The sequence below is a fragment of the Pholis gunnellus genome (genome assembly GCF_910591455.1).
Source record: "Pholis gunnellus genome assembly, chromosome: 6".
Classification (NCBI taxonomy): domain Eukaryota; kingdom Metazoa; phylum Chordata; class Actinopteri; order Perciformes; family Pholidae; genus Pholis; species Pholis gunnellus.
In genome coordinates, this window is record NC_136532.1 from 26024214 (window position 1) to 26096302 (window position 72089).

General features: G+C 41.7%; 1 protein-coding gene across 1 annotated transcript; it reads left to right on the top strand.

Moving 5' to 3' along the window:
* The first annotated feature begins 303 nt into the window (after positions 1-303).
* Positions 304-44573, top strand: slc4a4a (solute carrier family 4 member 4a). Its single transcript, XM_079161027.1, has 24 exons — positions 304-391; positions 5962-6135; positions 15788-15923; positions 17946-18106; positions 20096-20275; positions 23924-24000; positions 27329-27486; positions 27920-28007; positions 28659-28813; positions 30217-30327; positions 30884-31058; positions 31158-31291; positions 31392-31666; positions 32899-32966; positions 33839-34024; positions 34148-34261; positions 34575-34736; positions 35378-35556; positions 36888-36960; positions 37652-37720; positions 37929-38102; positions 38432-38593; positions 41582-41661; positions 43957-44573. The coding sequence occupies exons 1-24, from the start codon at positions 319-321 to the stop codon at positions 44063-44065; spliced, it is 3273 nt and encodes a 1090-aa protein (XP_079017153.1). The 5' UTR covers positions 304-318; the 3' UTR covers positions 44066-44573.
* The last annotated feature ends 27516 nt before the right edge of the window (positions 44574-72089 follow it).

Genomic DNA, 72089 nt, shown 5'->3' on the forward strand with positions numbered 1-72089 from the left:
CTCAGCCCCTTCCGCCAGATTAAATCCGTTACACCGTACCTAAAGACTGCGCACTTTGCCCTCCTGAAGGACGACACACAATCGCTCGCTTGAGGGCGGTTCGCTCGCTGAAAACGCAGATTCTCAAGGCGCTGTCACGATAGCGTGTGTCCGTCAATGAGTCTTTAATGGGTGGAGATGAGCGCCACCAGCAGCACCACCGGACTGAGCCCCAGTACAAACTTACTGCAGGTGAACGAGCCGCCGAAGAGCTATGGCTCCACGTTGTCTCTGGAGGAGAAGTGTGAGCAGTCTTTCTTCCTCTTTTACTACTACAGGATGGAGGACGAGGCGGTGCTGGACCGGGGCGCGTCCTTACTCAAGCACATCTGTGACGAGGAGGAGGTAGACGGTAAGTTTACCTGTTCCTGCAACACTGCAATATCTCTGCATGTGATGTAAACAAGTCTTATTTATCTTCCATGTGATGTAGACTGCAAAGCAATAGAAACATGGTGTCTTTATCAATATTTTTTCCAAGGCTTTACTTCTTTCTGAAATATTTCCTTCAGTTTGTAAAAGTTGTAAAAGTTCATCAGACATCGCTGAGTCTCCATCTGAGAGTCAAACTATGCAATCTAAAAGTCTAAAAGCCTTTCTTTAAATCAGAAGTTTTTAGTCTTAAAAGAACTCAGTTCCTCTGAATTGACTTTTGCTTTCTGAGAGAAACAGGAAGGAGCTCGTTCATCCTTTTAGAGTCGGCCAGACTTCCTGTGAGCGACACTCACCTGTTTAGCGAGCTGGCATGAGAGCGATGTAGCACACGGAGCATGTCGCCCTGTGTTTACCTCACTAATCCTACAGGACAACAGACGGAGGGGGAAAGAAAACCTTAAATGTCTGCCTGCTGATCATCTGTAAGGAGTAAAACTAATATAGTAAATATTATTTTTGTATAAAATTGGCACGTTTTATAAATGAAAATTAATGAAATAAGAAATAACTGCAAACATTTGAATTTATCATCATAGAACTGCAGATTTTTATTTGACAAAATAAAATGTAGTTTGTGTGGCGGATTTCCAAATTGAGTGTTCGCCTTTTATAAATAACACAATAACACAAGGGAATAAGTCTTTATTTGTGGTTGCTTTAGTACTTTTAAATGTTCTATCCCAGTGTTCTAGAGAGAACCCAGCTTTTCTTAACATTTATCTAGTTTTTTTTCTTGCTGCATGTCTTTTGATTACTCTCCTCGCTGCCCATGATGCCTCTTGTTGCCGAGGAGCACGGGCAGCATTACGCGGTGACGCCCTTAGCCTGCTGCACCCGACATCACGGGTTCCTTGGTTCTCGTCCAGCAGATTAAAGCGTCTGGGATGGAGCCAGTTTTAACAGCCAAGATCTTCATGGTTTGTTTTGGTTCTTTGGCGGAAGTACTTTGTTGGTCTTTCTTTTTGGCCAAAACCCAGAACAAAATGAGAACAAAAACCCAGTTTATTATATGTAACTTCTATATAATTACATGCAAAACATGGTTTCCATTCATTTCTGTACAATATGAAACAACAAGTCTCTTAAAACATGAGTTATATAATCCATCACAGTGAACACGAAGTCTGCATGTTTTTAAAGTTACATTATCAGTGCATAAACTGTATTAATATTCTGTAGGCCACGTGATACGAGGATAATATGCGAGTAGCGCGTCAAATATCGCGATTAATGATAAATAAACTGAGTAAGTCTTTATATTTGTAAGTACATTGAGATCCTTTTTATGTGCATTCATACTTTGCCAATACAAGTGTTTTGGCATTCTGCTCTTTTTAATAACTCAAAAAATCCCAGAGTGCAATATCGACGTGTTTATCGCACAAGTTGACATAAAGATTAGAAAACAATTTATTGTGCAGCCTTTCCACACAGCGGTAATGTAACTTAAAACAATTCAAAATGAATGCAGTGTTCATGTGATACGTTGCACATTTTAAGCAAGCTTGAAAAGCCTGCTAATTACTTTTTGCACTGTATAAAGCATGCAAAACCACCGGAATGATCCTTTTTAAGTAACTTAGTTGTAAACAAGATAAAATACAGAGTCAACATTGGAACTTGCGCAGCAGCGTCGCTCATGCCGGAGGTCAACATTTTGTCAGGTGTCACCTCAGCCTGACCTCCTGCTTCAATCTCTCCCGACTTCCTGTGCGTAACCAGCGCCTCGGCTGTGTCTGCGTGTGTCCTCGTCTGCCGGCTGAATCTCCTTTTTTTTGGAGTCTCCGCTGGGCTCGGCCTCCTCCCCCGCTGCTCGCTCCCTCAAAGACTGATATAAAAATAAGAACAAAAAGAGATGAGGTAGCTTGACATTTCTTGCATTGTACCAGATAAAAGTCTGGAAGAAGAGCTTTTTTGGCCCAGTGGCCTTAATTATCTTCCGTCTGACGCTGATAAGTCTTTGTTTTCACTCGAGCTAAATATTTGGTATCTGAACTCTGCGTCACAGCTCAAGATAGACGCTTCTCTTGCTCATCTTGTGTGACCTTAGGTTAAATGTTTCCAGTGATGTAATTCAAATATTCAAGATATTGCCTGCTATAGCTGAGGACGAGTAATCATTTATTCTCTACCTCCACTAATCCAACAGTATATATTTCTTTGAAGCGGTTTTCTATTAGCATGCTGTCAGCGCTGCGGTGGCGTGTTGCCATCCTCCCCTACTGGCCCTGGGCAGGTCCCAGCGGCGCGGTTACTGGGGAAACTGGCGGTGGCGTTGCCTCTCCTCAAAAATCTAGCGAGCTAAACAAGCCTCCCCAGTAAAAAAAACACAAGGATTTTATTTCATTCAGTGTGCGTGCTCGCAGGCCGCTCCAAAAGACGTTCTTCTTCCACGCAAAAAAAAAAAGAAGAGGAAGTCGTTACACAAGCGACTCTGGCAGTGTGCAAATCTCCCTTTCCAGCTCCTTGACTCGACTATTTTTTATTCCTCTTTCGCCTCCTTTCTTGTTGCCGTTCAGCCTGTGCAAACGTCTTCACGCTCTGCTTTATGGCTCATCTATCAGCCCTAATGGCACCGCCGTCTTTATTTCCTTCTGTCTGTCTATGTGTCGGTTCTCTTTCACAGACATCTGCTCCCGGGTCTTGTTGTAATGCCCACTTTCTGTACGTCGAGTCTTTTGGGTCGACTCTAATGTAACTTAATGAGCCAGTGTGCAAGCAGAAGGTAACACTGGACATCTATGTTGAGATATTTCTTGCTTAAAATCAGCTCCACAGAACATAAAGTAGCTGCTCTACTGTAGCTGCACGATGGGATATCTGGTTTGCTTTTAAAGACGTTTAGTATCTCCCTAAAATAAAAGGTGTGGTGGGATATTCTGCCTTGACGAGCTGCTAAGAATGTCTTTAGCATGAACAAAGTTTGATCATTTTGTATGTTTTAGTGTCATGTGACGGTGAGAATGTTTTCTCTACCGTGACCGTGACTTTTGTAATGTTTAATTACTGAAATGTTTACAGAACAGAACATGCCATTTATTCACCGAGCAATTCCTCAATTTAATCCGCTCTTGTCTTCTGACTGAAGTTTCAACAACTTTTGTTGGAGTTTTGTCTCCCGGAGTAGAGGAAGTCTGTTTTCACTGTTCTCCCCATAAACATGGGACCAGCACCATCTTTGTTGAACCATAAGCTCTGGTGTGGGTGATGCGGGCCTGGAAGTTACCAAAACAGACCGGTGGACTGAAGAAAGTGGAAAATAATTGTTTATATTTGTATGTATTTTTTATTTAACCTTTTTATTTAGCCAGGATAATCCCATTCATGTTTTTAATCTCATTTCCAAAGGGGTCCTGGCCAAGATGGCGCACAAGCGCATAAAAAAATGTTAAAAAAACAGCAAATTGCATCAACCAAAGAATGAAAGAAAGAAGTACATTCAGTGCTCAAATGATCCTTAATCCAGTTTTATAACCTTGCATGCTTATGAAATAATCTAGTTTAAAGGGACTCTGTAGCTCACACCAGGATGAGGTCCGGAGACTGAATAAATACTGATGTACATAAATGATCCCAATGATCAGAGGTTGCAGCCACTTCTAAGTAGAAGACATAGCGAAGTTTGCAGTGTGTGTGTAATGTGGCTTTACAGAATGATGTGTATATCTGTATCGTATCTATTATTGATTTGAAATGTAAATTTAAGCTACTTGAATGTTTTCAATGTGTTTCTCTGTAGTTTTGTGAGAATGTCACATCACCAACAATGTTACAAGCTGATGTCTGACTTTTAGTATTGAACAAAAGGATGATATGTGCTCGGTGTATTCCTTTAATCTCACTCTGTGAAAAAAATGAGCAAAGTCAGAAAAGCCTCTGATTGACGGCGTCCCTTCACGTCTTTAGGTGAGACGGTTCAAACCATTTTGGAGCTCGGGTCTGATGCTCAGTATCAGCTCGGTGTACGTCGGTGTCGGTGAATTCCGATGAACCCCTTAGAAGAAAAAAAACAAGGCGTTGTGGTACGAGAGGGAATAATGAACGCTGTTGTGCTTCAAGAGAGATCATTGTTTGCTGTGTCGAGGGGTTCAGTCACTTCCTGGTTGGGTCATGTGCTGTGCTTGGCTCAGCGCTGCCCCGACGTTTGACACTGATCGCATTGAGCCTTTTGTTTCAGGAAGACTTTTGATGTTTATAGCCTTCCTCTGCTTAGGAAGGAGACACTTGTACCAGAAAGGTGGTCTAGGTTGTAGGTTTTTAATTCAAATTAACCACAAACTACAGCCTCCAAAATGAACAAAAGGTTGAATCAACTCCTCTTTTAAAACGGTTACATACATAAACTGAATGTTATTATAGGGGTGACCACGTTTTCAAACCAAACCAGGACTCTTAAGTGAACCACACGTGCACATGTATGCGTTTATGTCGGCACTAGAGGCGTTTTCATTAAGATGAGGGACGATGATTTCAGCTTATAGCACACCTACTGAGAGCACCTTTCAACACCATGGACAGCTCCTCAGCAGACGCCAGAATCCACCAAAACAGGAGTTTATTTCAAAAGTGTATAATAACACTAGTAAACACAAAGGTTGCATTGGTGTAGTAGAATTATTGATTTGTGTCTGTACTAATACCTTTTTTAAAAGCTAAACAACAGGTATTTGTCAGTGTGCGCAGGCTAAATGGCAGACTGCGACTCTGCAGCTATTGTATATTGCTGTGTGGCCGTCTGAATATGATCTTTTATGTCCCCAGTCCCACCGTTCTCTAGCAGAACGCAACTTTTCCAATGCTGGGTACTTCGTGACGGAGCCTCCTGAAGCTCTTTAGAAGAGATGACGGCTAACTGTACCAACGGGTTCTGTCAGAAAGAGCGGCAAGCGTCTCTGATGACAACACATTGATTTATTTATTGGCACGCATCAACAAATTAAAATTTTTGGTGCGTTTATGTTTTGTATAGTTATGGTTATATGAGTTAGGTAATCATAAGTATTACAAAAAGTGATGAACGTCAATATATGTGCTGTCCATCCGAAGGACAGGTTGTTAGCAAACTTGGCATTATCGACCTTAAACCTCCGAACTACATGTAAAACTGAACGTCCTGTTGATGTTGTGCCAACAAGCATAACAAGGAGGAAGTCATGCAAGCAGTTATGGCGTCTTCGCTGCTACGTCCTACTTCTTCTTCTGTCCAAATATTTGTTTTGACAGTGTACTGCGACCTCTGTGACCCCGCTCTGCTCCGCTGAGAATGTGAGAATGTTCCCCGTTTTAAACTGAATTGAGAAGAGTTCATGGTTGGGTTTGGGTCTCGTTGTATTTGACGTATTTCGCAGCATTGCAGAAGTCACAATGTGATTTTCTAAATGTTCTAATTTTGCAGCTGTTCAGGTGCACAATTAGCATCGCAGCGATCTGAATTTGTCCGAATTTGTTTCACGATGTTCATCTGTTCTTTTTCCCTTTTTTTTGCAGGCCACCACACCGTCTACATCGGCGTGCACGTGCCCAAGAGCTATCGGCGGCGGCGGCGCCACCGTCGGAAAGCCGGCCACAAGGACAGAAAGGAGAGGTTGACGGAGAACACCTCTGACAAGTCGGACACGGAAAACAACGATGAGGCCAGCAACAGCATCCTCAAACCTCTCAGTAAGTTCTGATGGACTCCACGTCGGGGCGGATTAGGGCTCCTGTCTGTCAAAAACAAGACCCTGTAACTCCCCGTGACCCCCAGAAGAAGTTGCTGAGTCCACGTTGTGGCCAGAAATAGCCACGCATGCCCTGCTGAGTGACGAGTCTGTTACGACAGAGCAGAGTGGATTTTCATTGGAAGTAATGGCTTCTCGGATGTAATTGTACTTGTGCTGATACGAGTCTCTTGCGTGCGGCGAGTAAGTGCACGCCGTCCTGCGCTTTTGTCCTTGGTTGCAAACATAAGTGTAGCCTGTCTTTGTGTGCGTGCGTGCGTCGGCGTCTATATGTGTTAATGCTCACATTCTTGGTCGACTGGAGCGTTCTCTTGCCCCGTAAAGGGTGGAGAGTGCGACATGCCCTCAGGCACAGCTGCTGCGATCTGCGGATGCTCCGACAAAGAGCTCCAGCCAGTTTGATGGGGAAACTTGAGAACGGGAGGAAGGGGGGAGGTTGGGTGACTGTGAGTTAAAGTGTAAGCCCGGCTCTAACTGATGTCAGCATTGTTTTCTTCACCATTTTTAAAGTTATGGTTTGAATTGGCACGAGGCTGTAGTCCAATTTGCATCAATGGAACCCGTAGAACCCGGTGGTTTATAATGTCATGCTGATATTAAAACAGTGTGGATTTGCTGAGGTCTGGGGGTCGGGAACTAAGGAGGCTTTCAAATCAGAGGTCACAAGATGATTAACAATTGAAAAAGGTTGAAGAAGAAGCGTATTGCTATATGAGAATCTTTGTATTTTTGGAGACTTTTACCTCTTGAGTCCCCTAAAATCTATCCGGATGAAACGGTACGAGGAGGAAACATCCCGCTTTGGTTGAACTGCTTCCAGTTCATAAACGTGAGCTCACAGACATGAAGGGTCACAAGCAAAACCGGTTGGGAACCACAGATTTTATTACTCCACTTTGGTGAGGACAGGGGTCTTCTGATGACAATAACATGCAGTCATGTTGTGGCAGAAACAGAGGATGGAGGGTAATTCCCTGCACGCATGACGTCCGTGTGAAACGGTAGTATTCTGTGAATACGTCTTAAAACGTCCCCGCTTTTCGTCTCGATCCAATAACGATGCCGGGCCGCTGTCATTTCAAGACAATGCCGTCCTTTCACACATGCCTGCGTGTGCAACATGACGTGACAAGAGGACCAAAATACACCAGAACTGGATTTTTACAATGTGATGACTTGATGTGGGGGATTTTCTTCAGGACATAAAATCCAATCAGAGAATAGATTACAGCCAGCCCATCTGGTAGCTGCTACGATGCATATTTAGCAAAGATTGCTTTATAGATATATATTTGTTTTGGGTTCAGTCGGTTCCCTGACCACAGTCCGAGGTATTTTCAGCGTGTTGGGGGACACGCGGGTCTGGAATACGCTTCCAAAGTGTCTGAAGGAGTGATTATCGATGTTATGATGGTGTTTCACATATCAAGCAGAAGAGCAGTGTAATCTGAGTCACTTATTCTCATGAACCTACTGCATTCAGGTTTAGTCTCACGGATGAATCTCTTTCTCTTTTGGCCGATCCGAGTGATGTCTGAAGACGGTTCCTTGCAGCCGGTGGTTGTTTGTTTTTTCCTTCTCGCAACAGATTAAAGACTATAACCGGTATGTCCTTATTTGTCCTCTTGAACATCCAACCCTATCGCTAACCCTAAAACAGATAATCTGGTTATTGAGCATTTAGACTGAGCTGTCAGTGACACAGTTTTACTCGCCAAAGCTAGTGGATCGTGTCTGTGGGGCCACGAAGGTAAAGGTAAATATTCCAACCTGTTGTGTGTAAACAGCGCTGCAGTTACTCTCCAGCCTTGCCGGTTCATTTGCTCACACTTGGTTGAACCAGATGAATTTTTTCTTTTTTAACTGCTGCCTGTATTTGCAGATCAGACGGATCGTATCGAGTGTTTGGGAGTTGTGTTTTGATTCCGACCACTCAAAGCGCTTTAACACATGTCATCACTCACCCATTCACACCCTGACACCATGCAAGGTGCCACCTGCCCATCAGAACTAACTAACATTCATACAACATTCACACACCGTAGTGATGTCACGGGGATGCCACGGTGAGGAGGTTTCTAGTGTCCGGTTTCAGCTCCGGCAGCTGTTCCCGCTGAAATCACCCCCTGTGGTGAGCTTGAAGGTGTGTGTGTAGATGCTGCCACCTTCATTAGACAAAGTTTACAGATCGCCTCATTAACGGTATCAAGTTTTTTATTGGCATCTGGTTTGAAACTGAAATTTTGTACGGATGTTTGAATGTGCAAGATGAACTAGTAAATAACAGCTTGATTGTTTCCCTCTATCATTGAATGCTATTAAACCTTCGTTAGATAAACCAAAAGAATTGCAGTTGAAGAAAAATATATTCCAAATCAGCCAAATATCCATATTTAATTCTGAAGAAACGTGCAAAACAGAGACTCAAGTGATGTATGGGAAGACATGAAGAACAATCAGTGTGTGTGTGTGTGTGTGTGTGTGTATACAGTATATATGTGTGTCAAAGGGGAAAGAAAAACACTCGGTGGAACCCGACACACCCGGGTTTGTTTACAGCGTCATTGGTAATTCTCCATTCACGGAAAATGCCACTATGTTGGCAGGAGAATGTGAGCGTTGACGTTTTGTTAACAGTCAACACTGCGGCGCTCTGCGGGTGAAAGAGCGTAAACGCTGTTGACGTTTGGTCAAAAGTCGTCATGGAATTAATGAAGCGCGCAGAGAGACGGTAAACAGACTTTTCTACAATTTATATTCCGTTTGCTGTGACCCATTGAAGGTGGAGTCTGAGCCCACCGGTGCTGAGGCAGATTGGATTTATAGTGAAGCCAATCATTTAAAAATAAAGTCATTATTATCATTTCTCAGAGGAAGAAACAGAAATAATCTTCCTCTCGCCAAGTGATAGTTTGCTGAATTTGCTTCACATAAGATGTCAAAGTTGTTTTTTTGCACATGCAAGCGTACAGTTTCCAATGTTACTAATAAGTGCAATTTATCACTTTGGAATTAGTTATCATGAAGCTTAAAGTTACCACGAGGAACTTTAAACGGTATCATTTTAACACTGATGCCTCTCTATGACCTACACAAGTAAACGAGACCATCAGCAAGAAGACCGGCTATTTATACACCGTTACTCTTTGACGCTCGTCGCCGGCGCTACCGGGTCGGATTCCGTGCGAACAAAATCATGCAGCTCAAACTGCAGCGCGGGGCCTCTGCCGCCTTTGACCTGCAGTCGGAGCTCCGGCGGGAGGTGGAGAGCTCCCTCACCTGTCAGCGGCGGCGCCTCCTTTCAGCCAGGAGATTGCTGGGCTGTCGGGAGGGAAGGGAGGCGCAGGAGAACCAGAACCAGGACCGAGCGGAGCAGACTGTCAGAAAAAATGATACTCTGGTGCTCGGAAACGCCGTCGCTTTTTCAAAATCTACACAGCATGAAAGTTCTCGTAGTAGCTTTAAGTGAGCACCTTTTGACAAGCTTCAGTGCTCCTTCGTTCACTTGGAGTTTCGATAACGGTTGGACCAGCGCTTGGAAATCTCCCCGAGGTGTTCAGTCGGGTTGACGTCTAGTTACCGTGAAGGTTAAAGCATCGTTTCTCATACCCGTCAGTATCTTTGTCTTAAAAGCCCAGCCGACCTCTCACGGTCAAACCAGCCGCATTATCGTCAAGCCGGCTATTTGGGACAGCTAGTGAGCTAGCCTGCTGACTTCCCAACCTCATGAACATCATAGGCATCGTTACCAATTATTGTCTCAGAGAATAATTGAATATTTGGCCTTTAATGATCTAAAGATTAATATCTAAAGCAGCTCTGCCTCTTGAGAAATGTTTATAAAATTGGAATCTGTCAGGCACGCAAAAAATTGACAAGGCATGCAGTTTACCTAATGTCCTGCTGTTATTCGCTGCCCTCCTCCGGGTTCCTCGCTCTGGGAGCCGTGGCCGCCCCCAGGGGGAAGGCCCTTGGCTGTTGTCTGGACTGAAAGCCTCTTGTTTGGTCAGATGGACGCTGCAGGGACTGAGAGCACATCCTCCTGGTTACATGTGTGTCCACTGCAGGGCCGTTTGACCCCTGCTCATTTTGATGAGCATGTTTTTCTTTGCAAAGCTCCCCCCCCCCCCCTCCTCCCTATAAAGTGGGATCAAATGTTCTCTCAAAGTGGATTACATAGATTACTTAGAAACTTGGATCTTATACAAATGGGTTTAATATCCCCAAAGTCAGACAGAGCAAGACTGCTGCAGACTATTTAATTTGTCTCCAATTTGATGTTTTTGCATCGCTGGAAAGATACCGTCTTCTCTCAGAAATGAAAGTACAATCCGAAGACGTATGAAGACTTTAAAAATAGTTTAAATAAATGCAAAGGTCGCGGTAGAAGCCTGACTGCTTTCACATGGCAACAGTAATATGCGTTGCACCCCTAAACATTTACAGCTATCACTTTGAAAGTAAACTACAATTCCACGTGAAAGCTGTTACACAATGCTAGATGTGCTCCACTTGGCGCCAAATACTTTGTGTGAGAGTAACGAGGAAGGATCCAGACTGTTCTCAGTGAGACATTAAAGTACACATGGCCTGACGAGGACTCCGTTCAGGATGTACACTAAGGCTCACTGGTCTTCCCTTTATGATTCAAACAATTATTAACATCGTGTCACAAAGTTGTGGGAGGTTTTTGTAAAAACAAACTGTGGAAATAGGTCTGGAGTTGTGGGACTGGAATGTCCACGGAGCGACTGCTTGAGACATTCTTCAGTGTCACAGGAAGGAATAGATTATGAGTGGAGAAGGTCAGTGGACATTGATTGGGTAAAGTGCTTAAACCTTTGAAAGGCCATTGTTTTGTTTGACTTTGACTGTCTGAACGGAGCTTATTGTCACGATGAGTTAATATTCATTGATTGACTCTTAGATCAACAACGTCCCCCAACCACAAACATCCACACTTCCCCCCCCCCCCCCCCCCCCCCCCCCCCCCCCCCCCCCCCCCCCAGCTCTTGTGTACATGAATACAGTCTTTTCAAAATAAACTTCCGTCTTCACAGGAAACAATTCATTCATTATGCAACAAACTACTTAAGTTAGGTTTAGAAAAAGATCGTGAAATACTTCGTTAGGTAACAAAACTACTTGGTTAGGTTTAGGAAATGATTGTCGAGGTGCTGTAACTACATTACTCAAGTCACGTGACTAATACATCGACCTCTTGTTTCATAAGGGGAACAAACCGCGGCCTCCTGGCTGAAAGATGGCTGGTTGTGTGACTTCCTCGTTCATTATTACGTGCATAATATACAAAATATTTTTGAGGGATACCTATGAATTACGGTGCATTATTTTCTTTATTAGGTATGTTGGATGAGACCAGTCTGACATTTGCACACATTAGATGAGAAGTGGAGCCTCTGCTGTGGTGCAAAGATGCTCCATCTTGTGTGAAGTCCTAACATGAGAGGTGAAAATGAAGTTGGGAGATGAATTAGGACTTTTGACGGGGGTTACCCTTACGGCCAGAGGATCAAATGATTCACAGAAGTCTGGTGATGCTGCTGAATGGTGCATTAAGCCCTTTTGTAGACAAACTCGGGTCAAGTTTATGTGTGACTCTTTCTGTGATGAGTTGCATTGGGCTGTTTGCAGTGAAAGCAAAGAGAAAATGTGGCCCCGTTGCGTTCAGTTTACCTGCAGACAGCACTGAGGTCATTTCACCCAGCAGCCGGTATTTGGTACGTTCTCATCGGAACCTGCTCACCTTAGCTATCACAACCAAATACCAGAGCTGGATGGTCTGAGTATAAACAAGCTTTCAATGAATCACCCTCTGGGTGTTACTCTGCATTCAGCCCCAATACCCGTCCGCTGCCTCTGTGTGCTCGCTGCCCTGCATACTGAGCGTCAGACTCTGTGGCATGGAAAACATTTCCTGTACTCTCTCAGTGATCCTCTTTTTGCTTTGAATGAGTGACGCTGAGTTGCGTTATCATTGCATGTACGGTCACAAACAATGAGCGCGCTATCAGACCCCATGTTGCCCCCTTATGATGTGCTGAGTTTTTCCAAAAAGGTCAGAGGGGATGGTAAGGTATTTGTGTAGGATGCATGTCAAGAGTGGGACTAAACAGGCCTTTAGTGGCAGTCACACTAAGCTTTCTGCCGGGCAGCGGGCATTCTTCCTCCATCCCCTATCCCGTGAGCCTCTGCTTCTGGGACAAAGTCCTCTTTGTATGCCCATGGCTCTTGGCTAGAGCACACAGAGCTTTGAAATTGCGTTTGAACGATGGGATTTTCATTTCTATCTCTCCTTTTGGTGCTTGCTCTCGCTACTGTTTGCTTTCACTCTGCACCGAGCCTCACCCCCCCCTAACCCTTCTCACCCACCTTTCCCCGAGCACCATCACCGTGCGTGTTACCAGCTTGAGTTCTTCACTGGGTAGTATGGATGGGCAGCATCAGTTTCTTCTTCAGTGTATTAAAAAGAAGCTTCAGAGAATACATTTTGAATTTCAAATGTCTTATTATAAGCGGTCGGTGGGTTGCTCATATTTCCATGAAAACGTGTTTCTTTCTTCCCTTCCTGTTCATTCCTTTATCATGAAATATTGTGATCGCTAATGCTGTAATAAGTGACGTTTATTAGTAAAATGATGATCTAAAGGCTTGAGCGTACAGAGAGGTACAGAAAGTAGCGGATTGCAGCTGTAAACACAGGGTGTCGGGTAGCTTTTCCTGATCTTGTGCCAAAATTAATTTCTGCTAAGATAACGTTTTTCCTCCAGCAGGGTGTCCTTGCATTGATTTCATAGGGATGAAAACAAAATTCGTATTTGTGGATTGTTTTATTACAATTTGCATTTCGTGTTGCTCTTTAGAATGAAACTGGTACTGCTCTGCTTTGGCTGTATCTGTTTAACACTGTTATTTGTTTAACTGGATGCACATTTAGGAAGGAACCCAGCAGCACGTGAGCCTGCATCCCCGAGGCTTTGACCCCCGTCCTTGCTTACTATTGTTTGCATGCAGTTTCGGCCATACAGGTATTTAAAGCTTGTTTGCACTGTTTACTGTAATCAGCGTAACTCGCAGTGCATATGGAGTGTCAGCTAAATGTGTGAAACGCACATGTAAATTATTCCACCCGAGGTGTTATTAAACAAGCTGCGACTTAAGCTAGTTGCTGCTTTGAAATGAGTGTGTGTGTGTGTGTGTGTGTGTGTGTGTGTGTGTGTGTGTGTGTGTGTGTGTGTGTGTTTGTTTGTGTGTGTGTGTGTGCCAGCAGACAGTCAGTTTCTCCTCCCACTTAGTAATCTCTCAGCTGCTTGTCTGGCCCGTACCTGCTGCTGTTATGGTGCTGTGGGAAAACACAATAAGGGTAAACTGCAAGCTTTCACCTCATTTACTGTTTGACCACTTACTGCTGACCGAATGAATGAATGAATGACTCAATGTGGTGGGTGATGTAATGTCAAGTGTGGTACGTTTGTCCAAATAAATCTCTAAATTTCACCTGCAAAGGAGAGTCCAGTCAAATCCTCCACACTGGAGTATCGTCCTTTCTCTGTGACGCTGATATTTGCATGAATTCTTCATATAAGAGCAGGATTATATCAGAGAAGTTCCCTCTTCACCAGGTGGGTTGTCACTGTGTCAGTGAGCCTGCTAACCATTTATTTTCCCTCGGTTTCTATTGCAAGATGAAGAGTCCAAGGACTTCGCACCCTTTAGAGGCACGCTCCCCCGGAAGAAGATGTTGTGCATTTTAAATCAACCTGGTGCAATTAAAGGCACGATCTATGTCGAACTTTGTGCTCTAGAAAACAATGTAAGACACATTGGTTTGTATAGACACAGCAAGAATATCTCACCAACAAGCATGGTAAACGAGCTGGGGTCTGTGTTTTAAGACGGGACATATTTAACTCTGGTGGGACAGATTAGACCACAGTCGAGGTAATGCATGGGAATCACTCGTATATTCAGTATCTACAGTCAAGTCTCTGGTGCCACAGTATTAGCAAGCTGTTATGTAATCAGATCAGCCAGCTTTGTTATGATCACACACACACACACACTTGTGCCTCTGTGCTTGTGGGGACCCTCACTGACATAATGCATTCCTAAACCCTGACCACAACCAACACAACTACACTCTCATACCTTTAACCCAAAGTTAATTCTAACCGCAAATCTAAAACCAACTCTTAACCTGCTGAAGATGAGGACCACGCACGAGTCCTCTCTTCCTCAAAAAGGCCTAGAACTCAAAGTGGTCCAGAAAAAAAGGAAGGAAGGATGCACAACAGCAGGATAAACAGCACGTTGGTGATATTTTGGGGGGACTGGAGGAGCCGGGGATCAAACCGCCCATCTCCCGATCAGTGGACGACCCGCTTTACCGCTACCTTAATAGGTGCCACAGCCACCAATTACTGCTATACACCTGTGTTACACCTGATGAGATAAGATAAGAGATCTGCTGTAAAAATGTCTATTGGCTATAATTCAAAGTGAAATCGGGTCACGTGGCCAAAGTTTGGAAAGCAGTAAACTGTGTATTTAAACTGTGGTTTTAGCGTACTTTTTGAAAAAGTGATTTCACATTAACCTCAGTCATGCAGCATGTGCACACGAGATTTGTTTGACACATTAGTGGTCTGATCGTTTCATTTATGTGATCTTTTTTCCGTAAATGAGCTGTAGCTCTAATGATGCCTCGTGCCCTCGTCTTGTGTGGCTGTTTGCTGACGACGATGATCTCTGCGTACGGTTTTCTACATGCACGCGCCTGCTTTCCATGATAGGGGGCTAGTTATTGTTTTGCTCCCCATTTTGAAAGTTCAAATATTTGTTTCCACTTGGAACGAGCTGCGATGGTGCATCCGTTTGCAACATGTTTGATTAGCACCCAAAAGTATAATCCATATATCAATCCTGTTTGAAAATCTGTTTGTGTTGCTCAAATGAGAAGACAAAGGGAAGGGAAGCTAAGCCTCTGCTCAAGAATAGGCCAGTTTGTGGACCATTTCCTAATTGTTAATGAGGGGCTCCAGGGCAGCTTGCCAAGGCTGGAGGTCCAATGGCGAAGGCCTGTTTGAACAGTGAAGGGGGGGCGGAGAGGGAGAAGGGGCTAGCTGTGGGGACACTGTCACTGAGGGGACCCCTAAACCCCTTCGGCCCCCTCCTACCTGGTCCACAAAGTGCTGGAGCAGGCAGCTGAGAGCGGCTGTCACTTCCACCCGAGACGTTAATGAGGGTCTAGCTGCTGCTTCGGGACTGTGGTGAGCTTGTGGGGCTTGCCGACTGCTATCTGAGGAGCAAACCCTTTGGAGAGTAAAAGGGGGGGAGGGTCACTGAGGTCTTGAAGATGTCCAACAACAACAATAACCAAGAGGAGAAGGAGGAAAAGGAAGAGGATGTGGAAGAGAAAGGAGAGGAGGTCGTGGTTAAAATCCCACCACCGCCACCTCCTCCTGAGGCCAACGGGAAGGGTCCAGCTGAGGAGGGGAAGCCGGTGCCCAAACCCTTGCCCAACGGGCACCAATGCAAGCCTATGAACCGCAGTATTTTTCCTCTCTCCGCAGTCTCGTCGGCGGCCGAGAGGATCCGCTTCATCCTCGGCGAGGAGGATGACGGCCCGGCGCCGCCTCAACTCTTCACGGAGTTGGACGAGCTTCTGTCGGTGGACGGACAGGAGATGGAGTGGAAGGAGACGGCCAGGTAAGGACCCTCAGTCTCAAGATTTGGGTCTTCCTGTATATGCACCTGCAGTTGCGATGAAGTTTAGAAATGTTCTCCATTGACTTTCACTCAATCATTGAAAACGTGAAGTGTTGGCTGTGAAAAGTCATCTATACATCCAAAAATAAAAGTTAAAGTTCAAAAACTTTGCTTACTTTAATTGTTTGGATTTTAGCTCTAAACAGCCACCCCAGAGTCAAATAACTAATCAAAAAATGGTAAACTTCTCCGAGTAAAATCAGTTCTTCTAACATCAAATAATTTGCCGTGCGTTGAATTGGGAGCAGCGTAAAAAGCGAGCTCACAGTCTCACAGGTCTCTCTCGTGTGGCCCACTTGTGGGATGGAGATGGGCTGATTGTTTATACGTCATTAGCGTTGGATGAGTGAAGCTCTCTCAGGGGGAAACTGGATCCCTGGGCTGCTGTTTGAGCCTCCAAATGAGTTGATCTGTTATCGTAACCTCTGACCAATTGTGCTGCAGATAGGAGTTACATTTTGGTTCGCTGTTAGTTGAGTGATTTGCAGAGGAACTCTTCTGAAGGACTCTGCTGTCAAAGTCTTTCAGTATTCTTAAAAAGGAGCTTCACTTTTACTCAGGAAGGCTTTTTAAGGCCAAGTTCTGGTGATACATTTGTCCAGCTTCGGATGCACCGAAGGAACATTGATATCAAATTAGTGGAGAATGAGCACAGACGGGCTTTAACGGAGTCATGTCCGAATTCAAAAGGTGACACTATAGCTTGACAGTTTAACCTGGATTGGACAGAATGTCAGTCAAAATGCAAAGGAAATCATTTCATCTCATGTCAACCATTTGGGAAAAAAAACCCATCAAACACAACAAGGTGAAAGGTAGAATTTATTGTCATTCTCTCAATATACAAGGGAACAAACCTGTGTTTATTCATTGCTATTTCCTCAGTTAGAACAAATGCAATTTAAAAAAAGAGAACAACAAGTCTAAAGACGGTTTCTCAATAAAATAAGGTAGAAGTGATGCGGAGTTCTCTGCAGTGTAACATAATAAAATAAAAATGTTACAATACGAGAGGTTCAAAGGGTTAAAAAGGTGAGACGAGGACTACCGTCCCAGACCCTTTAAAAACAGTTTTTAATGCTTACAATGGGTCAAATAAATCAGCCCTGTATCTTTAATGTCAAACTTATTATTCTGCAGATAACTGCAGAGATTAAGATCCTGGTCCAAAGTCTCACCAAGTGCACTCAGTGGACCCAAAACGAATAAAAGATCTCACAAGTGCTGGGTAGTGCTGGCGGTCCGCCAAGTGCTATTTTGGCAGCCAAAAGTGTCCAAATAAAACCCTGGTATAGAAACAACTTCTCAGTCCCAGTTCAGTTTCCCATCGCCACGACTCTGAGAGAGAAAGAGAGAGCGAGGGTGATTAAAAAGAGACCTGAGGAAAATAGAAATGAAAACACTGCCTCTGAGTTTAAGAAGTGAATTCTCTCGCCCTTTCAGCCCGGCACGTAATGAGACTTTGGCAACATGAAATAAATGACAAACAGGCAGCGTTGAAGTGCGAGTATTAAAAAAGTGATAAAAGGGAAATTTAGTTTGACCATTTATTTGACAAAAGTGCACACACCTGACAGTTCATTACCAGTTTCACAATGATGTGACGTTCACTTACTTTTTTTAAACCACTTTTCCAACGCTAGGACCCAAATAACTCAGAATCACTTGTATTGATCAGGTGGTACAATTCTGTTGTTGCAGCGGTACAAGGACTGAAATGAATCCTAGCTAGAGAAAGTAACATAAATAAACTAAAATGAGTAAGAATAGAAACTATTGGAGACAAAAGACATGGTAAAGTGGATGGTGCTGATAAAGTGACGGGTATGATTAATAGCAGAGTCAACAGGTCTGGTGTGCATTGTTTACATAAACTAATAATATATGTATGATATGAGTAAAAAGCCTCATGGTACTCGTTGTTTCTCTGTGTTTGTCGTGTTCCCCTTTTCATCCCGCCAGGTGGATCAAGTTTGAGGAGAAGGTCGAGAAAGGAGGTGAACGCTGGAGTAAACCCCACGTGGCCACGCTGTCCTTGCATAGCCTTTTTGAACTGCGGACGTGCATAGAGAAAGGCACCATCATGCTCGACATGGAAGCTTCCAATCTACCTCAGGTTGTTGGTAAGTTGGTTTTATGTAACAGGATTAAATTGCATTCGGGCCCAGTGATTTGGCGAGTGTGTTTCAGGAGGAAATGTAAGGGAACCTGGATTTTTAGGTTGAGGTGCATATTTTTTAAGGCAGTGATGTTGGTGATGTTTCTCTTTTCTCCACCAAGTTCTTTGAGGTGCCTCAACAGAACCATAACAACTTAATGTTGCTTTATTTGAGCGGATCTTTGGTAAAACAATTAAAAACCACTGACTGAAAATTAATAAACATTGTGTAGTTTCATTATGACCAAAAACTGGCCGCTATTTTGTTCGAAGAAAGATTTTATTTGAACATATTCACTTTCTGAATATTAGTACGTACAAGAGTTTTTAAAATGTCTTTACTTATGATATCGGCGAAGGTCAGCAGAGAACCCGTCTGCCGGCTTGATTTTGAGCTGCTCTGTGATGTGCACTATATGCAGAGCTGCTCTGTGATGTACACTATATGCAGAGCTGCTCTGTGTTGTGCACTATATGCAGAGCTGCTCTGTGATGTGCACTATATGCAGAGCTGCTCTGTGATGTGCACTATATGCAGAGCTGCTCTGTGTTGTGCACGATATGCAGAGCTGCTCTGTGATGTGCACGATATGCAGAGCTGCTCTGTGATGTGCACTATATGCAGAGCTGCTCTGTGTTGTGCACGATATGCAGAGCTGCTCTGTGATGTGCACTATATGCAGAGCTGCTCTGTGTTGTGCACGATATGCAGAGCTGCTCTGTGATGTGCACTATATGCAGAGCTGCTCTGTGTTGTGCACGATATGCAGAGCTGCTCTGTGATGTGCACTATATGCAGAGCTGCTCTGTGATGTGCACTATATGCAGAGCTGCTCTGTGTTGTGCACTATATGCAGAGCTGCTCTGTGATGTGCACTATATGCAGAGCTGCTCTGTGATGTGCACTATATGCAGAGCTGCTCTGTGATGTGCACTATATGCAGAGCTGCTCTGTGTTGTACACGATATGCAGAGCTGCTCTGTGATGTACACGATATGCAGAGCTGCTCTGTGTTGTGCACGATATGCAGAGCTGCTCTGTGTTGTGCACGATATGCAGAGCTGCTCTGTAGTGTTCCGTGCAGGGTTATGGATTGATGCACATCACACACGGGGCTCAGAGGGTTCCTTCCTTCCTCTTCTTCTCTTTAAGAGAAGCAAAAGGTCACAGCTCTAAGTCAAGTCCTGCCAGTACTGTACTTTATAACACTGGGGGGCTCAAATAGTAGTTTGTAAATGGTCACACAAAAAAACTTCCTAATTTGAGGACAGCCAGCCCTCCTCGTTTTTTGTCTGCATGAGGGAGCAGGAGGAAGAGTTACCACTCGGAGTGATTAATGTGAAGTAATTGAGTGTGCTGCATGCACTGTACAGGCCGAGCGGAGCTGGGCCTCTTGCTTTGAGGCCGGCCGACTTGACTGATGGGCCATTAGCGGCACTGCCCCTCCACAAGAAGAGAAATCTCCCCGAGGCTGCTATATGTCGGCATTCAGGCCTCTGACCTTCTTCTTTTTTATAAAAATAGACGAGACCTTTTGATTGAGCGGTTTTTATGGTGCCATGAAGACTTTCATACAGGAGCTTCGTGTCGGGAGGCACTGGCCTTCACAAGAATGAGGAGACTAGTTATGTTGACTCAATTAGTTGTTACTAAGTTGAGGTTGTTGGGTTCAGTGCTGCAGGATGGGGAAAAAATGACACGCAGAATGAAAATATATATGAAATTCTGATACATTATTTCATTTTCTATGTTGCATATAAAGTAGAAATTCTAAGTTGACATTGAGGGTTTGCTGGATGTCAGATTCTTGCCAATACGCAGCGTTAATAATATAGTTTGTCAAGTCTTACGTTCAGTGTCGTTCTAACTTTCTTCCCTTCCAGAAAAAGCCAGAAATCCTCTCCCCTCACCCTCTTCTTTCCCTCCCCTCTTCTCTCTCTGTGCACCTCCCAGAGATGATCACTGACAACCAGATAGAGATCGGCCAGCTGAAAGCCGACCTGAAGGACAAAGTGACGTACACGTTGTTGCGGAGACATCGTCACCAGACCAAGAAGTCCAACCTGCGCTCTCTGGCTGACATCGGCAAGACGGTCTCCAGTGCAAGTAGGCTGTTTTCCAACCAGGAAAACGGTAATACTGATGCCAGTTTGATGCAGTACAAAGAAAGAACTAAATCAGCCATTTACTCTATAATAGATTTAGCGGCACATACCTGCAGTACTGCGTTTAATTTAGATTTCCTTTTTGAGGTGTGAAGTGAGTTTTGAGGGCAGTGAGGAAAACCACAGTGTGCGACACACTGCTGCCCTCCTCTGCACGAACCCACTAATGTGGCGCTGATTAGTCCTAAGCACCAGCTTGTCCGTAAATATAGGACCTTATACTTTTATTTTGAAGGCGTTAACGCAAAAAAATATAATAAAGTGCGACTATAGTACTACTACTGGCTCACTCATTCAACTAGTGGAACTATAGTTTGTAGATGTTTTACGCTAATTCCTCACAAACATCATCAATCTAACACGTTTAACGTAATCACTGCAGGCTAATGTACTAACTGAATTCACGGATGCGTATAACTTAATTGATATGCACCTGTGAGAGCAGGTGGAACTGATTTCAAATTGACTTCGGGTGTAAATTTTGACACTGATGAATCGAGTTCAGTCTATGAATTTATGACACGAGGTGAGAAAGGTCCAAGGCCCTGTGAGGTCATGAAACTCCTCCAGTGTTTTGATAGGATGTGATTAATCGAGCTTTATAATTTACAGCAGGCAGAATCTCTGAATTGATGATGAATTTCAATTTTCACTCTGTTAACTTGTGATTTTGTTGACATTTCTGACAACTCGTATGTAATTTACAGTAGAAATGAAACGACTCTTTTCATCCCACAGGACGGGCTGTCACTTTGCAAAAATTGTGAAATTATAAAAACATGGCTTAATTGGCTTAATTAATTATGTTACAAAATCTTTCATCAGTGTAATTGACATGAACTATTGAACATGTTCCTCAGAAGGCAGCGCAAAGCTGCAAATACAAACCTCATTAATCAGCAACAAACACGATATTCAATCTGAAGCGGTGAGATTCAAAGTGACGGCCCTCATTCACACCGATGTTTAACTCGTGTTAACAACTCGTCTATGAGTCCTTTGATTGCAACACATCGAGTAACTGGAAGTTCTCTGTGTTGATGACGTAAATGAATCTGTTACCAGCCATGGGTCTTTGGAAAGGGGAGTTATTTATTACCGGCTGCTTATGGAACGTGTTTATGACTCTGTGAAAAGAAAAGCTCCCTCTGTTCAGGATCAGCTTTGTGTTCAAATGGAAACATGAAAAGCTCTTATCAACATCACAGTTCTGATACGAAGAGGTGTACTGATAATGATTAATTGATATTTACTAAACGAGGATAAAGTACATCCTCCAGTTTATTAAAATACAATGTGACTCCTGTTGCAGTAATCCTGTCCAATGACCCATGGTGCCCTGATTTAATGATGCCTTTCTTCTTACCATACTCCTCCGCACAGCTTGTAAATGCAGATAGATCCTGTTTTTACACATCTTTTAACCACTTGATTTTATTCTCCTAACAAATGTCTTGCTTTGGCTCAGTGGGCTTGTCTATCATCTCTCCCTTCCATCTCTTTTTTTTTTCCTCCTTTTCTGCTGCCCTGGATTGGGTTTGATAACCTGCTGCCGCCACTAAAAGCTCGTAGTCCACTCGGGAACTCTGTGACTTGCCTGTCGGGTCACATTTCAATGGAGGACTTGCAGTCCCAAAGGAGTACCAGCATGGACTGGCTTAGTAAGTTCACTGGACCCCAGTCTACGTTCACACTGCAGACCTCCGATCAGTTCTGGTTGAATCACGGCTCGTTATTGTTGTTACAGAAACAACAGCCAAAGAGTTTATATTTGAGTTTTGTGTGAGGCATCTTTTAAAAACCCAAGTGGCTCGTATATTTAGCACACATCCAACCCATGTGACTCAGATGGGAATTGGGAAAAGTAACCGTGCAGCTAGGGCTGCACAATTAATCGAATTTTAATCGCGATCACGATTTTGGCTGCCACGACTAAATGAGCATGATCGTCTGCGATATTGACGTTTAAAATACTCTGCTACATATCAAATCAAGCGCTTCCTCAATTAACAGTCAGCCAACCACCAGGGGGCGAACGAGATGAGAGCTGTCATGCGCTTACCCTGTAGAAGTAGAAGAGTAGAGAGACGGGGAGCTTGTACACGCTGGCATGTCACGTCTGTCACTACATGGTCGCGCGTTTACAATTCCCCTGCTCTCTGTATCGCGCACGGCGGTGTTCCGCCCCGATCCGCGCGCACGATGCAACAGTCGCTAATGAATAATCGTGATAATTAAACGTGATCTCAATATTGATCAAAATAATCGTGATTATGATTTTGTTAATAATCGTGCAGCCCTACCTGCAGCTGCAGCTTTTTGTTCTAAAACATCAGATTTGTGTCACATGTGAGAGAAAACCGTCAAAACTGGAAAACTTTCGTCTGCAGTTTGAACGTAGTCACGAAACTGTAGTGAAACTGTCTCCTGTCCCAAGTACAGTAGTAGTACTCGTTTTTAGAGTCTTTACATTTGTATCAGATTTTATTTGATCCCTTATGTATTTCCCTTTTTAATTTAGTTGTATTTTACCTTTATTACTGTATCTACTCTATGTAAGTACTACAATTTTATCATTTCTACTGGCTGCATCATACTGACAAGCATGTTATTACCCACAATCCTCAGGGGGCAGGTGTTTGAAAGGCTACAGTGGCATCAGAATTTGCTCTGGTTGAGATTCGTAGCGCTCCTGATGCCGTCTCTTACCCGCGATGGCTCCAGGACTCGAGTAAGGTCACGTTCTGCTGTCAGATCTCTGACGAGCTGAAACCAGAAGTCAGCAGAGCGTCAGTCAGAGTCTGCTCTTCACCTGCACTTAGGGGAAGACTTGGATGTGAAAGATGGACACTAAGAGGATCAGATATTCTCAACCATAAAGCTATTGATTATTTCTACACAGTAAGGCTGGATGCACAACATTATTATTATTATTATTATTATTATTATTATTATTATTTATTAAGTGAGAACTGCGTTTGTCATCCTAGGTTATTCTGCAACAAGCTGAACAAGTGTAGAGAAAGATGTTTGTTGAATATAATTTCATTGTTGTAGAATAAAGTGGACCAAACACTGCTGCTGCTCTGTAACTTGAGATTTGAACAACATGTCATAGAGTTTTTGGCATTAAATACTAAATATAAATATGGGAAATGGTTGAACATCTAAAATGCAATGTTGTACTCAGAGTTTGTAGGGTTCTATACAAGATAACATGCTCATGATTAGGGGAGGCTGTACTTTATATTGATCTTAGCAAATAGTGTGGGTGCTTAATTACGAATTTCAGACTTTAAATTACTGACTTGAATCGATCGGCATTCGACTGGCCGATTCACAGCAGATTGTATGTAGACCAGCTCCAGTGAACATCTAAGTGGAAGATGTTTTCAGCTTGAATTAAAAGTTAGCTTGACTTTTGTAGATGAAAGTTAATGGGATCTGAAATCGCTTCATGATTTCCACCGCTGTTGTCTGGTCATTCTTTTCGGCGCTGCTTGGGGAGCAAACTGTCTGGGCCACTGTCTCTTTTCCTGGTTCTCTGCGGTCCTTTTTTAGAAGACTTCTCACGTGAAGCTGGTCTAACCGTGCGGGATTGATGTGCTTCTTTCAGATAGTCCCACCACAACTCACCGGAACCTGACCTCCAGCAGCATGAACGACATTTCTGACAAACCGGAAAAAGAACAGGTGAGTCAACCTGATGATTAAATAGTGGAAATAAATGTTTGTTACCTTCAAATATGTCTCTAAATTATTTTTGCTGTAGTGTTTCTGCAACGTTGATGGGTTTCTGTAGGTGATTCTGGGGATTATAATGTTGTACTGGAAATTTAAAAGGCGAAACAAAACCGACAAAGTATTTTATGAATGGTTTTATTAAGTTCCGTTTGTCTGAAGAATCTCTACAAGAATTATTGTAAGTCATCAGACAAATCGGCTAATTATCGAGATAATGACAGAAAATCTCAAAGTCATAACTTAGTTAATTAAGTTACCAATCAAGTAGTTTTTTGGCTCATTAACAACTAACAAAAAAAGTGTAAGAGATGTAAAGTTAGTCTATTCCAGCATATCTGGAAAAAAGATATGCAAAGTGATGCAGAAAAGGAGCAGCAAGCGTTTAGATGAGTCAATCACTTAAACAGCAGCCCACTTGAAATTACATTTGTCTCAAGCAAATGCCTTTCAAGTACGGCTCGACCTCACACAGGCTTGCAATGCAAAGCTAACATGTTAGCCTGACGTAGCTGCATCCACTCCAGATGTGCAGACGGTCTCCGCTGTTTCACAGCAGAGACCGTCTAAAGTACATTCTTCCAAACTACGGTCGTCATCAGCCAGCCTGCTGCAGCCAAGTCTGTACAACAATATCCAAGTTGCTTATGTAATGTTTCAGCTCTACTTAGCAGTTTATTGGGAGTCTGTCGAAGATCTGCATGAACTTTTCCTTTCATGGTCAGCGTGGAGATTTTGTTACAGCGAGGATGATGCTTTCAGGCCAAGAATCTTTGATACGAGGAATAACGGAAAGAGAAATTGATGATCAATCTATGATTAAGTTACAATGGAATGTTACACACGCACATTTATGCTCCTTCAGCCCACTTCCACTACAACTTTACGATACACTTAGACTTTCTGTCATTTTCCGGTCTGAGAGGATTTAATACGTTTGACAATTGGAAGAGAATGAGGTCAGACAGACCCAGCGTGTCCTCCTGTGGGACAGAAGGAAAGGGACACTGGACAGGAAGCACATCTTCTTAACTGAAGCTCTTCCACACCCACTCAGTTTCCTGTGTGGGCCGACATGCAGCGATCATTTCCACACTGTGGCCACAAGCCTGTTATCTCATTGCTGCATTGTTTGGACTTTCCAGAAGGCCAACATTGTTATTATCTCTCAAAAAAAAATCAGGAAATGTTATTCAGTATTAAGCTGTTCCGAGTGTATTTCAAGTCGTGGATAATGGAGTTCGTGCTTCGTGCCAGCAGACGTAGTTTATGGCGGTGGTGTGGATTAAGCGGTGATTGGACCCGGGTCAGGGTGTGCAGTTACGCAGGTTTAACTTCTCAATCATTTACAGACAAACCTCTTGCCAACAAGGCTCAACAGCCTCTTATGGGATCTGTTTGGATCTCGCCAGAGGAAGGTCACGGGTTTATGGGATTTCAGTCCTCAGAGGTTATTGGCAGCGATCATTCCAGTGCATGATCTGGGTTTGGCGGGCATGATGACAAGTGATAGACGGCCGTTATGTTCTTTTAGCTCGAGTTATTCTTGCTGTTTTTTATTTTCTTTCTTTATTGTGGGTTGGCACCAAAGAGGATTACAAATATGGTCAAAATCTGTCTCTTTGTTGACAGCTTAATTCGTACCTCATCTTATTTTCGACGCATCATTTATTAAAACTACACAGTTTGTGTTGTTTACTGGCAGCCTAATTAATTGGAGGAAGTGACAGTGTTGTTTGGGATCTAATCCAATTTAAATCCTGGCACAGCAGACTTTAAAGCCGATACTCTTTCTTTGGTGTCTAGAAACTCATCCGAACGTTCTCCGGACAGCTGATTGATTAATTGCTATCACATTAAGAAAAAGTTATTTATTTAGCACCTGCGCTCCATCTTTCTTTACCACCTCGCTTTATTGTTTTATTGCTGCTGATCCCTGAGATACATAGAAGAGCTCTTCTGAAATCAGAGGACATGAAAGCGGTTATCTTAACGAAGTAGAGTCGTAATGATCGTCATTGATTCTTCTTGACCGGTTAGTCGATCACTTAATTGATTGGCCTCAATGTTGTCAGAGAAATAAGAATGAAAAGAACATGATTGTACATGTGTGCACACCAGTGGTGAGTGAATGGAACTGAACAGAAGCTTCAGCTTTTAAATGGTTTTATATGAAGAAATGTTGAAGGAAAGCTGAAGTTGTTGGTACGGACTCTGATGTAAAACATGCTTCTGTGTGACCGTCCAGCGCACCGAGCTGCTGTGATTGATCCCCGGCTGTGTCTGAGGAGACGGGTCCTGCCGGCTCTTTGCTGAAGTTAATATATAACACAGTAGTTTTCCACCACAATCTTATCTAGATGTTTATGGTTCTTTGTCTTTGAAGTTGTATCTATTAATGATCTCAATCAGCTCATAAACATGCCACTATGCCTTTAACATATGGAGCATCTTATTAAGCAGATATGATTGTGATTGAACGTGTGCACAGAAAAGTGGAGTATGGACGGACATGAATTTGCATCTCACGGGATTTTTATTGCAAAATGTGACAAACAAATGTGAACCTCAAATCCTGAAACATGACGTCAACTTCTTTATCAATACTTTTCTCAGTCGGTGTTGACTTTCTTGCGAGATTTAGCGACTTTTGGATCTCGTGCTGAGAGAGTTGACAACACTGAGCTGGGTTTTTCTGTTCGATTATCTTTTTATATCCAGCAAATGTTAATTAATTGGATCTTCTGATATGCTATTAATGTCCAACAAAACATTTAGAAACTCTTCTGCACACAGAGAAATCTTCAGGACGTCTCATAAGATTTATTTTGTGATGAATTCCAGCAAAATGTGTCTTTTTTTTAATCTGACAACAGAACTAACCTCTTCTTTGTAGGATGGTCACCTGAAACGTTAATTAGAAGATCAGAAGGAAAGACGTGTAAAAACGCTGGTATGTTGCTTTCGTTGCAACTGGAAAACGTCTCTTTTAAAGACACAACTTTAATGTGCTCTTAAAGCTATAATGTTGAACCTGTGGCGCTCAGCAGGTGTCTGACCTCCATCTTCGCACACCTCACCGTCGCCATGACGGAAAGAAATACAAACCTCATTTTACCACTTGCTCCTTATCTAGATACCAACGGGAGCCTCCCGGTTTGGTATTTAAGCTGAATGGGATTGTCCGGTTTGATATAGGTTGTCTAATTGCGTCGGGTAGCTTGCTGGTGTGAACGTAACATTCAATGTCTCCTCCTGTTCTCCCCTTTTGTACTTTCAGCTGAGGAACAAGTTCATGAAGAAGTTGCCGAGAGACGCCGAGGCCTCCAACGTGCTGGTGGGGGAGGTGGACTTCCTGGACGCGCCGTTCGTGGCGTTTGTTCGTCTGCAGCAAGCTGTGATGCTGGGAGCCCTGACGGAGGTTCCTGTTCCCACCAGGTAGCCGAGATTCATGTCCGAACTCCAGGAATTCATAAATAGGAGCTTAAGTTTAATGTAGAGGGACGCGTCGGTCCAGAATATCCGTGGAGACAGTTGTAGTTGTCAAGGAGCCACTCGGGCTGCTTTATATGTTACGGTTTAATAACACTGACAGGAATCTGGGAACAACTCTTTGTGTCTTTCGGAGTGAACGTGTCCACAGCTTAGCAAGTTGTGAATAAGACATGCAAACAGTTTGCACTGCTGTAAAGATAAAGTAAAGATGCTGTCAATCTTCAATCCAATCGCACATCAAACCGACACCTGAACACCTGTTATCTGATTTTAAACGTAGATTTAAACTCTTCGTTATTTCAAAAGTGTATCCGTTACAGAGCATTTAAGAGATAAACAGCATTATTAACACAAATGCATTTTGTTCCTTTTGCAGATTTTTATTCATCCTGCTCGGACCCAAAGGCAAAGCCAAGTCGTACCATGAGATCGGCAGAGCGATCGCCACGCTGATGTCAGACGAGGTCAGACTGCCGTCAACACACATCATCGCTGTTATATTCTAACGCCGACAGCGAAAAGATCTTTCATGTCATGCAACGTGTTGTTTTCACTCACAATAGAGGAGAAGATATAAGAGGAATCCAACATACTCCTCGCACTGTAAATAATATGTTTGTGAACCATTGTTAGATTTTAGCTGACGCTGTGTTTCAACTCTACGGTAGTTATTTAAGCCATACTTTATGGTACTGTCAGCTGTTCGTTTTGTATTTGCCATCATGTATAAAAGTGTGTTTTTTGTTGTTGTTGTATTTGACCAAATCTATTCAAACACGAACCTAAAGTATGCAAATGTTGATTAGAATTAAAAGTCAGATGTGAGCAGTAGAAAATAAGTTAACCAAATGCAAAGTTAGAATCTATTCAGACGGTAACTGTTTGCTCTGAATCCTCTGAGCTGTTCAGAATGTGAACTGATGCTGCATTGCATTCACATTTTATTGATGAAATGCACCGATCGGATATGATTTGCTTAATTGCCGTATTCATACCAGCATAGTGTTGTATTGTTTTGATTCATTAATCCTCAGATCTGATGCAACAGTTGGCTGCGTGCTTTCACAGGTCTCTCTCACACCGAATGCCTCGTCCCCTCTCTGTCTTGTGTTCAGGTCTTTCATGACATTGCGTACAAGGCCAAGGACAGACAAGACCTGCTGGCCGGTATCGACGAGTTCCTCGACGAGGTGATCGTGCTTCCTCCGGGAGAGTGGGACCCGGCCATCAGGATAGAGCCCCCGAAATCCCTCCCCTCCTCTGACAAAAGGTCTGTGAGCATGAATAAATAGGAAGCAGTCAGGCATCAGTGAGTTGGACTCTATTTTGATGATTTGCAGAATAACTTTGGGAATTGCAATTATTTTGGCCATGATAATCATGACATGTTCATGTCGTTCCATGCCTAGCACTGCACAGGAAATGAAACTTCTGCATTTAAAAAAAAAAACAATATTTCAGTCTTTTCTTTTTTTTATCAACAATATTGCATGTTGATATCGTCACAGTGTGTGTTTAATGAGGTCGCATTCAGCACTTAGAATGTGTCTCCTCGCTGTGTTCCCTCCTCTGCCTGGGAAGAAGAATGAAAAATGATTTCACTTTCTGGAGATAGTCTTCTTATAACTGGAGGATTATGAAAAGTAACCCAGCAGTAACCCCATGAGGGATTTCCCGTGTTATCTTATCTGAAATCACAATTGTTCTACAAGGTCCTCGGGCTGCGTATTAGTCTGCTGGTCATTTATTAAACCATTTCCCCACACACACCTACACACACACACACCTACACACACAGGAAACACTGCATAAAGACATGCATGCTTTAACTGACACACATTCTGGTGTACAGTAATTCCAGCGTTACAAAAGTAATTTTACTACCAGTGGTAGGTGGGGCAGCGTTAGAAGCAGCTTGAATGAAATTATAAAATGTGTCTGTAACAGACTTCAGCAATGAAGTCAAGACATTTTTAACGGATAGAAATGATCCAATGCAAGGGTACATTTAAAAACAATGTGGCGGTGAAAACTCGGCGAGATCTTGCATTAAACATGTAAGATCTGTTCTGAATGCTGTGTGTGCAGTAACTACATTATGTTATAGAAGAGCAGTCGCTGCAAAATCACTGGAGTGCATCCACATGTGCAGCACAGTGTTCAATTATGAAAGAGCAGCTGTGGGTTTTATTCAAAGCTGCAGTTTTAGTCGGTAAAGCAGGAACGTTTTAACTATTTAATGTGTGTGAGCACTGATGGATCAGGCTTTTTAATAACGCAGCGCATATCAACATCGTCTGATCACCAACTCAAGAAAAGAGGCCACGACAACATGCTGACACTTAAAGCTGCAGTTTGTAGTATTTGGCGACATCTAGCGGCGAGTTTGCAGATTGCAACCAACTGAAACTTCTCCCGAGTGCCAAGCACGTAGGAAAACTACTACAGACGACGTGGAAACACAAACACGCCAATAGCCCTATCTAGAGCCATAGATTGGTTTGTCCATTCTAGGCTACCGTAGAAAGAGGACCCACGCCGTTATGTTGTATTTCTGCCAATAGATCTCCATAAATGCTACACACTTTACCTTTTTTTAGCAGCTTAAATGCTAAGAAAAAAGGTAAAGTTTCTGCCAGACTGAACAAAACTGTGTATTTTTGTGTATTTTAGGAAAAACATGTATGCAGGAGGGGACTCTCAGATGAACGGAGATATGCCTCATGATGGAGGCCATGGAGGAGGGGGACATGCTACTGGGGACGAGCTAAAGAAGACTGGAAGGTATGAAATTATGAAAAATATATACATTTTTAAATAGTCTATTTGAGAATGTATAGCTATAATAATTTGCATACCGGGCTTAAAACTGGACGGAGAGCATTTCACGACCTTTCAAACACTAAACATCTAATAGTTAAATGGTCCCGTCAGAGTGTAAAATGTAGGCAAACGGCCTCTTTCAAGCAGAACCGGTAGTCGCAAATAATGTCTCGTTCCTCATATCTGGGAACATTTGGCCTCACTGTGCTAATGATTCAGTGTTGCATCGACCATGTTTTGTACAATGAAAGAAGTCTCTTTTTAGTAGCGTTTTGTCTCTTTGCAGCTGTTTTGCATCTCTTTGTAGTCCTCTGTGTCTCTTTGTGTCTCTTTGTGTCTCTTTGTGTGTCTTTGTGTGTCTTTTCTTGGTTAATAAATGTCTCTGTGAGAGACATTTAGTAGGTGAAGGCCACTCGGAGCACCCTGGCCCTGTGCCCGGTAGGCCCGTTTAGTAATCTATCCGTGCTGCTTAGTATTCCATATTGTGCAGAACACCTTTTTGTTTCTCTGTTTTCAGGTTTTGTGGGGGTCTCCTACTTGACATCAAAAGAAAAGCGCCTTTCTTTGTCAGTGACTTCACCGATGCATTTCACATTCAGGCCTTGTCAACCATTTTGTTTATTTACCTGGGAACCGTGACAAACGCCATCACCTTCGGTGGTCTGCTGGGGGACGCTACAGAGAACATGCAGGTCGGACTGACATTCGAACCGTTTAGCAGTTTGCGAAGCGTTTACCGCTTATGTTCTGAATTATCCCCCGAATAAATCGTTCCCGTCCGTATGTGCCAGGGGGTGTTGGAGAGTTTTCTGGGCACGGCGATCACCGGCGGGGTGTTCTGTCTGCTGGGCGGCCAGCCGCTCATCATCCTCAGCAGCACCGGTCCTGTCCTGGTGTTTGAACGGCTGCTCTTCAATTTCAGCAGGTTCCCTTCTTCCATTTTCTGAACTAGTTTTCTTTTATTCTCTAACACAACTTCAAATATAGTCCTCTGACTCTCTTTTAATATGTTTCTCTCCTCACAGAGACAACGAATTTGACTACCTGGAGTTCCGCCTGTGGATCGGCCTGTGGTCGGCGTTCTTCTGCCTGATGCTCGTGGCCACCGACGCCAGCTTCCTGGTTCAGTACTTCACCCGGTTCACCGAGGAGGGCTTCTCCTGTCTCATCAGCTTCATCTTCATCTACGACGCCTTCAAGAAGATGCTCAAATTAGCCCACCACTATCCCATCAACGCGGACTTTAAAATGGAGTACGTCACGCAGTATGACTGCCTCTGTATGGCCCCTGCTGTTCTAGGTGAGAGGATGTTGATCTTTGAGGCATTCAGGTGAAAGTTGGTATCCTGTGTGTTCGTACTCACCAATGCTGATAAGACACGTACATTGATGATTGATGAAAACAATTGTTTTAGGATGCAGGATATCAGCCAGAGGGAAACAATGAGTTTAATTTAATGAGAAGGGTTAAAGGGAGGAGTAATTACAGCTTTATTGGCTGCTTTGTCTTGTTTTGGCACGAGTGGACAGATATTTCTATCATGTGATGGTTACAGAGAATAAAAAAAAACAAGCTTTCTGTTGTGACCATAACAGATTGAAGTGAAGTGCTGCTGATGAGGCTCTAAAGCGACACAGCATGCATCTTTGTTTTGTTTTGTGGTGGAGGATGGGAGATGAAGAGGGGGGGGGGGGGGGCAGCCCTGATTTACTGGTAATCCCCTGCTGCTTTCAAAAATATCTCTGTGACACACTCGCAGAAATATGCTGCTCCACATACAGTGCAAACCCTGGAGGGGCGAACAACAGATGCTTACTTTGGACGAGTGAGCAGCCGACACATCTCACTAAAAATGGAAGGAGTCTCCGTTTCTCCGTCCGTCTTTCGATTGTCTTGATAACAGTTCATCCGATTGACTTCACACTTGGCGGCTGTATTGCTGAGAGTCCAAGGAAGTGCAGCGTCTACTGCACGCTCTCTCCGTCAGAGCTTTTGCACCCAGAACAAAGCGTGTACTCTAGCGTTGCTGGGGGATGCAATTATGTCATGGCGGTTGATCATTTAGCTCAAGAAGGAAATATCTTTTACTGTAAATTCTCTTTGGGGCGCGTTTTATGCAGAAGCAGGAGAGAAACATCAGTAAACGAGGGAGAGGAAGTGAGGGCTGATGTGTCTCGACAGTTGGACTGTTGTGACATTTTCTACATGCATCGATTTACTGAGATCAGCCAACATGTTAAGTGTGAGCACCATGATAACGACACTTATGTTGGGATAGTAACATGCATGCTACATTTAACCACATCATCATTTAACTAAAAGCAGCAGGACTGAGCCTGAATACAACGTAGATTCATGAAAGTTCAGCCAAGTCATGAAAATCGCCGTCCATTCAACAGGGTTGTTTTTCATGTGTATACAGAGCATTACAGCCGCATGAAGCCATTATGGCATGGTTTTAGGCACATTTTATTTTATTGAGGATGACAAGTGCAATGTTTTAAAATAAGTTTTTGTTTTTGTTTTTGCAGAGAACAGTACAGTCTCTGACGATTCGCTAGAAGGTACTTCGGTCTGGTACTTGAACAACACTGATCTGGTAAGTCTTTCGTGTTTTTATCGCTGAAAAACGAGATAGATTTACACATTTATACACTTTTCTATTGGTGTTTGTCCTGGACGCACAATTAATCTCATTGATAGTTTATGTGATATGTCATCAGATCTTTTACTTAAGTAGCATTGTAACATAATACAAGTCCTCCCCATCAACAGAATGGCCCGTTTTAGAATCAAATACATTATATAACCGGACTATAATTAGTAATGCATAACTATTCATCACTTAAATGTTGCAGCTGATAAAGATGGAGCTTGTTTCAACTCATTGATCTACTGCTGGGTAGCTACAGTATATCCCTAATGATACGTCATCATGTATTAGTTGAGTGGCATTTACTTTTAATAATATGAATCTGCAAACTAACCATTATCGTAGCGTAAAATGGAAACAAAAAGTACAGTTTTGAGGTACTTGTACTTTACTCAAGTACAGTACGTAACCATAGCTCTTATGTTACCGTTTGTATTTCACCGATTTACTTCCTGCATTGTTTTAATCTGAAGGACTTTGGTCTGAATGCTGCTGAAATTCTTCGCCAATCTCGTAAAGATTTGGCGAAGAGTGCGGTCACAAATCCCGAACCAACCACAGGTGGCGAGATAAAGAGAACATTTCAGAACTATGCGTTTGTTGAACGATGTTACAACGTAAATAAAAGCGTCTGATAAGCACGTTGTTTCCACTTTGAGGTCATTGTGACACTAAGTCGGCTTATCTTTTATCTCCGTTTACTCCAAAACAGTGCGCCGTCTGCGACAGTTATCCGTCCGATGACGTCACGGCTGCGGTGGGCGCTCCTCCTTTTGCGTTTCTTTATAATCACGCCGCTCTTTGTTTCCTCTGTGCAGCCGATGAACGCCACGTGGTCGTCCCTCTCAACGACAGAGTGCTTAAAGTACCACGGAGAGCTGGTGGGGAAGGCCTGCGAGTTCGTCCCAGACATCACCCTCATGTCCTTCATCCTGTTCTTCGGCACTTACACCTGCTCCATGTGTCTGAAGAAGTTCAAGACCAGCCCGTTCTTCCCCACCACGGTGAGTCGTCCCACACGGAGCTTATTCAGTCCCAACAGGTCGTCTCTCAGGTGAAACTAATTATGTGTCCAGCAGGTTACAGAGAGCAACGTTGTCAAGTGTTTTGTGTTAACTTCCACCCAGGTGAGGAAACTCGTCAGTGACTTTGCCATCATCCTGGCCATCTTCATCTTCTGTGGAGTCGATATGCTCGTTGGAGTCGACACTCCGAAACTCATTGTGCCAAGTGAATTCAAGGTGAGTCTCCTCACTGCCTCCTGAGTGCTCATGTCAATGCTTCATGAAACGTAACAAGATTCCAGCAGACTGTTGTCCTCCCGTCTGCATGTCGGGAATAACCTTGAGTGAGTCACTTTGACTCCCAAGAGTGCTCTGTGTAGGGAAATATTTTAAGTTGCTTTGGACAGAAACATCTGCCAAATTAATGTAATTCAATATATTGGGTTTGGAAAATAATCAGCAGAGATGTAAAGTTATTTATATTTCATTAGCTGACAGAAACGGTAAAGAAATGCAACAACTTCTGCCATTTTATCGTCCTCCTCCACAGCCAACGAGTCCGAACCGGGGCTGGTTTGTGCCCCCGTTCGGAGGAAACCCCTGGTGGGTTTACCTGGCGTCCGCTCTCCCCGCCCTGCTGGTCACCATACTGGTCTTCATGGACCAACAGATTACTGCTGTGATCGTCAACAGGAAGGAGCACATGCTGAAGGTAAAGATGAAATGTCGTTACTGTTTTAATACACGAGGTTGATTCACTATATGGGAGGCAGAGGAGAGTTCTTAGACCACAGATGGGAGGATTTTTATTAGTGTAACAATTGGCTGCAACATTTGTGGAAGCACATGACTTTGCAGCAAATCTTGCATAAATAAATTCCTGTGATGTAAAATGCTCAGACTTGCATTTTGTGTGTAAATAAGAAATTCAGTAACGGCACCAAAACACCAAGTGTCTTTGCGGTGCAAGAGTCTTTTTCTTTCAGTTTGTCTTGACGTGATTTATGTGATGTGGGGATTTCCATGTGTTTCCCAGAACATACTGCAGTTTGTACAGGACACTGGCTACCTTCACACTGTAGCTAAATATCGTTGTCATTCTTCTCGTGGGGGTGAGAGATGTTTCGTGGCAGTGACTGAACACAGCTGGGTTCAAAAAGCAACCACTTGAAATGTTCCGAGAGTCACTGCTGAGGTTTGAGCGATGATTCCTTTTGATTTCAGCGATGTGGCTCTTCAGTAGAGATCCAAAGTGTGTGTCCTGTGTCTGCAGCCCGTGCTCTACACACACGCTGTCCGTGTCTGAGCGAGCACATGCATGACTTTTGACCTGGTGTTTGTTGTCTGTACCAGAAAGGGGCAGGTTACCATCTGGATCTGTTCTGGGTGGCCATTCTGCTCATTATTTGCTCCTTCATGGGTCTGCCGTGGTACGTAGCCGCCACCGTCATCTCCATCGCTCACATCGACAGTCTGAAGATGGAAACCGAGACGTCGGCTCCTGGAGAGCAGCCGAGGTTCCTGGGTGTGAGGTGAGACTTGTTTAATGTGTTCCAGAGTGCGTACTTTGACTGTTTTATCTAATAGCACAGGAAAAAAACACTATCAATAACAGAATAAAGAAGGCTTATCACGGGTCTCCCCCAGTTTTGGGTAAAACAATCAAATCAAATAAACTTAAATTAACAATTTTTACTCAAAAATATGTCATTCACCCATTCAAACCCATTCATACACTGATGGCACAGCCTTCGGGAGCGATTTGGGGTTAAGTGTCTTGCCCAAGGACACGTCGACATGGACTAGAACCGCCGATCTTCTGACTGAGGGACGACTCGCTCTACCTTTTTGAGTCTCAGTCGCCCCAACTTCAAATCTTTAGTTCCAAAACTCGGAGCCATTATCCTGTTAGTAAAAAGTCTCACACAGGTAAGAAAGTAAAATGAAACGTAAGCAGGGAGCTGTTTAACTTTGTTCCAATACAGAGCGCGGCAGGATGACGTACAGGTTTTAGTCGGCCAACAGGAAGTTGTCATCGCACTGGTTCCCCTCAATAAAACAGTGTTTCCATTGGATTCTGGATAATTGCAGAAAATAAGCTCTGTGGCGAACAAACATTAATGATACTTGTTCAGCAAGATCATCTTCACAAATGAACACTTTTATGTTTTTTTTACTGATGTTAGGATGCAGACCACGGTCACATGACTTCATGACAACATACACTGCGCCAAAAACATGAGATAACTCTTATTAGAGCTCATGAACTGAACTGTAAATCAGCTGATTTGGTCGCGAGCTAAGCTTTAAAATCATTTAGCGCGCAGGTTACTGTTGGATTGTTGATCCTGAATGGTACAGTGCTGTTCATTACTGTCTCTCATGTTAGACAGCACTACATCAGCTCGACTAGATTAAAGCAATAGAAGAAGTAGTGGAGGAAAATACACAAATGATATCTTTGACTTGTTAAGAGAAGAATTCTCTCTGCCGTCCATTAGTGACTCCATGTGCTCCAGTTAAGTTGCAAACCTGATGTTCTTGTTTTCATTAAACCGCGGTAAAGACACTTTGTGATTTTCTTCCTGTTTTTAGAGTTTGTTTTCGTGTCCGTCATCCTCCAGAGCCTCCTGATGCGTCAGCTGTGAGCTGAACTAACAAACTCTTGTAACTTCTTCACACTTTGAACTCTCTACAAAATGTCGGAGTTGTTTTTGTTTGCGCTAAACTGAATAGAGATTTGGGAAATGATTGACATCCTAGTAAAAGAGGCAAAAAAACAAAAAGGGAAGTTAAACCAAGCAGACATTTTAGTTTGGTTCTTGTGTGTAACTGTGTTGTTCTTCCCTCTTTGTTTCTTCAGAGAGCAGAGGCTCACCGGCGTCGTCGTGTTCATCCTGACGGGACTGTCTGTCTTTATGTCTCCTATTTTAAAGGTAATTCATCAGATTGTCATCTGTTATCACACCAGGCAATTAAAGCACTTCTCAAATTGAAATGCAAAAACTAAAGTATCTCAACACTGACGGACAAAACCAGTTTGATCTGGTTTCTGTGGTTGTAATACATAACAAAGCACTTCTGCTTGTGTTATGAAGAGGACATCAATGAAATAAAGTAATAGGCCTTTTATTATTCTCACAACGAGGTTTATTATTTGGATTTTTCTTGACTAACTAAAGATGAATACACTTTTAATCCTTTAGTACTCTCCAGTTGGCCGCTACTCTTCAGTCCGTGTGTGTTGAGGTCAGAGGTCAACAAGATCTGAGTGTAGATGAACTTCTAGTGAGACAGACGCTTTGATTCCTAAATGTTATTAGGAAGAGTTATGAGTGATTGTTTGGCATTTAGGTGAAAATTCAAAATAAAATGTTTATTGTAAAACTGCAGAAATTGAGAAAACCTGGATGACAAAAGGTTCTATCGACATTTAAACAACATTCATGTTATAATACCAACGGTTTTAGCTGATCAACCTCATTAAGCCCTTCCATCCCACTTCATATCATTGTAGTCCAACTCCTTCCAGTTTGTGTTGTAAAGGTTAACTTACGATGACGGCTGATTGGTGTCTTTTGTCCACATTAACCTAAAATAATCTCCTTTCCGCTCCGTTTGACCTAGTTCATCCCGATGCCTGTGCTGTATGGAGTCTTCCTATACATGGGAGTCGCCTCTCTCAATGGAGTGCAGGTAAATAATACACACATTTTCAAAGAGATTGAGAACCAGTGTTCTAACTTACACGTCATGTTGGACGTATTTCAAGCTTCTTTATCAAAAGGAACCTCTTGAGTATCCAAGAACCAAGCCGGTGACCAGCTGTTCCTCTTGATGCATTCATTCATGCATGCAGAGCATCCTATCACGCGTATGCTTCTACCGCTCATCTTTTCCGCAGTTCATGGATCGTCTCAAGCTGCTTCTGATGCCAGCGAAGCATCAGCCCGACCTGGTTTACCTGCGACACGTTCCCCTCCGGAAGGTCCACCTCTTCACCTTCATCCAGATCCTCTGCTTGGCCCTGCTCTGGATCCTCAAGTCCACCGTGGCCGCCATTGTATTCCCCGTCATGGTGAGAGACATTCGGACAATATTAGTATTTGAAAGACTTTGTAGGCTACAAATGACCAATAATGTATATTAAATTATCTAGATGCTAGTGAAAAGTTCCCAATATTCAGTTTCTATGAACATAAAACTATTCTCTCTATTGAATTTTTTGATAATAGTAGAAATGGAAGCGCTAATGAGCGATGCCTCCTCATTGGAAACAGTTTTATAGAGGCAATGGCACCATTTGACAGTACCTCCTTGGCCAACTAGATGGCGCTCTGAGGCTCACCACGACATTCATGAACCTCCCGGTCCACTCTGAGCCTCCTCTTCTTCTTCTGCTGTTAGATCCTCGCTCTGGTGGCCGTCAGAAAAGCGATGGACTGGATGTTCTCGCAGCATGAACTCGGCTTCCTGGACGACGTCATCCCGGAGAAGGACAAGAAGAAGAAGGAGGACGATAAGAAGACAAAGAAAAAACGAGGCAGCATAGACAGCGAGGCTGAAGACGTAAGGCTTTTTGAGTTTACAGTTTCAACACGTCAGACCTTTTTTTGTTTTTCTTGTGTTTTTTACACGACTGCCCGTTCCCAAGTCTGTCACCGACGATCTCCAGCCTCTGCTCCCAAACTCCCCGTGTTCTCCTCCTTCATGTACCACCTGAGTGTTCACCCACAGGCTGATCAAGGTCCAGGTCTACCGGAGGTCTTTCCCTCAGTGTCACTTGTTGTAAATGATTTAATAATGCAGCATATGCTGTAATTCCTGAGTTCGATAGCCTCGGAAAGAAATCGTTAGATCTTAAAGATGTATAGTGCAAGAGTCACTTACTAATTTTCAGTGATTGTTTATGTTTCCTTGGTGTAAAAGATGCACATCCGGCAGATTTTTGTTTGTGTTTTTGCTCAAAGGGTTAACAGGCTTTCAGCTTCTTGTACGAGGTGCAACACCCGACCACGGACCACGTTGGGCCGAGTAAACATGATCTCGTGAAACGGGTTCTCTGGTTCACTGCATTTTCAGACCTGATATATTTCTCCTCTGGTCAGATGAGATCGGGTCTGTTTTTTTGTTTTCTTAAATTGCCGTTGGATCGTTCTTAGACCCAGCGAGTGATGTATTTGTAAAATGCCATCGGCTTGACATCAGTGAGTTAAATTAGATTTAAGCTCTTCTTGCCCTTTTGATTCTTACAGACGGGGCAGAAAGGTTTATCACGTATCGGATTTTCCAACTGCAGCAGAAATCTCTCGGAGCCACGTTACGACGAGTATCCCGAGTCTCCATTTCCATGATTGGATTTAACTTACAATTCCATTTAAACATCTTGTTTTTCAGCACTGACGGCTTTGCCGTCGTTAGACAAGCGAGTCGTAAAGATCAAAACATCAGGTCATTGGTTTTATGCCACTGTCATTTACATTTTTTAATTCTTTTTTAAAATCAGACTACATGGTATTGAGTGAGATATAACCGCCATAGTTTGGGGGAATGCACCACACTAAGGCCATATGGTCACATTCAAAATGTAATAACTACTATAAACAAACTGTTTAACACAAAAAGAAAAGCCACTAGATAGCAGAACTTTAGAACAGCTTGAATTTCCTCACCTGCAAAGAGATCCTGGTCATTTAGTGTTTAGTTGTTTTTTGTGTGTTCATTGCGTAATACACCGATGAGCGCTGAAGGCTTTACAGTTCTGTTGTTTCTCTGTCGTGTCCGGCAGTGGTCCTGGTGTTTCAGAGCACAACAGCAGGCTATGTGTGACCAACACTGCGTCATCTTTGAATTATTTCTTTTTTTTGGGGGGGGGGGGAAGAAGCGCCGATCCTGCTTTCTGATTTTGATCAATTTTCAATTTAGAATCAAAATTGTGACACCCTTACTTTGTTGCATCGCCTCTTTTTACTTTTGCAAACCAGGAAAGTGTAAATCAAGTTGCATCACCACCAGCTGTTTAGTAATCAACAGTTTGTATTTTTCCTGAAGAAGCGACTCGATAGGGAATGCAGGTCGTCACAGGCTCGGTCGTATGAATGTGTGTGTGTTGATGATGACTCACCGACGCGCCCAGAGGTCCCGTCTCAGGATGTGTGTTTCCTTTCTCCCAACAGTCTGACTATCCTTACAATGAAAAGGTTCCCAGCATTAAAATCCCCATGGACATAATGGAGCAGGAGCCTTTCTTAGGCGATAAGGCCTCTGACAGTGAGTAGACCCCGAAACTAGCTGCTGCTCTGGAGGGAGAATTCGTCCTCCTCTTGATCCTGAGTGACTCCTGCTCTGCTTCCTCTGCTCGTCTTCTTCTGTGACTAAGAGCTGATGTTGGTCTTTCACTAACTGCATGATATTAACATTCCTTCTTTGCCTTTTGTCTGTCTTTAACCTTTACTCTTTTATTTCAAAATATAACACATTTTCTTCTCCTGTTGAACTTCTTCTTCTTGGTTTGTGATGCTATGATTTTATTAGTCTTTTCCCTTTGAAACTCTTGCTTTAACTGTTTCTACTGTTTCTACTGTTTAAATCAACGATACATTTATTTTAGCTTCCTGTCAAAGAGCCCGTTTGACTGACAGTAACATTGTCTTTAAGGTCAAGTTCACCCCACAATCAAAGATGTTATTCCTCTTAATTGTTGCTCTATTTATCAATCTAGAGAGGCTCGTACTCGTGACAGTGCGAGATGTAAACACTAGTGGCGTCCTCCTCAGCTGAGCTGTAACGTTAGCTCAGTGATGCTAGGCGAGCGAGCTACTTTCTGCGTGGTGATACCGTCGTCGAGTGGTAGAAAGAAAATAGTTCCTGTTTTGAAAACTGCTCACAACAAGGTCTGTGGATTATCTTGAGCAACCAGGTCAGGTTAGGATTCGCTGTTGAGTTTTTCAAATGCAAGCCGAGTGCCATGTAGTCACCAGAACAATCTGAATTGATAACTTACACTATAAGTAAGAGGAAAAATATGTATTTTGTTATTGGTATTGGGGTGAACTGTCCCTTTACTATGTAGTTTAACTAACAGTTATTGTTTGAACAAATTATTTTACTACATTAAATCGAGTCACAGGCTTCTAACCTGCTTTATTACTGCACACTAGTGAAAACATTAGTATTATTTACCACCAATAAGTAGTACTAACAACATCTTGATTTATAGGAAAACTCCTGTTAAACTTGTACAACAACAGCAAAGGTTAACTGCATCCCTTTAACATGTTGCTGTAATGCTTTGCAATTTGGTTTGAACACTTTATAATCATTCACTTTTGGACTAAATGTCGGAAGTGTTGCCAAAAACTAAACGTATTGACTCAAAGTAGATGATCCGATGATGAGGTCGGCTTCCATCAACACCCTTTGAGCGGCTGACTTCACCGCCTGATTCCTCTTTGTTTCAATCTGTTGAAGTGAAGTCAGCTGCAGTCGTTGGTCTGATACGTGTAACGCTTCATTAGCGTGGCTACGTGCACGCTAACGGCTGTGTTTCCTCCACAGGAGAGAAGTCCCCATCATTCCTTGAGCGACACACATCGTGCTGAGCAGCTTCACTACTACGAAGACGACTGTTTGTCCAGGTGAGATGAGAGAGAGCGTGAGTGTGAAGTGTCGAGGTAAAGAACCTCTTTGTACCGTGGAAGGCCGCACGTCGCCCAGCCGTGCCAAAAAACTCAGCTGGCTCAAGTTATGATCGAAAAGTATTTAATAATTAACATAAACTAAAACCGTTGCAAACTGCGTTACACTATCGATAGAAATATGTTTCATGAAACAGAGATCAAATGAAATTCCCCCACACAGTCCAGCAAAGGCTAGTTATCTGTCCGAAGGTCCCAAGTGATCTGATCTTTGACCTGAAAATACAGCGTCTTATTGTTTGAAAATGTCTTGTCAGCTTCAGTGATTGGCCGAAATCCATTAGCCCCTCCTGGTTTCATCCTTCCTGCTGACCACTTCCTGAGGTGCTGTCGATTCTCTGCTTATCACCTCATACGATCATTTTCTGAAAAGCCTCACTCAAACCCCTCTCTCTCCCTCTTGACTACTCTTTACAGTGTTTTATACATACAGTGGCTATACTTTTTGGTTTATTACATTCAATGATTATACTTTTATGGTTTAACACTTCTATAGGTAAATTTACTGTAAACATATAATACCCTTTAATACACTGTGACCTTTTATTCTTGTGACACTTTTATTCACCACTAGGGGTGCTATTAATTCTACTACTAATACTTTTTAATACTGCAATTCTCCACAGAAGCTCACGTAATGGGCCCAATTAAATGGTACAGAGGGGGGGGGGACTAAATATAACTGAGTTTCTTTTTGAATTCATTCTTTGAGGACTGTGGCATGAAAGGTCTCAAAAAGGTCAGATGGCGAGCTAACTACCAAGCATATAATGCTAGTCTGAACTTTAAAGGTCGGCTAGGCTGATTAACTTACCTCAACTGCATTTTTCCAGCTCGAATGTCTCCTCTCGGTGGCCTTTAAACCTGCAGTAACGCTTTCTCTGTCCACACGGGGGCAGCGAGGCGAGCTGTGAACACTGACGCATCAAGAGTTGACACTGTCAAAACAATTTGTCATTGTTTTGTGTTTGTTAATTGATATCCAATATTAGATATACATATATTTGCATAAAGATTAATTGCAGATTTGGATTTCATTGGGACAAAAAGGAACGAGGCACATTTAGAGAAGTGATGATGTTCTTTAACGAGCCCGGTCTTTGTTTCAGCGCCGACCTCGTCACCGTGACGAGATCAAAGCCAGTGTTTGTGATAAATGCACATTGTGCTTCACTGTCATGAGCTTCAGTGGAGACAATCGGTCCTAAAGAGGCAGAACAAGCCTTGTGTATAAGCCTTTATTTTATAGGGGTGCAAATATTTAGAGCGATGATTATGATGCTCAAGAAGAGATTATGTTCCTCCATCATGCCCACAACATTTAATGATGACCCGTGGTACATCATCTGCTCTACGATTGTTGTACCACTGCTGACCAAAGAGGATTAGAGTTTCGGGACAATGTGTGAAAAAAAAAGAAGCATGTTGGCATCGCAGCACATCTGTGGTGCCAACAGACAACACACGACATTTGTTTCTCTGATTGGTAGAGTTCACTCTGCAGTTCTGTCAGTAGAAACCGTTTTTAGTCTGCAGCCATGTGAAGAAAAGCCAACGGTCAGTCTGTGTGAGCTGAACGTTCTCAAGTACAGATTTATTTTCTTTGAGTCAAACATTTGCCTAATATTCTATGCCTAGTATGAAAGCCTTAATTGGCTCCATGCAGACGAAAAAAGTGGCACAATGTCATCACATGACAGGAAGTGCTGATAAAACAACAGAAACTTGTTCTTTACAATTTACTGTGTGTGTGTGTGTGTGTGTGTGTGTGTGTGTGTGTGTGTGTGTGTGTGTGTGTGTGTGTGTGTGTGTGTGTGTGTGTGTGTGTGTGTGTGTGTGTGTGTGTGTGTGTGTGTGTGTGTAATGCTCTCCTCGCCTCCGTGGTGCTGAAAGACGCACAACACTTCTACTTCTCAACTGTTTCCTTATTATTTATATTCTTATGATAAAAAAACTAAATTAAGTGTTTTATAAATGTTGCATCTGCTGTTTCTGACCACTTAAAAAAATAAAAACGGAAATTCAGCAGGTCACGCATCTTGTGAATCCGGATGGATTTTGATTTTGATTGTTCATCAAATGTCTCTGAAACTGATCCCAACAGTGTTGTTCACCAATGTTCTGTTGTTCTAGGCGTGGTGTGGCGTGGAAGGCCGTCCACTAGAGTTAGAAAAGTTTTAAAAATATATTTATAGTTCTCGTTAGAGCTTGAATAAATGTCCTTTTGTGTTTCAGCCCCGAGATGAGTCCGCTGAAGTCTGTGCCTCAGATTAGAATAGACATGGACCCCGACGACGATAATTCATTCTACTGGAAGAGCAGAGGGTCTGAAACGTCTCTGTAGAGCTCCGGACCACCGCCCGGCGGCGCAAGACAACTCTTACTATTATTGAAAAAAATATTCTTTTTAACTCCGAAATCCAAAAGACTTTGTTCTGAATATGTCGCAAAGAAAAGAAGGGAAACGCACCAGAAAAACAAGAGTCTATAACTCGTTCTTTTTCTAATAGTGAAGCCGTTTTAAAATCACGTCGTTGCTCACAGTCTTCTCTTGGTATCTTCCCTCACAGCTCCACAGTAGACTGATAAACTCCTCACTCTTCTTCTATGCAACTCCTCCCACATTACCACGCATGAAACGCCTCCCTGCTCCTGTTTTATATATATATATATATATATATATATATATATATATATATAAACAAATATCTGTGGGAATTTTTATATAAAGTGATTTACTCTAATAACATTTTCCTGTAGCAGGAGAATTATGTTGTTTTTGTTTTTTTTATAGCTCTACCTCTTGTTTTAGATTAAAGGCTTAATATGAACAAATGCAACATGTTGATTTTGGACGCAGCGCGAGGGTTTTTTTTTGGTATTTTCTCTCGAAATGATTCAAGAGATTCACTGTATTATAGCTTCTGAAGGAAACGTGTGCAAATAGATTGTTTTTAAGTTAATTAACAGTTGATTAACCGCACATTTGTATGTGCAGATGAGGTAAAATATTTGTATTATCACTTTTTGATTGCTTCACCTTCTCTTTCTAATCTTCTGACTCTTTTCTTTCACGTGTGTTCACTTCAAAGCTTTTGTTACTCTTTTAAATTAAATCATTTTATCTTTTATCTTTTTTTTTTTAAAGATTATTTTGTGTGTATGTTGGTAACTTTTTTTCTTATTGTCCTTTGCTTTGTAGAAAACACTTTAGCGATACTTAATCATCGGATTTTCCTCAGCCAAACTTCCTCTAACTAGGAATGCTTATCGTATAGAATCGCTTGTGCTGCACAAACTACTGAACCTAAGTGGCTTATCAGAGATCGATCCAGACGGGAATGATTATGGCGACGATGTGACGAAAGAATTAGGAGAAGGGAATCAAATCCGCGTGAGCTCCGTGCAGCAGGTTTATTTCCTTTTTGTCTCAGCTTTGGAGTTATCTGATGATGGGATCACATGTTTCTTTTCGTTCTTAAATAATTAACGGTTTTGATTTTTTCAAGTCTATCTGGATACATTCCTCACACGCAGCACCGTGTGTGAGTTATTGAGTTATTGAGTTATTGAGCAACTACACTGAAAGTTACGGGAAAGAAAAATGCATCGATGGTTGAGAGTTTATTCACACATGCAGAAGCAAAGAGTCCCCGACAAGCCAGACGTTTGCTGCTTGTTTGTGTTGATTAAACCTTTTTATCCAACTGGACTGTTATTTTCTCACGTTGCCAGTGTATCGGTGCGCGCTGAAGTACTTATTTAACAAGCTACACTACGTGTTTCCACGCATCTTGTTTTCTTATTCAATTGGCGCCTTGAATTATATAAATAAGATGATTTTTTTTTTTTTATGAAGTTAAACCTTTCTACCCAAAGTTTCCTCTGGGCGCCTCAAGTATTGGTGCGTTTGAGTATGTATGTGTGAAAGAGGCATTGATTATGAATCCCACTGCTTCCCTTGACCCGTCCTGCGTAGCTGGTTGAGGCGAAGACGATTGGTTGAAGTCAGGCACTGAGCTCGAGTAGTTAGAGTCAGGAGAGCAAACCTCCGATTCTGCAGACTGAAGCCAAAGTGTCATAAAACCTGCATTCTCTCGACTGCCCAGCAGGGGGCGACTCCTCTGGCTGCAAAAAAGAAGTCCCAATTGTATAGAAGTCTATGAGAAAATGACCCGACTTCGGACTTGATTTGTTACCTCGGTAAACCTTGTTATCTTGAGTTTAGCAGTGGGATTCATAGTGACTCGTTAAAGAGGCCTTCGTCAAAACAAGCGGGTGTCGTAGTCTGGTGGTTTTTAGGATCCTTGCTGGTGTCGTGTTTAAACCCGTAGACGTGTCCCTCTGACACTGAAACAAACCCATCAGAACTTTAAAGGATACCTACTGGATTGGTCTGAAGCCTCATTAGCATTAACTAACTATAAAGGACCTCTTTGCATGCGATTATACATTTTGCCCCCCCGATCTTTTTACAGTGAGGAAGAAATCGTTTCACAGCCAGTACGGAGAAGAGGAATGACGGAACAGCAGCTTATTATTTTAATAGACTTGTAAAAATCCAAATAAAACATCCACAGTTGGGTTTTTTTTTTAGCTAAAAACACTATTCACTGCATCCACGGTCACATCCAGAGAGAATGAACCCTCTCAGAGCTGTTACTGTTACCTTCTGAAGCACCGCTCGTCATCACAGCACCCCCCCCCCACTGCATCTCTAAAGGGCCCACTGGAGCACGGCCTCACTTGAATGTTTGAGTCTTTAGTGGCAGTCCTCTTCCTCTTCGTCTTCGTCACCACTATAGAAGTCAAATTTAAACTGTGTGATAAATGAGCCGCCTTCCTCCTCCTCTGTAGACCATGTTGATAAAAGGCACGTCGGCTCAAACCAAAGTGCAGCGAGTTCCTTTGTACCATCTCGGCTCGCTGTGTTTGAATTTAGTTTTTGTCCGGGGTTATTTTTTTCTTTTCTTCCAGCTCGTTTATACTCCACATCAGTGTTTTTAGTCGTCAACAGCAGCGAGTGGGAACAAGTGTGACTTCATGTCTGAGGCGTGTTTTTCGTGGGGAGTCGTTAGTTTAAAGTGTGTCGTACTGTGTGAGCATGTCGGGACAAAAATCTACAACATCGAATGAAAAAAAAAACGTGTTAATGATGTTAATTTTAGGGTACGAAATAAATACTCGTACGTTTTGTTTTGATTAACTTTTTTGTGACTTTTTAGAAACAGGTGAAATGGTTTATTTTTTCAAATGAAATGTATATTGGAAAATAAACAGAATTCTCAAACGGTGATGTTTGTGCTGCTTTTCAGTCCGATGAGAGCAAAGAATAGATGAACGGAAACAACTTTGACTAACATTGTGAACTACACGTTATATTACAGTAAAAGATGTTATGTCACGTTATCTTACGCGCTCTATTGGAAGCATTTTCAGTAAGATTTTTAATGTCACCATGTCTGTTATATAAACTAATTACTTTGTTGTAGCAATAGTCAATCAATAGAAAATGAAGCGGAAACTATTTTGATAATCAATTTGTAATTATTCAAGCAAAAATACAGAACAAGGCTCCCGTTCTCTTCATTTTGAGGAGCTGCTGTGTTTCATTGTTTTATGTGATAATAAATAAATGTGTTTTTCCTTAATTGGACAAAACAAGATTTGGAGATCAGCTTTTAACGGGTGTTTTTGACTATTTTCTGACATTTTATGGACCAAAAGATGAATTGATTAACGTAGAAAATAATCGATAATTAAAGTAGTTGTTAGTTGCAGCCCTCATGTCATGCAGTTTTAGAGTAACTCTGCATTATGACGGTACAGAATATTACTATATATTATTGTCAGACGATTTTAGACCTTTAGAACAAGCGATCGTTATGAATCAGGTTGTGAGAAATACAAAGTTAATACTCTAAACAACTAATTGATTGATTAATCCAAATAATGTTAATCGGCTATTTTGATATTCAGTGGTGGAAAGTAACAAAGTAGTAATTTTTATACTTTTCACTCCATTACATTTGTCTGACAACTGTAGTTACTAGCTACTATTCAGATTACTGATACAAAATATAATCAACACATCCATCATGATGTGCTGTGTTATTAATAAGACCTGATTGATCCCTTGAAACAAGACTCTCAAAGTTTAGTTTCGGCTTCTTTCAGACTAGTTTCAGTTTATCTTTCCTTCATCTTCAGATCTCATTCTGCCCAATTAATTAAAGTAGATTATCTGTCATTTAAGCTACACCACACTAAACCGCTCCGTGTCCGTTTCATAGTGATGACTGGTTCAGTAGCTCCCTCTAGTGGCTGTCCAGCTGCATTACAACCTGTAGAAACTGGAGTCACACAGACGGGGTTCACATTTTCTTCAGGCTGCAGTTCTTGTTTTAAATCATCACGTGAGTTAAATTAAAGCTGCAGTTGTCTTATCAAAGGCACTACATACAGCACACACTCCTACTGAGGTGAATGAGTTATTGTGGCTGTTCAGACCTCTGCTCTCTGTCAGGAAGCTGTCCATCAATCAGAGACCCGAGCAGACGTTTAATCTAACAAACCAAGTAAATCCGGCTCAAATACTTCCTTTAAACATTTGTATTCTTCTGCTGGTTGTTTATTGTCATTTATCATTAGTATAAAACTGCTTTTATGAATAAAGTTCATGTAGCTGATGCCATTTTCATTGAATTTCTAAGTTCAAATATTTGCAAAAAATAAATTTACAAAGATTTAAATACCGACACTACTGTTCTACTGATGTGAGTTACAGCCTGGTTGTCCGTTGGGGGTCATTTAAGCTCTCTAACGGTGCACATTTGGGGATTCCCTCCTTTTATAATCACTTCTACTAAAGTGGCCGGAGGTCAAAGAGGTCAAAGAGGTTGTTGACGGTCCAAAAATGACTCGGACCACATAATCAAAGCGAACCCGCAGTAAATAAATAAATACAACTATTTAAATCGTACGGATTAAATGAGCCGTGGTAGATTTGTTTGTGCGATTTCTCTAATCAGAAGCATTCCAGTTAATTAGCAGATAAACACACATCAGCAAATTACAAAATGACTCGAAAAGTCTGATTTCATGCCAAAATAAATGATCTGAATACAGAAACACATTAACACAGACAGATATATATATATATATATATATATATAAAAAGGTAACTGCTCTCTGTTTCCACTGGAGGACTTGCAAGAGCTGTGGAGGAGAGAGTGTGTGTGTATGTGTGTGTGTGTGTGCATTCCTGTACGTATATCTTTGTGAGGACCAATCTGACGTTTCTCACTCCTTCACAAATGTGTGTTCGAGGCTTTGGCTTTGGTTTGAGGGGTGAGGTGACATCATCAGCTCTTTAGGTTAGACATTTAGTTTTGATGGTTTTAATATGAAGTGTTAAAGTCAGCTGACTAGACATAAGCAGGTCTACTCAGGCTGGTCGTACAGTTGAATGATGTCTTCTGTGGCTCTGAGCATCCTGCTACGTTGATTAGAACGGGAACGCCCGTCCCATTCATGTTCTTTTTCTATGGTGTGTGTGTGTGTGTGTGTGTGTGTGTGTGTGTGTGTGTGTGTGTGTGTGTGTGTGTGTGTGTGTGTGTGTGTGTGTGTGTGTGTGTGTGTGTGTGTGTGTGTGTCTCTGCTGTAAAGGTCGGAGAGCAGCTACGGGTTAAAAAGAGTCAGCCGCTGATGAATGGAACAGCGTGCAGTCGTTCTCACTGACGGGATGAATATAAAGTCTCTGTGGAGGAAACGTATCATTAAGCCGTCCTGCGCTGTGATTAATCACAGCGCTGTGCTCGCCGTGACCTCGGGCCAACACTAACGGGACTGTTTTATGGGATGTACTTTACAGTGAGTTCATTGTTGTTGTGATGCCATTTTGCAGGCTTTTTGGAGATTTGTCATAGTGGGAGGAGAAGCGAGGGAAGAAGACAAAGATGTGACAACTGCAATGTAAACGACAAGGAACAAACCTTTATTCACGGCGCGTTTGATCTTCAGCACAATTCACACTGAGGGCAACATGCAAACGCTTTCAGAGTCATTAGGTCTTACATTAACGTCACTAAACTTCTAAACATGAGCTTTGTCACTGATGGGATGGTTTTTATACACAATCACATTTCACACACTTTGTATGTTTCATTGTTTTGTAACGTATTCGGTTCGATGTTGAGAAGAACAGCCAGATGGAGACGGATAACTTTCTGAAGCAGCGCTTTACGGTCCCCAACACCTGGTTTAGCATCACAACAACAACAACAACAACAACACTTCCTTGTTCCTAACTCACGCTGGACTGAACCAACCAATCAGAAGCCAGGAGGACTTAGGCTGCAGTATGTGTGAGGGAAACCACAGAGGTAGATTCCTGCAACAGTTTTAAAGTCACAGATGAAATATGTTAATAATGAACCGTGTGAACATGACTCACAATCAACTCAAATATGTGAATTCACCTCACGTCTGAACAATAGTTATATAGTTATATCTATTTCTATATGTTCTGTAAACCTTGTATGGATCTTCTAATACTTATTACAGTTCATGCTGATGTTTTTGTGTCTATGGCTGAGGGTCTCGCGGGCTCCTCAGGTTGGAGAAATCCTGTTGCGGGACTTGTTATTGCACTTATTGCGTCGACAACAATCGGCCTGCTGCACGTTTTACAAACTATCTATACAGGCTCTTGTGATTCTTTGTTCTTCCGTGTACCTGTACTCTGCAACGCTGTGAACAAATGCACCTAAATCAAGAATTGACTCGGTGCACTTCAATAATCGTGCTTTTCAGGAAAGAAAAGTGCAACCTTGATGTTAGATCATCAACATCTCAGATATTGCATTTTGAATACCAATGCCTCTGGTTTGGTCCCGACATGACCTTCCACATTAAGAATGTAAAACGATGAATGGTTTGCATTACTACGCCAACGTGGAGAGCCTTGATAAAAACGGAGTATCCGGTAGAAAGTGTCACTTGACATTAAAATTCTGTTTCTTTTGACATTAAACATCTTTTCAAGTGAAGAACTTTAAAGTCGTCCTTCAGACGTTGGCCCACGGAGAACACACTCAGAGTTTAACAATGCACCAAGGTAAGAACAACTTCTATCCATTTCTATAGAGCTCAAAAACACAAACTTATGAAGTGGGCTTTGTGAGGACATACTGTCAGTCCACATGAACAAGCTTAGTTCCACCTTTAACACCGGATACAGATGCTGCAGATAAAGTGTGTGAGGAACGTTTTCTGATTCAGCTGCTGTCTTTAGAGCAGCTTTGCTTCCTTTATCGTTCCCCTCTGGCTCTCTGCCTTTGTCTCTCACCACACAACAGAGAGCTTCATGTATCGAGCTGCGTTAACCTCTGACTCTCAATAATGAAGGTATTACAGTCCAAAGGATTGAGAGCAGGAGATAGTTAATGAGCTGAAATTAGAGTCCTCATTACGGGCATTATAACTACGTCTATGGGATCTTTCTTTTCTGTCTTTATTTTGCACTTTTAACCTCCTTTGCTGATATTTGACTGTACGTTACTAATAGGAGGTTAGTAATTGTATGTCCTCTTTGATTTCCTGATATTTCTTCACTGCTGTGTAACGACTCAATGAACTTCTTCACATTTCTCGCGTGTGTGTGTGTGTGTGCCGTATATCATGTATGAAAAGAGCGATAACGGCGAAGGTGAAGGGACGGGAGATGTAATCACGGGAAGATAGAATACATGCTTCATATTTTCTTCTTTTAATTAAACCAATAAGCTACGTGGAGAGTCAGACATCAGTATTGTCAACACATGTGGATGTGTGAAAATGTATGGAGCTGACAAAACAGCAGGCGTGTTATCCGAGGAAGAGACCATCCGGGTTCAGGTGTTGAGCTGTTATACCCGGAGCAGCACCGGCTCAGGTGTGACTCATCAGCTGATGATCAGCCTGCAAAACAGAGACGAGCTGGCAGAGACCCCCAGAGACCCCAGAGACCCCCAGAGACGCCCAGAGATCCCCAGAGACCCCTAGTGGAAAGGAGGGATAGTCACAATCTACATTTTATGACTTTTTTTCGATAAACTACACCATGATTTTCTTTTTTTTACGATATACCATGACTTTCTTCAGACTTTTTCAAATTATTTTTTGAATTACACTCTGTGTATTATGCCGTCAAAAGAGTCAAAGACTTTTTCTCCAAATCCACATTAAAGCTGGTTCAGTACAGAGTGATTTAATAGATTTATTTTAATGTGAAATGTAAAAACACCCACACGGTTGTTATTGCCTCTGGTACAATGCTGTATTCATTTTAATACTTTCTAAACAGATTGCACTCATCATTTTACACAGTTTGATGTACTTTTTACTGCATAAAAATGAACCAAAGCAGTAAAACTGAGCAGTGAGCTTGGCGTGGAGCAGCTCCAGCTGATTGTGATGGATGAGCTCCGTCTGCTGCAGTGAACGTGCTCCACGTTTAACTTCATATCAGCTCAGTCATCAGCTTTCTGAAGTGAATGGTTGTTTTCAAAAATGTAGACAAAATTAATTTTGATCAGAAATGTGAATTTGACCGGGACATTTTTATTCTCATGGTTAAATAAAAAAAATCAACTTATTTTCTTTATTTGTAATTTATTATTTTATTTTTTTACTACTCATTACAGAACAGTAATCCACTAATCAGTGACATCTGTGTGTAATAACTACTAAACTAAACAGTATCCTCACCTCTACTCTGGTTTTAGACAGCGGGACGGAGTAAATACTCTCCTCTCCTTCCTGGTTTCTCCCCCTTTTTCTCTCCTCTCTCTCTCCCCCCTTATACAATCAGACAGTGAGAGTTCCACAGAGTGCTTACTGACAGAGTAAAGAGTAAATGTGTGCGTCTTGGAGAGGTGGATGCGTTTACACCTTTTGAACACTTGGCTTGATTTCAATGGGTCTTGAACGCTTCTTGGACTTATTTACACTTTGCTTCTTTAAGATCAGAAAGCTCTCCGATCTGCCCCAAGATGCAGGATGTGAAACGGCGTCAGAGAGTATTGAGAGACGGACGAACACTATTCATAACTCATCAGTGTATCACCAGAAACTAAGAGTCGCCGTGTGTCCGTTAGCTTAGAATGAGCCCTTCGTATCTACACAGGGACCGTGGTCCTCTTCACCTATAGTCGGCTGTGTTGCGCCGCCATGTTTTTACAGTAGCTCAGAGCGGACAAACCAAACACTCAGTCTAAACACGGACTCGCGTGTTTTTGTGTTGAAGTGGCAGCTTGGATTTGGTGCAAAATCACCGGAAGGACCTTCGACACACTTGGAAACGGAGGGGTGAGCAGAGGTCACTCAATGCACACACACACACACAAACACACACACACACACACACACAGACACACACACACACACACACACACACACACACAGGCATGACGAATAGATAACACTCTCATTTGTAGCTGTAATGGTTTCACCACAGGGTTCTGGGTTCACGTGGAGAACAACAACGCTTCTCCCGTCCACTCTTCAGATGAGTGTGATTAAAGGTACTTAAGTGTGTTTTTAAAGCACTTCACGGTTTATATCGTACATCCCCTGCCAACTCAGGTCTTCATACAAAACACGGCGACTCCGATTTTACATCCTCTGCGTAACTGGAACAAACTTTTGTCTTTTTATTTTGTATAATCTTGAGCTGTTTTGTTTTCCTTTTATGCATTTTAATGCCTACTAATAATTCCTTGAAACCACAATGAGTGGTTTACAGTCAAACTTTGGTCAAAATAATTGTCTAATTCAATGACATTCATAGGAAGAAAATGATCTTTAGAGATGCTAGTATATCATAAATTGATTTACGGATATTCATAGAGACGCACGAGTTATTAACTGAAGCTTACGAGATGAACAAAGAAGGTCAAAATAAACAGATGTGATGTACATACAAGTAGGTGACATAGTAAATACGTATGACTAAAAAAGCAACAATGAACAACAGACAATGTCTATATAGAAGTCAAACTGCTTCTACAAGAAAATAATAGTGAACGGATGCAGAGTGCAAAAAGTGCTGGAAAAAATACTGAATGTTTTATGTAAATTTCTCCCATTTGGAAACAGATTATTTCTCATAGGAAGCATCAGAGGAGTCATTGAAATAGATACGTATGCTTATCTAATTTATGATTGACTTGAAAGGCACATTAAAGAGAAAACTTCCTTTCCTGTGTTCTATCGTCCTCTGAAATAAACAGTATAATTAGCAGTAGCAAAGTCAAAATAAGGTTTCATACACAAGTGTCCAAAAAAGGCCGTTTGCCTGATCCACCTGGTGACTGACTGCGACTCACAGAGCATTAGTGACGGGGCGTTCTAACACTTCTTTAGCTTTACACCCACGCAGCGCTCCAACCATGAAGAAACCCGACCAACGAGAAGAAATGGTTTGAACCGTGTCTTCGTCATCACGAGTGACTTTAATTCAAATAAACCTGTTCAGACTACCGTGCTGCAGAGAAGGCGTCGCCCTGACAGAGACATCCAGCAGAAGCTCAGTAAAATATTAAAGTGCAGCAGATGTGCGGCAGCGTAGCGTTATGACCCTCTGCACACACCACGCTCCTGGGAATACACCTTTCATGGGAGAGAAGACGGCCAACTTATACAATCATTTTTTATGTAACGGCGGTTTCTCCCCAAATGTAAAAAGCCTGTGTGTGTGTGTGTGTGTGTGTGTGTGTGGTCTTCTGATCAGATAAAAGCCAATATTCTCCTCCAAAGGTTGAGTTTTTCAAAAGATGTCTCAAGTGCAGGATGTTGGCGCGGGAGGAAAATGTTCCAGGCGCCTAACGTTCTAGCCTTTGAAAAATCAGTGTCCCCCTCGTATATGAAATGCTTCATGCCGTCTTTCAATTCCGTTCGGGTTAAGCTTTCATTTCTGTGTGCAAAATAAATCTATTTCATCGTAATGGTATCTTGAAATGCCTTTCCCTGGCACACGTTCTAAAAGGGTATTGCTGCCATTATCGCCAATTTCTTCAAATTTAGAGTTAAAAGTCTTTCGGTTGAGGACGTGCCGCGTGTCATCACGGTGATTGAAATGCTTGCTGCTTGGACATGTCCCTCCGTTCCAGAGAAAGCAACTCAATTTTCATGCTCTGCCTCGAGTCAAGTCCTCTGATTTTTCTCCGGTAAGTATCTGGCATCAATCCCCTTCTGTCGAATGGATTAATATTAGAGTTGATGTTGTGCAACACAGGAGCAATTATAGACTTGACAAATCTGCGAAGACCACTATTAGTGCAGGGAGCCAGTCACACACTCGATTAGTGAGCGCTAAATAAATGAAACATGCCACAGCCGATATGGTAAAGTCTTCTTATTCATTCAGCTGTAACGTAACCAGAGACAATGAATTCAGTCCTCCTGTGTCAGCCTGCTCCGGCTGTGGCCTTCTCCTGCATTCAGGTCTGATTTATTTAAAATGCTGAACACGATCTGGAATAAAATGGAAGAAGCGTGAATGAACTGAGAGATTTTCTCTGCAGGTTACTGCATTGACTAGTTCCTTCTGATCTGATGAAGCAGGGAAATTCACTCCATTAAACTCCAAATAATATGTTTGGAGTCTGGTTATTTCACTCTTTTGCTCCACTGTTTTCTTTCTTGATCACAAAAGTATCTTAAACTCACTTCAGTAAGAACGTTTCAGTCCCGAGAATTTCATCAGGGATTGAAAGTGATCACTGCACATTTACAAAGAAGTCAACATATTGTTCAGCTCGGCTGGTCCACGTATCAAGAAAAGACAAATACGGCAAAGAGAAATTAAAAACAGAATTAGCAAATTAATTCTGACTTATGAAGAATGTGGATTAAATGTTAAGTTCAGCTCTTAATTCAAATGGTCTGAACCAGAGCAGAGCTGAAGAACTCTGACAAAGGCCGGCCGGGTCAAACAGATGAGCTCGGATTAAACTCAAATGTACTCGACAGTCGGCATTCGTGATCGTGTTTTGCAGCTGGAATGAGCTACTGTACTTACACAAGGCAGGACTGCGTCTTCATATTCGCAATCAAATGAAAAGGGTGTGAAAAGTGTGAAAATACCCTTTACTGCAGTTACACAGACAGAGCTGTACGTGAGAGGACAACTCTGATATATATATATATAAATATATATATATATATATATATAAATATATCCTCAAAGGAATGGAGTGAGATGAGGGGCTCAATTAACAGTGTACATCTGTCTCTTACTTCCGCTCTCTTCCCAGAGGTGATATTCAACCTACACTCAGTTGGTGAAAGCTTTCTTTCGTGCCGTTCGTGTTCCATGAAAGCATCTGCTGGGTCACAGTAACTGATAAGCTAATAGCAACATTTTCTCTTCAACTCTGAAACGCTTACTGCTATTGTTTGTCAGACTCTCTGTCTGATGAGTCTGTCTTCCTTTTTGTCTTTTTATTTGCAGTGTAGGCCGTTGTTGGCGATGCTGGAATAGCAACCTTTTCTGCATGAATTTCCACCGTTTCACCATTTCAGCATTTTGTAGAACAGACGACAAGAACAATGTCGCTCTGAATCGACGTGTGATCGGTCTTAAGTCTGCTGTCGCAAGCTAGATTTTCTAAAAGCAGAGTGCAATACCCTAACAGAGGATGCCAAGCAGACCTGACAGTCTCACAGCTAAATAACTGATGTGGTGGAAACCTACTGGGAAAGTGGCTGCATGTGTCCACTGCAATGCAATGCAACACCGTGCTGCTAACTCTCCCTGACGGGTGAACTATGGACAGTTGCCTGTTTTGCACTTACACTGCAGCTAGTGATAAATAATGAGTTCAACCCTGTTTGTGCATCGGTTATTGTTGCAGCTGGGCGGCTTGTTAGCACCTCAACCACAGCAGCCTGCATGCAAGACACCAATCTGAACGGTTAACGCGGGTCGGCTATCGTTATGAAAAAGTATCTAAAATTAGCATCCGTATTATGTTACCTTTTCCCCCAATGACGCCAAAAATACACCTTCTCCATCTTTAAGTTAGGCAAAGTGATGAATTGTTTCATGTTCCTGCACTATACAAGAAAGGGACATTCAACAACACAACTTGCTAATTGATGCTGCATCCTGCATGGAAAAGACGCTAAAGTTAGATAAGACGGTGGATGGACAGACGAGGGGAACGTGGACGGTGAGGCGAGCGCTACAAAGTGTCAGCTGAGCCACGGCTTTGAGCTGGATTATAAAATAACTGGTTTACTCCCTCAGTTTGACATTTGTCCATTTCTGAACATCACACACGTTTGAAAGAAACATAATGCCGACTGGATTACACTCTCTATTTACATAATGAGGATTTATCCAACCATTATCTTTACAAAGTGCTTCTGTTGCCTAAAACCAATCACATGCCCAACATCCACCGCAACCTCACCGACACTCGGCTGCTTCACATAAATGCAGCGCTACGTTTACAACAGACAACAAGAAACAGTTGCCTGTGAACATAATCCAGACAGTGATGAAGTTTGTTGGCACAGCATAGAGCAGAGGTCTTCAACAGGGGGTCCGCGACCCCTAGGGGGGTCCTCGGAGGTCCACGGAGGGGTCGTGACATTTTTGGTTGATTAGACCATTTTTGATATTGTCATATTTTTACCAGAGAAGAAGATTCTGAGCATGCGCAGTGAGCTTCGTTTCCTTTGGCAGAGTAAACAATAGTGAAGCAGTAGCTAATTGTTGTTTTATTGATACATATTTAAGATTTAGTGCTACGGCGAAAACCAATATTGACTCATGTGTGGATGGACGACCAAGTGGAGTTCCTTCTTAGCGCCACTTTACAATATAAGTAGATGAAAGCCCAAGAAAACGTTGATCGGGAGTCTCAGACATCTAAGGTAATCGTTCAGAAACAGTCTCCTGCAAAGGAAGAGTTTTTAAAAATCTACATCTCAGAAGAGATCCTGTTACACAGAATACAAGAGTCTGAGTCTGGCCAGGTAGACCTCCATCAGGATCTCAGTGAGCATATTTCACAGGGTTAACAGAGGGAGGCATGAATCCAGGCTGCTGATGCAAATGAGAACCAGCAAAAGGGACAATAGCCGGCGGGAGACACCAGCTGGTACTGCACAGGGATCGGACACCTTTGTTTTATTACAAATATAGTCACCAGATCACAGCAAAAACTGTCCTGGTGTGACTTGTGAAGTTTTGTGTGGGGCTGACACTAAACTTGGCCTTCTTCATTGAACAGTCTGCCTTTCTGCGACATTCTCTCTTCTAAAAGTATACAGCCTGCAGTCACTGTCACTGCCAGAGAACTTGTTCTCAGAGACAAACAAATGCAGGGAAATGATCCGTCTCTCGGCTCTAAAAAACCCCCAAGCAAGGACGTGTCGCTTGTCCCAAAAAGTCTAGATCGAAAATCAAAAGGTGAGCGTGACTTTGCCGTCCCGAGCTCCCTAAATGTGGAACAACGTGCTCGTGTCAACTGGCATCTTCTGAACGGCCTCACGTCTGAACTTTCTGTTTCATGATTCATTCTTTTATGCAACTTTTTTTTTTTTTTGCCAAGACTGACAGTTTCATTATTTCAAATATAATGTTAGTGTTGGTATACAGCAGCAATTTGTCATACAGCGTTGAAACCTGACACTAAAAAAATGGCCTGAATGTTATTATTTTGTGGACATGTGGCTTGTTTAATTTGAGCGGCACCTTGAAGAAGACACGGATGAATACTCCTCCTGTGGGGATGAAAGCAGCAGAATGACAGCAGAGAAGAGTAGGATTCCTGTGGGACTGAGGTGCCTCATGTGAAGCAGCTCTTACTTATTAGTTGGCCTCCTGGTTTTTCTACAATATTTCCATTTCAAACGGTTCCCAGCACTTTCTGATTCCTGCCAGAGAAGATGGACTGTGCAGTCCTTTGGATTTAATGGCTGCCGAGCTGCAGCAGCTTCACTGTTCCACTTTGGCTTCGGATGACAAATGAGCCTGTGTGTGTGTGTTATTGTTATTTGAGATGCAGAGATAGCAGCTGTACTTCAAACTACCTGTAAGCTACATAAAGGCTTAAAGTGTTATATAATATATAATTATATCGACAAACAGCATCAAGTTATTTTGAGTTTCCTCCATTTTCACTGCAGATTCTCAAGATCTGAGGAAAGTGCACAGAGACCTCATCTGGCTGCGTTTTCCTCTTACACAGGTAGAGGAAAGCTTCCATGATGCACTATTCATGAAGTCGCAATGCTTTCTGATGTAACAAAAATGTATATACTGATTTAATAAATAAATATGGTTTGAGCACAGTAGCAGAAGATACTATCTTTGTGGCAGATGGCAACGAGACAAAAGTTCGGGGGAAATGAACTTTCTGTAGCTTGAGAGCACGCTGAAGCTTCTTATTAAACGGGGAATAACATAAGGAGTTTGTAAAGGGTCGGATGTTCTATATTTTTCTTCTTGTCAATAGACACCATGAAAAGACCAAAAACAGCTATTAATGGATCTACTGAAAGGTTTTGTCCGGCTATCCAAACCGTGAGGAATCAGATTCCTCTGTGCTATAGGGCTCCGTTGTTATCCAACAATGGAAGTGTGTGTGTGTGTGTGTGTGTGTGTGTGCACACGCATACACACACACACACACACACACACACACCAAAAAAAGTCACCGACAAACGACTATTTCCTCCTGTTTGAGTACTGTTTTAGCTCTCTTAAAATATGAAACTCATTCAGAAGTTATGATTTGATGACAGAAAAAATAAAAATAAAGTAATACCAGCATTGTCCTTTTAACAAAAACAGGAGTATAGATAAATTCTACAAATACAACAAAAGGAAAAACCAGAATTTGTTTTAAACATTTCAAATATGTGTCGGGTTATGTTGCCAGTATGTGACACATAAACACTGCACTTTGTGAAAGCACATGAAAGGCTGGTTTTAAGTCTGTTAATGAAGAATTAAAAGCGAAAAAGTGCAACGAAACCTCCAACATGTTCATCGGGAGCTTTGTGAAAATGGGGACGGAGCGCAAGTGTCCAAAATGCGTGCGCGAGCAGAGATATAGACAGCAGCAGAATTTGTGATGCTGATGAACCTGTGGCCCTGAGCCAACAGACTCTCAGGTGGTGGGAGGCAGATGCTGTCAGCTGGTATCGGCTCAACTCCGCTCTGATGTCTCCGCCACTCAGGGTCCAGGCTGTAGTCTCGCTGTGCATTTGTCTCGGCTACTCTTCAGCACCCGTCCCCCTGCAGTTACTTCACTTTGCATCATGATTTGGTCACATGGAGTGTAGGGCCAGGAGTGAGCTGTCCAGAATAGTTAATAAGCAGGTCAAGTAGCTGGGAAACTCAAAAAGCAGCCAAACTTGTATAACAGCAGAACAAGAAGTTTGAGTCAGAGCGGCTGCAGGGTCTTTGGCGACCAAGAACATCTTTAAAGAAATCTTGTATATTCAATGCCTTCCACACTACAGACACAGTGAAATAAAACAATGTCCAAGTTCTAATCCTGTGTATATACCATATACATGTCCGTACGGGTGTGGTTGTGCTCTAATCTATCCATCTCTCACCGTCCTCCTCTTGATCTAACAGCACGGGGGAGGGCGGTGTGGGTGAAGGCAAACAATCATCTACAGCTCTGATATGCGACATATTTGCCAAACCACGTCCAAGTCTCACATATGTACCGGCCAATAAAGTCAGAAGGATTTCATTTGAAGCCCCCTCTTAGCTACACCCCACACACACACACGTCATTCAAGAATATGTCCCATCACAGAAGATATATACTATATGGCCCGGTTTCCAATGAAGGGCAATCTCAATGCTTCAGCATACGAGGACATTTCAGACAATAGTGCTCTTGCAACTTTGCGACAGCACTTTGTTTTTGGCTCGCTCCTAATTCACCAAGAAAACGGCCCAAAGTGAGGTCCCATAAAGTCATGTTTTACTCAGTTTGGTGTGAAGGAGCACGCTTTCTAATGGAAACATAATGTATTGTATTCTATTCTATTCATGAGCCCGTTTCACAAACGCAATTTGTGTTCGCTGCTTACATGCAGAGGTCAACTGGTGGCAGTCACATGTCGCTGGTATACTGCACGCAAAAGATTGTTGCTCACAAATTGTTGGTAAATTTTTTAGTCCTTCAACGGGCCCTTTATGCTCATCCATCAGTCACAAATGTGGCATTTGTGACTGATTAATGAAAGTTGTCAAAACAAGCGAATGATGATGAATGAATGACTTCATGCTGCAAAGTGCTGCAAGCTTGAATGCTGCAGACTCGGTGTAATAGGCCCACACCACTGTAAACTATCCAACACCGATCAATAAAAAGTGCTCAAATTAATAAAAATGTATTAAATTCTATATTTATAGTGATGCTGAATGATATATCGTCACATCGTGCAACTCTGAGCAACCGAAAACGTTGAAACATCACCCTAAATTCATTGAAGGTTCATACAAATGTTAATAATCTGGAGAAAAAAAAACACCCCAACTCAAATCCCCATCAGAGTTGTAGTTTCCTCTTTCCTGACACACTTGAAACGTCTGAGAATCGACCAGCTCAGAGGACTTTTGCGATCACAATCCAGCCAAAGACTGAAGGGTGTTTGAGTCAATCTCCAGCCAGTTCCAAACACTCTGAACTCATGAGGTAACCTCGAGGTAAAGCAGTCACTGCGATTAGCATCCTGTCGGTGGAGACGAACCCCCTGCTGTGTGCACAATACTTCAAAAGGGAAACACTTCTTACAAATGCCTCAACTCTTCCACCACTACAGAGGAAAAACTTGCTCTCAGACTTCTTTATTGTTGCTGTAAGATAGGTCTCTTTCTAACAAGTAAAACATGAATCAAATTCAAATTACTTTTCCAAACCAATTAGCAACATCCGCTGCTTGGTCAAAAGGCAGAACATTTAACTAAGAAATGCAGAAGATAAATAGGACAAAACGAAAGCCTCCAATTCAATCAAACTTTACTCAAATGATAGAATCTGAATGTGCCGAATGGTCTTTTATAGAAGCACCAATTGGATCAAAGGCCGTCAGTTTGTTCTGTAGCCAGGTTTAAACTAACACATGTTCAGATTTAAATCAGCAAAGTTGAAAGTGTTATCGAACACTTCACAGTTGCTTCTTTTAAAATGTGTTTGTGTAGAAAGTTAAGATGCAGATCCTCAAGTTTTTCCCAGATCGAGTATCTATTCCAGATCAAGTAATCAAAGAGGAAATTGACAAAACTCCTGATTAATAGGACGTAAAAGTGAAACTTGAAATTCTCCCATTAAAACATAAATCCTCCACGTGGGTAAGTTGTGAAAGTGAAAAATAAAATGAAAGTGTCGTAGTTCTGTAACGAGAGATCCTCCCACATTTAGAGCAGATGTGGGGAAGAGTGAGCGAGGATCAAAACATTTGATGGATTTCTCGCTTTTGGCTAAATTTGAAAAATGTGACTCTTTGTCTGTGAAGCTCAGGTAATTTCTAATCAACTATCCTTTAATTTGTCCTTCAAGCTTGGTCACACACACACACACACACGCACACGCACACGCACACACACACACAGAGCCCCAGTAGTTATGTGCACATAAAAACATCTCTATTGTCATGCTGTGCTCATCCTCACATGTCGGCATTGCAGGAAGTCTGTCAACTGCAGCGGCAGACGGCCTTCTTGTTCCCATGGTGACTTTCATAAGCGCTTGAACTGGAAATTAAAAAGCAAGCCTAGAAAAAAAAGTTTGTCTGAACCAGGAGTTAGCACAGCTTTGCGATGGGAAGAGGTTTTATTTGGCTTGATTCGATAAACGAGCAACTAGCAGGATTTCATCATTTCTAGACACTAAAACAAAAACTCTCAAATTAAAATGTCACATCTGATGTCTAATCCTCACTTTTAAACATAGTTATTGATTATAAGTAGAATCATTTCATGAACCTAATGTACTGTAGAAATAAATTGGACTTGGACTCGCTTTTTATACGACGCCTTTCCAGTCGTCCGACAATGCAAAGTGAGGCTGAAGCTGCTCCTCAGGATCTATTCAGAACGCTCCTTCACACACCGATCGCACAGCCTTCAGGAGTATTTGGGCTTCAACGTTTTTCCCCCATGGGACACTTCGACATTTGTCTTGGAGAAGCCGGAATCCACCTCCAAGTAGTGGACGACCCGCTGTTCCTCTAAACCACTATTCATGTGTTCCAGCAAAGTTCGGTTGTTGCCACAAAGTTTTTTTCATTTCAATTCAACAAAGTTGAAGACGTGTCTAATAAGACGCTTTCTACAAAGATGAAGGCGCAAAGACAAACAGCGCTGACGACTAAAGTGACTTCAGACGGGTTTATGATCCGGTTCAGAGGAACCTCGTCCATGTAGACTACATAAAGCCAGCTAGTTGAAGTCCCCCCCCCCCCCTCCCCGGCTGTCCCTTCTGCTGTCTCCACATCAGCACCTGGACTGTGATGGCAGAATCTTTTACCGACAGAAGACTTTGGAGGTAAGAACAAACATCTAAAGTCTCTTGTGCAGCTGCCCGGGCCGGACTGAGCCAGATGTTGCACCCCAGACAGCTGGAGGGCAGCAGTGTGGTTCTTCTTTTCTTCTCCACCCCAGTTTGTGCAAAACAAAGGGACAAACGGAGCCTGATATTTATTCATCAGAGCACCGTGGTACTCGGTAAGAACTCGCTTCATCCTTGAGTCCAAGTGGATGTTTGTGCCGAATTTGAAGAACTTCCCTAAAGATGTTCCTCATTCAAATAACCCCTCGTTACAGCAGTGCTACGCAGCTGCGGCTGAGCCCTCATGAGCTTTTCAGGGTTTAGAAAATGTCATGCTACTTTTGCATTCACCAATGAGAGTTATGACTGGCACAGCAGCCAGTGGCTCGTCAGGAGAACAAAGACGAAGGCTGTCTGAACAAAAGCTGCTGTCAACCAACGCTGTTGTGTTTTCTGGCAAAGGACAGTCTCAAACCTCAGTTCAAGCACCGATTTGGATTTATCAAGTTCTAATGTGCAAATAAGAGTAGTAAATAATGAATTCCTACCAGGTGGCACAGTTACTCATTAGCCCCGTTTCTTAGAACAAAAACCAGCAACAACACATCGCTCTGTGTGTAGTTTCAATAAAACTAATTCAAGTCAATTTGATCCTTTTGGTGCAAAGAAAATAAAACCGTCTTAGTAACTTGGCAGGATGCTGAGCATCAGAATGAACATTGTTAATAGTTAGAAGTTATAAAATGGGAAAGAATGAGACATTAAAGCAGATAATAGTGAAAGTATGAAATAAAGATTATAGTGCATAAAAGAAAGCAGGGGAAGGACAATGGATACATGCGCAGGTTTAACGATGACGTTAAGTTGGTGGAGAAAATTAATCAACAATCTCTGTAAATGTAGAGGAAGCCAGGCGTGAAATTGGAGCTCAGCCAAAACGTACATTTCTTCTTTCCTCTGCTGCGCTCTGAAGGAGCTGAGTTCTGCTTCATTATTCGCCCCCGTCTTCATTAGAGGAGACGAAAAGGCGCAGGAGAACAAATAAATGTGCTTGCATCCACATCGCTACAGTCAAATAACAATTGTATTCAAATCCATGGAAAAGTTCGGAAACTCAGTTTGGTCTAACCCTGCAGGCGCAGCGTCGCTTCAAACATCACGAGGACGCTGATTGTGAACGCATCATGTTGTCAACAAACAACAAGGCCCAGCTGCAAGAGAGCAGTCATTTTTGATGTTTCATTTAATTGCGAAATGTAACAGTTTCTTAACTTTGTCCTTCCCTCTTTCGGGTGAAGGTGTTCTGCACCGTTCTGAGAACACGACAAATAACTTGTTTTTGTGTCCTGCTCCCTGTGGATCACTGGAATTAGTTTTCAGGCTCTTTTCAGGTGTGAAATAACACAAATCTAATAAAGGCAAGACACAGACCTCCGACTACACTTGAGCCTCAAGAGTCCACACCATCTCTGAAAGATGTCAATATCAGCAAAGTAAACCAGAGGGGAACTGAGTCGGCTGAAACCCTGTTACATCATTTGTGGGTGATGATGTCGTTGATGTTTTTCAAAAGTTTAAACGCTTATACAACTGTGATGCTGGCAAAACTTGATCATATTCTCATGCTTTTTAGTGTAAATGCATCATATTTATGTTAGAAAACCCACCTTTGTTGAGTCTATTCACGTTCCCTCAAAATTCTAAAGCAAATAATGCGGAACATCTGTTATCCAAAAGCTGTTCTCCTAAATACTACAATAGGACAATGAAAAAAAACATTTTCAGCAAGGACATCCTTTCGAATTTTATTGAAACTTTTCGGAGCCAGAAAGTATTTCCAAAAGGTGGTATTTGTAGTGATTTGTTCACTTTTGTGTGTGTGTGTGTGTGTGTGTGGGGGGGGGGGGGGGGGGGGGGGGGATATGTTAAAAAAGCAGGTTGCAGTAGTTGCACATGAGGAATCAGTCATCTTAAAATTCTAAACCCAACACCAACAACATTAAAATGATCTATGAGCTCACCTCCCGAGAAAAAGTTGCTTGGTGGTCGAAGGCTACAAGCAAAAAGTGAAGCAAATGCGGAAGTGCCTTAAAGCTGCATTCTCTCTAATGTCCACCAGGGGGCGACTCCTTTGGTTGTATAGAAGTCTATGAGAAAATGACTCTATTTCTCTCTTGATTTATTACCTCAGTAAACATTGTTTATGGTCTCAATCTCTAGTTTCAAGTCTTCTTCAATACAGCATGATGTTCATTTAGTAGATTATGGTCCATTTAGAGTCAAACAGACCATAAAGCAGGGGATGCTTTAGGGGCGGGGCTACCTTGTGATTGACAGGTTGCTACCACGACGGCCTGTCAATCAGGATAGAGGCGTAGTTATGCATATCCCTCCCAAGCCCCACCTTCTTGTCCAAATATGGTCACTTGTGGCTCCAAAAAACCAAGATGGCGACGGCCAAAATGCCAAACTTGAGGCTTCAAAGTGATAGTCCATAAAACGTCCACTCCTTTTTTGCAGTCAATAACTCCACATTAGAAGAACACATGAATTAATTCTGAATTATTTGCACACAGTTATAATAATGTATTATTTGTCTATTAGTAATTTAAGTTAAAAGAAATGTTGGATTCAGCTTTCCAAATGGGAAAATGTATCTCGTTTACCTGTAAACTGTAAACAAAATAATTTGAGATTTTGTTACTATTTGTCAACATTTTATTGACTAACTGGAAAATGAAAAATAAATGAAAATTAAAGCTGCAAGCAGCGATGTACGGGCCCTCGTATCCTCCCGCACGTCGGAGGTACTGGCGGGATGCCGGCAGAAGCGGCCATAAATATCTGCGACCATCAGACAGCGAGCCCACAAGTTAGACTTATTTTTAATGATTGGACTGTGTGACACTGGAAATTATGTAGTGCAAATATTTCACCAGTTCCTGTATCCACTATGTGGCGCTAGAGAACACGCGCAAACATGCATTATGTTGCTCTATATCAAGTATAGACCACATCGTGTAAATCCAATTCAGTGTGTCACATAACGCTGTCTTCCTGTTGTCAGTAGGTTCGCAGAAGTTCCAAATCATCAAGGTTGATAGGGTGAGGTCATCGCTAACGGAAATAACGAGCCTGTTGACGAGGGCAAACATATCAATAGTACAAACTACTAAACTTTTTCCCCCTATCATGTCCTACAGCCCGTCAACGGCCTCCCTACTGCACAGACCTGCTTCTTCCTGTTTCGCCTGCCCCCTTACACGAGCCAGGTCATCCTCGCTGAGCGTCTGCGTTACTCCATCCACAACTGCCCCTCCATCGACAACTACATGCTGACCCACAACACCGACGCAGCAGACAGCTCCGACACAGAGGAGTGAAGCGGCCAGCTGTGGTCAACCTGGTGATGAATGTATCTTCTCCCATGCCCTGCACATTATGCACTGAACACAGACTTCTATTCGCCAAACCTGTAAGGTAGTGTACTGTACTGTTTATATGTTGGTTGAAATTAAAGATATGTGTAGTTTTGGTTTTCCAAATGTGCAAGGTGTTGTAATTAATGCAGTGCTTACTCTAAATCAACACTACAGGGATAGGGAATAAGAGTTTTTCAAATAAAAATAAAGTAACTAAAAAAGTAACTTTAAAAGTAAAATAACTTTAAAAGTAAAGTAACTAAAAAAGTAACTTTAAAAGTAAAGTAACTAAAAAAGTAACTAAAAAAATAAAGTAACTTTAAAAGTAACTTTAAAAGAAAAGTAACTTTAAAAGTAACTAAAAAAGTAAAGTAACTAAAAAAGTAACTTTCAAAGTAAAGTAACTAAAAAAGTAACTTTAAAAGTAAAGTAACTAAAAAAGTAAAGTAACTAAAAAAGTAACTTTAAAAGTAAAGTAACTTTAAAAGTAACTTTAAAAGTAAAGTAACTAAAAAAGCAACTTTAAAAATAAAGTAACTTAAGTAAAGTTATGACTTTTCGACATGGTACACTGACTTTTTCATGACTTTTTTCAACATCCTACACTATGCTGTTTATAACTCCGCAGCAACTCTCAGAATGCTGAAAAACTGCAAAATATCTTTGTCCACTTTTAAGTTGGTAAACAACAGTGATCGCAATGAAAAAGTCGTCTTTTGACAAATGATAAAGTCCAGTCTGCAACTGTTGCAAGACATCGTACTGTGTTCTTAAATTTTACCTTTCTTTCTCCACTTATCACGAGCACAGAGAAACCAAATTCTTCTGGAGAATGTGGGCATCGATCCCACTACCTCTCGCATGCTAAGCAAGCGCTCTACCATTTGAGCTAATTCCCCTCTGAAGAAAGCACGTGGGTAGAATCGGCGTAGCTCGTCTCATCGTCCCCTCTTCAAAACGCTTTTCTACACTTTCCAGGCCTATGTAGACAGTTTGGAAGGTCAGTTGGATCCAACTTTTGCTGTAAAAATGGATCACGGCGGACGAGGTGGCCGAGTGGTTAAGGCGATGGACTGCTAATCCATTGTGCTCTGCACGCGTGGGTTCGAATCCCATCCTCGTCGCAGTCCACTTCCCTTTAGTCTGCCATTCCTACGTGGTATAAGATGCTCCATTGTAATTATAACAATGGGCTCAGATGTGACCTTCAGCGAATCAAGCCTTATAATACCTGAAATGCACACTTCTTCAAGAAAGTCTCCAGAATGCTGAAAAACTGCAAAATATCTTTGTCCACTTTTAAGTTGGTAAACAACAGTGATCGCAATGAAAAAGTCGTCTTTTGATAAACGATAAAGTCCAGTCTGCAGATGCAACTGTTGCAAGACATCGTACTGTGTTCTTAAATTTTACCTTTTTTTCTCCACTTATCACAAGCACTGAGAAACCAAATTCTTCTGGAGAATGTGGGCATCGATCCCACTACCTCTCAGCGCTCTACCATTTGAGCTAATTCCCCTCTGAAGAAAGCACGTGGGTAGAATCGGCGTAGCTCGTCTCATCGTCCCCTCTGCAAAACGCTTTTCTACACTTTCCAGGCCTATGTAGACAGTTTGGAGCGCTAAAGCCATGAAAAACTGCAAATATCTTTGTCATGCCATGCACATTATGCACTGAACACAGACTTCTATTCGCCAAACCTGTAAGGTAGTGTACTGTACTGTTTATATGTTGGTTGAAATTAAAGATATGTGTAGTTTTGGTTTTCCAAATGTGCAAGGTGTTGTAATTAATGCAGTGCTTACTCTGAATCAACACTACAGGGATAGGGAATAAGAGTTTTTCAAATAAAAATAAAGTAACTAAAAAAGTAACTCTAAAAGTAAAATAACTTTAAAAGTAAAGTAACTAAAAAAGTAACTTTAAAAGTAAAGTAACTAAAAAAGTAACTAAAAAAGTAAAGTAACTTTAAAAGTAACTAAAAAAGTAAAGTAACTAAAAAAGTAACTTTAAAAGTAAAGTAACTAAAAAAGTAACTAAAAAAGTAAAGTAACTAAAAAAGTAACTTTAAAAGAAAAGTAACTTTAAAAGTAACTAAAAAAGTAAAGTAACTAAAAAAGTAACTTTAAAAGTAAAGTAACTAAAAAAGTAACTTTAAAAGTAAAGTAACTAAAAAAGTAAAGTAACTAAAAAAGTAACTCTAAAAGTAAAATAACTTTAAAAGTAAAGTAACTAAAAAAGTAACTTTAAAAGTAAAGTAACTAAAAAAGTAACTAAAAAAATAAAGTAACTTTAAAAGTAACTTTAAAAGAAAAGTAACTTTAAAAGTAACTAAAAAAGTAAAGTAACTAAAAAAGTAACTTTCAAAGTAAAGTAACTAAAAAAGTAACTTTAAAAGTAAAGTAACTAAAAAAGTAAAGTAACTAAAAAAGTAACTTTAAAAGTAAAGTAACTTTAAAAGTAACTTTAAAAGTAAAGTAACTAAAAAAGGAACTTTAAAAATAAAGTAACTTAAGTAAAGTTATGACTTTTCGACATGGTACACTGACTTTTTCATGACTTTTTTCAACATCCTACACTATGCTGTTTATAACTCCGCAGCAACTCTCAGAATGCTGAAAAACTGCAAAATATCTTTGTCCACTTTTAAGTTGGTAAACAACAGTGATCGCAATGAAAAAGTCGTCTTTTGACAAACGATAAAGTCCAGTCTGCAACTGTTGCAAGACATCGTACTGTGTTCTTAAATTTTACCTTTCTTTCTCCACTTATCACGAGCACAGAGAAACCAAATTCTTCTGGAGAATGTGGGCATCGATCCCACTACCTCTCGCATGCTAAGCAAGCGCTCTACCATTTGAGCTAATTCCCCTCTGAAGAAAGCACGTGGGTAGAATCGGCGTAGCTCGTCTCATCGTCCCCTCTTCAAAACGCTTTTCTACACTTTCCAGGCCTATGTAGACAGTTTGGAAGGTCAGTTGGATCCAACTTTTGCTGTAAAAATGGATCACGGCGGACGAGGTGGCCGAGTGGTTAAGGCGATGGACTGCTAATCCATTGTGCTCTGCACGCGTGGGTTCGAATCCCATCCTCGTCGCAGTCCACTTCCCTTTAGTCTGCCATTCCTACGTGGTATAAGATGCTCCATTGTAATTATAACAATGGGCTCAGATGTGACCTTCAGCGAATCAAGCCTTATAATACCTGAAATGCACACTTCTTCAAGAAAGTCTCCAGAATGCTGAAAAACTGCAAAATATCTTTGTCCACTTTTAAGTTGGTAAACAACAGTGATCGCAATGAAAAAGTCGTCTTTTGATAAACGATAAAGTCCAGTCTGCAGATGCAACTGTTGCAAGACATCGTACTGTGTTCTTAAATTTTACCTTTTTTTCTCCACTTATCACAAGCACTGAGAAACCAAATTCTTCTGGAGAATGTGGGCATCGATCCCACTACCTCTCAGCGCTCTACCATTTGAGCTAATTCCCCTCTGAAGAAAGCACGTGGGTAGAATCGGCGTAGCTCGTCTCATCGTCCCCTCTGCAAAACGCTTTTCTACACTTTCCAGGCCTATGTAGACAGTTTGGAGCGCTAAAGCCATGAAAAACTGCAAATATCTTTGTCATGCCATGCACATTATGCACTGAACACAGACTTCTATTCGCCAAACCTGTAAGGTAGTGTACTGTACTGTTTATATGTTGGTTGAAATTAAAGATATGTGTAGTTTTGGTTTTCCAAATGTGCAAGGTGTTGTAATTAATGCAGTGCTTACTCTGAATCAACACTACAGGGATAGGGAATAAGAGTTTTTCAAATAAAAATAAAGTAACTAAAAAAGTAACTCTAAAAGTAAAATAACTTTAAAAGTAAAGTAACTAAAAAAGTAACTTTAAAAGTAAAGTAACTAAAAAAGTAACTAAAAAAGTAAAGTAACTTTAAAAGTAACTAAAAAAGTAAAGTAACTAAAAAAGTAACTTTAAAAGTAAAGTAACTAAAAAAGTAACTAAAAAAGTAAAGTAACTAAAAAAGTAACTTTAAAAGAAAAGTAACTTTAAAAGTAACTAAAAAAGTAAAGTAACTAAAAAAGTAACTTTAAAAGTAAAGTAACTAAAAAAGTAACTTTAAAAGTAAAGTAACTAAAAAAGTAAAGTAACTAAAAAAGTAACTTTAAAAGTAAAGTAACTTTAAAAGTAACTTTAAAAGTAAAGTAACTAAAAAAGCAACTTTAAAAATAAAGTAACTTAAGTAAAGTTATGACTTTTCGACATGGTACACTGACTTTTTCATGACTTTTTTCAACATCCTACACTATGCTGTTTATAACTCCGCAGCAACTCTCAGAATGCTGAAAAACTGCAAAATATCTTTGTCCACTTTTAAGTTGGTAAACAACAGTGATCGCAATGAAAAAGTCGTCTTTTGATAAACGATAAAGTCCAGTCTGCAGATGCAACTGTTGCAAGACATCGTACTGTGTTCTTAAATTTTACCTTTTTTTCTCCACTTATCACAAGCGCTGAGAAACCAAATTCTTCTGGAGAATGTGGGCATCGATCCCACTACCTCTCAGCGCTCTACCATTTGAGCTAATTCCCCTCTGAAGAAAGCACGTGGGTAGAATCGGCGTAGCTCGTCTCATCGTCCCCTCTGCAAAACGCTTTTCTACACTTTCCAGGCCTATGTAGACAGTTTGGAGCGCTAAAGCCATGAAAAACTGCAAATATCTTTGTCATGCCATGCACATTATGCACTGAACACAGACTTCTATTCGCCAAACCTGTAAGGTAGTGTACTGTACTGTTTATATGTTGGTTGAAATTAAAGATATGTGTAGTTTTGGTTTTCCAAATGTGCAAGGTGTTGTAATTAATGCAGTGCTTACTCTGAATCAACACTACAGGGATAGGGAATAAGAGTTTTTCAAATAAAAATAAAGTAACTAAAAAAGTAACTCTAAAAGTAAAATAACTTTAAAAGTAAAGTAACTAAAAAAGTAACTTTAAAAGTAAAGTAACTAAAAAAGTAACTAAAAAAGTAAAGTAACTTTAAAAGTAACTAAAAAAGTAAAGTAACTAAAAAGTAACTTTAAAAGTAAAGTAACTAAAAAAGTAACTAAAAAAGTAAAGTAACTAAAAAAGTAACTTTAAAAGAAAAGTAACTTTAAAAGTAACTAAAAAAGTAAAGTAACTAAAAAAGTAACTTTAAAAGTAAAGTAACTAAAAAAGTAACTTTAAAAGTAAAGTAACTAAAAAAGTAAAGTAACTAAAAAAGTAACTTTAAAAGTAAAGTAACTAAAAAAGCAACTTTAAAAATAAAGTAACTTAAGTAAAGTTATGACTTTTCGACATGGTACACTGACTTTTTCATG

Bases quoted from the DNA above. Each gene is read 5' to 3' on its own strand.
- slc4a4a (XM_079161027.1), top strand. From the start codon at position 319: ATGGAGGACGAGGCGGTGCTGGACCGGGGCGCGTCCTTACTCAAGCAC. The intron at 31,667-32,898 runs GTGAGAGGATGT...TTGTTTTTGCAG, and splicing joins TATGGCCCCTGCTGTTCTAG to AGAACAGTACAGTCTCTGAC. The intron at 34,262-34,574 runs GTGAGTCTCCTC...CCTCCTCCACAG, and splicing joins TTGTGCCAAGTGAATTCAAG to CCAACGAGTCCGAACCGGGG.